At 36.4% G+C, this 72,089-nt stretch overlaps 1 long non-coding RNA gene across 2 annotated transcripts; it reads right to left on the reverse strand.

Annotated features, from left to right (window-relative positions):
• Positions 1-12,932: 12,932 nt before the first annotated feature.
• LOC105466389 (uncharacterized) lies at positions 12,933-31,912 on the reverse strand. Of its 2 annotated transcripts, XR_978171.2 has the most exons (4): positions 31,795-31,878; positions 24,197-24,284; positions 14,255-14,472; positions 12,933-13,465 (listed from the first exon to the last, which is right to left on the reverse strand). It is a non-coding gene; the product is annotated as an uncharacterized lncRNA (long non-coding RNA). The 2 variants fall into 2 exon arrangements; XR_978170.2 differs by lacking the exon at positions 24,197-24,284 and having other exon boundaries at positions 31,795-31,912.
• Positions 31,913-72,089: the final 40,177 nt, after the last annotated feature.

Below are 72,089 nucleotides of genomic sequence, written 5' to 3' on the forward strand. Positions count from 1 at the left end.
GGATTGCAGGCATGAGCCACCATGTCCAGTGATATGTGTAATCTTTTAGAGGCCCCAGGATCAAGGTCTACATAAATCAAATCCTTGACTGAAGAGAGATGGCTAAAGTCCAGAGAGAGTGAATTTGGGTTGCCAGGGCAGGGGTGTGGTTGGTGGAAGCTGGTGAGAGAAAAAAGGTGTCTGGCACTAGGAAATAGAGTTCCTTTTCAATTTAACAGTCGGGGCCTCTTAGTCTAGTAGCCACCTTACCTCTTGACTATACAAAACCAAATCTTGCTAGTCAACCCACCTCACCTACGTACATAGAATTTGCATTCAGATTTCCTTCTCAGGGGAAAGAATGATTTACAAAACACCAACATCCATAGTAGATGGATAAACCTTCAAGAGCTACCAAAGCAAGTCCATGCAGTCCCTTAATATATTAACAAAACATCAAAGGTAGCTAGAAATAGGAGAAATAAACAAAATAAGCTAAGTAAAAAAAGATAAATTTTAAAAATGATGCTTAGGGATATATAATTAATTAAAGGCAGAAAAATCATAATTTTTTTTTTTTTAAATAGAAGACCTAGGTAACTTCTAGAATAAAACCAGGATAAATAGTACATGCATAAACCAATAATATAACTACATAAAATAGAAAAATCAACCAGAGAGCAAAAATAATTCTTCACAGTTCTTTGTTTAAAGAAATCTGATTTCTTAAATATTCAAGAATGCAATTTATTGAGCACTGTAAGATAAAAGTTAAGAAAAATCTGTAACTTAAAGCACAATTATTTGAAAAATAGATAAACTAAGAGAAAAAACCTTAAGACATAGAAGATCCAACCAGCCTAGAAATCATAGAGAGAACTACTAGAAAAACTATTGGAAAATAGTATACTAAAGGGAGAGTCACATTGAACTACTCTAGATCACCTTTTCACGTATTCTGAAAATTACCTAAACACAGAAGTTTTGCTTTCCTTTTCTTATCTCTCTCATGGTCTCTTAAGGCAACCCCTAAATTATTTTTTTCTCTGAATATTGTTTATCCTCCTTTTTGTTGTTGTTCTTTTACTTTTTTCTCAAAAAGCTGGTGATCTTTGATGATCTCAGTATTTTAAGACAAAGAACTGCACTATTTCCCATGATTGCTCTTTACAGTTTCCTTGGCTATTATGGACATTGTATTTTGCCATTGTCTTTTGTGGGCAGTATTTTTCCCGGTCGTCTAGTTCTATGAGGGCAGCGACTACCTGGAAGATCCAGGTACGTGGTTGAGGCATTTAAAAAAAACATAATGTGCATTAGGTACCTAGGAGATAAGAAATTTAAAAGGCTGAGGTTCCCTTTTTAAGTATTAACTAAAAGATGTCCCAAGGGAAATAAAATAATACTATTCATACAAAATATACGCATTTAGAGACAATTGCTTTCTATTGACTCTGTTGTTTCATTAAGATGTAATTTAGAATAACTTTTATGATAGGTGAGAATCTCAGTTTTTAATGACAGGATTTTCTATGGTGACAAGAGACAAGAAATGCTACATATTCTGGCAGATATAATTCTGATGCAAAGTTATTGTTAAAACCTGTTCAAGTATTCGGCAATGTTTATAAAGCAACTATTATATTCCAAGCACTTTCCTATATGTTTGGATTATATTGGTAAAGAAAATATCTCCATAATGGGAATATAGCAAAAAAGAAAAAAAATTGACAGAGGTGATAACAGGGAGGCATAAAAGTGACAAAATCTGTCTGTTAAGAACTGACACATTTTGTTATCTACTGTGCATATAGAAAATAAAGTCTAAATAAATTCCCTAAGGCCTAAAAGTTCCTTGTTTTTAATTCTGCATTAAATTTTTTTATGTTTCTAAAAACAGGTCTATATCTCTACTTACACGTTCAAAATTCCGTTAATATAACCTCACAAGGATATTCTGCTGCTATTTTATCTTTTGCCCCATGCTTGGAAAGTGTCCTTTCAAGCACCTTTACCATTGTCATGTTTCACAGTTATACTCAGAGATCTACATCAATAGTTCTCTAATTTCCCAACCCAGCATAGACTCAGAATCATAGAATGACTGACATAAAGTCAGGGAAATAAAGACTTGACGTTTAAATATTCACATGCTACCAATACTATATTCTCATTTCCTTAATGAAAATCTAGCCAATTTTTTTTCCTTACATTATACAAAATGTAAGGGATAACTGGACGGACAGCTGCGAAAGGAATGAGGCCAATAGACCCAAGTTCAGGCAAGCTGATTTACTGTCAGTCCTCCAGGCTACCTCTTGACAAAAGCAGAGGAGGCAGCCCCACTTACAGGCTATAGCAAGGTTTTATAGGGTATAGAACTGGGTCTGTGTGAAGGAAAAAGAAAAGGGCTAGATGGGGAGGTGGTCCTTTGTACCAGGTGTCTGACCGCTTCCTGGAGATGTTTTTTTTTGCCAGTTCTGTGGTGAAAGGTAGACGTCTTAACCTCATTCTGGGACAGTTGGCCTCCGGTCAAACAGCTACAGGCAGGTTTGGGTTAGGGGGTTTTACTTTATGAATTTTGGGGTTTAGGTCTATGGGAGGGGGAAACAGTTCAGTTGGGTGGACCCTAACATCTCAGCCTTTTAATAGATGATAGAGAAGGGGCATTGATTTCATCAGACTGCTTCAAGCTGAGAGGGGGCAGTGGCCAGGGGAAACTCTGGAAGGTGGGGTTTGCTTTGGTTTTGAAATTGTGGATACTCCTGGAGTAACATCATGTTCTGTATGGTTCAGAGGGCAAAGGTTCAGATATGATTCTGTAAAAACTGGGTGAAGAGGAATTTTAAGCAAGTCCTGAAGATTAGTAGAAGAAAAAGGATTATAGCGGGTGCAAGGTGAGGGAGTAGCCAGGGGCCCAGGTGCTGAGAGACCATGAGGGCCAAGAAGGCCAGGAAGAGGAGCTGCTTTCCCTGATCTTTTGGGCTCGATCTTTGACTTTTTTTTTTTTTTTTTTTTTTTTTTTTTAACTGCATCTTGAACTAAGCCTGACTGGTTAAAATAAAAGTAGCATTCTTTGTCTAGGAAAATGCAGAGTCCTCCTTTGTCAGCGGTCAGTAGTTTGAGACCTCTGCGATTTTGTAAGACGACTGCTGCTTGGGATTCTAGCTGAGCTTGTAAGGTGGATATAGAAGTTGCAAGGTTGTCTATACCATCTGAAAGGTCTTTTGATGTGGTTTTATGGTAATAAGAGGAGGTTGGGATTCCTGTTACTCCTCTGCCTGTGGCCACTGTGATGCCTAGGTCTACGAGTAGTGACATGAGCTGTATGCCCAGTGCCTGCAGTGTGGCATTTGAGTATTTAAGGTTTGGAGGGGTAGGTTTTCTCTGGAGCTATGTCTATTTTAGGGCTGAGGAAGACCACTGTACAGGTGCCTGTGCAGTTGGTGGGTAGACAGAGGTAGGTGTAGGTGCCACATAGAAAGAATATACCTTGGCTAGGGAGGCAGAATTGGAAATGTGTGGCAAAAATGGGGTGTAAAATGTTGTTCTCCGTGCACCAGGTGTGGAGGGAGGAGGCTAGAGCCACTCTGGTTAGGGGTTGAAGGGGGTGTGTTGAGGTGAGCTGGCTAGCTCCTACTGTTGAGTTTTCTAGGTGTAGAAAGAAGCGTTTTGTGTCAATAAGTAGTTTGTTTGAGGGTGTGTTAGGCAGTGAGATTTCCATGCATTCGGAAGTGGGGATGGCATTTAGTCAAGTGCTCCACCCTGTGATTTGTATTCAGGGCCTCTCTCCGTTCTTGCAGAATCCTGATGTTTTTCCCATGACTTGGGTCTGACGGGGGTTGGAGATTTTGAGAATTTGTGTGGAGTTTGTTACTGTTACTGTTTGGATGCCTGTCGGGGGAATGCGTGTTAGAGTACAGTGCATAAGTTAGAAGAGAGGGTGTCTAGGGGGACTCCTGAGGAAAGTTCACATTTTATGCATAGGAATACTTGTTGGCTGAGTGCTGAGTCTGAGGTAAGTGCTCCTAAGATAACCATGTATTCTGAATTGTGTGTGGTAAGATTGAGTTTGTAACTTTTGAGTGCATTTACTCCTCCAAAACTTTGGTAGAGGCGGTGGAGAGTTATATTGGTGAGAATCCAGTCTTTGAGGGGAACTGGGAAGGTGTCCTTTGATATGGTTTCTGAGGGGTGTACCAGCAGGCCTTGGCCAGGGAGGGGCTAGTTTGATTGAGTATCGTATGTGACTGTTGAATGGTGTGCTGGAGGCAGAGCGGTAGTGAGAAGGAGGAGGGAAGAAGGAATAAACAGAGAGCAAGTGTAAAGATAAAGAATTCGGCTTCATCTGGAGTGAATTCCTGTAAATCCCCTTGAGATGTAAGATCAGTGGTCCAATCAAGGAATGACGTGAAGGTGGAATGTTCTGGGTAGGACCATGATTTTTTTCTGTGATGCAGTGAAGGAAGAGGATGAAACGGCGGATGGGCAAAGACAAGACATTTAGGGGGGCAACTACCTGTTGGTGGCTATTAAACCTGCTATAAGGAGGATTAGGAGGCTTATAGATATTGAAACTTTTTGTCTGAAATTCCACCCTGGAGGTGAGGTAGCATATAGTTCTATGGCAAAGAGTAGAGCAAGTAGGATGATTCCTGCAAGGGCAGCGTAATAGATGATTTTCATTAATATGGGTTTGGATACTTAATGGTAAGGGGTGATAACTTATCTGTGATGGTACATGGGGGAAGAGTGGGGTCTTCTGGGATGGGCTTTAGGCGGAGTCGAATTGGTCCTAGAGAAGTGCTGGAGCATTTGCAGGGAACAGTTGGTTGGTTAGTCAGTGGTGGGTCAGCTGCAGGGGCCTTTTGTAACCTGGAAAAATGGTACCAAGAGTTGTGTCCTGAAAGTTTGGTTGCAGTGGAGGTAGTGAGAAGGATTTGGAAAGGGCCTTTCCACTTTGGTTTGAGACTCACTGGAGTAAGGGTTTTTAGGAAGACATATTCTCCTGGGAGGAGTGTCTGGTCGGTGGGGCCTTGGTGGAGTTTTGGGAGGCCCTGGTCAGCTTGCTCATGGAAGCGATGATGGATGATGGAGAATTTTGGGAGGTATCCTAATTGAGAGTCACGAGGGGGTCTGTTTTGTAAGAGGAAAGGGTGTCCATACATTAACTTGAATGGACTGAGGAAAGAGGAGGCCTTTGGACTTACTCTGATACTAGCCTGTGCTGTGGGTAAAAGGGAAGTCCAAGGTTTTTTTATATCAAGTGTGAGTTTGTTTAACTGAGTTTTGAGAATTCCATTTGCGCTTTTGACTTTTCTGGATGACTGGGGCCGGTATGGGATATAGAGGCACCACTGAAAGCCAAGGGATTGAGAGATTTGTTCTGTGATTTGAGAGATGAAGATAGGGCCATTATCTGATTGTATGGAGTGAGGAAGATCAAATCTAGGGATGATTTCTGTTATGAGAATTTGAGGGACTTTGCAGCTTTTTCTGAAGGGGTAGGAAATGCTTCTACCCAACCTGAAAAAGTGTCTATGAGGGTAAGAAGATAATTAGTTTTTTTGACAGGAGGCATGTGGGTGAAGTGTACTTGCCAGTCCTCCCCTGGAAGTGTTCCTCTGAGATGATGTGTAAGGATGAGGAGAGGGTGGAGGGCCCCTTGGGAGGAAGTAATAGAGCATAAATGACAGTTTGAGGTTATGTCCTTTAGTGAAGTGAATAGATGGGGGGAAGAGAAATAAGGGTGAAGGAGTAGGTACACGGGGCATGCACCAATATGGAAGGATTGGTGAAAGATGTTAGAATTTCCTTGGTTTGCTCTTGGGGAAGAAAGAGCTTTTGATTTTTGATTATCCAGTCCCCTTGAAGGGAGGCTCTTTGCTGTAGTAGCGAAGCCTTTCTGGTGGGAGGGTATGTGGATCAGACTGCTGGGGTGACAATGAGGATGGGGGCAGGGATAGAAGAAAGGGATGCTTGTTTTGCTGCCTCATCAGCCTTTATATTTCCTCTTGAGATTTTATCTGATCCTGTTTGATGTCTTCCACAGTGTATGACTCCTGCTTCAGTTGGGAGGTGTGTGGCCTGAATGGGTTGGTAAATAAGGGGGCCGTTAGTAATAGAGGTTCCCTTGGCAGTAAGGAATCCTCTCTCTTGCCAGATGGCAGCATGGGAACGAAGAATGTGATAGAAATTCTTGGAGTCTCTGTATATGTTGACCCGTTTGTTTTTGGAGAGCTCTGGTGAGAGCTATGAGTTCTGCCTTCTGGGAGGAGGTTCCTGGGGGTAGGGGTTTAACCTCAATTACATGGTTTAAGGTAACTACTGCATACCCAGCAATTTCGGGAGACCCCGGGGCTCCAGAAGAGGAGCCATCTATGAATAGTTGGTCATCTTGGTTACTGAGAGGCTCAGAGGAGATGTTAGGGAAGTGTGGCTGAAGGTAATCCAGAACGTCAGTGCAAGAATGAGTAGAAGGGGAAGAGGATATGGGGAGTAGGGATGCCGGGTTGAGGGGGGCACTTTTGGCAAGGCTGAATTCAGGATTTTCTATAAAGAGGGGTGACGGAATTCTGGAAGGAGTGAGCTTAGCACCCAGGAAGAGAGGAGATTCTTTAAGTTGTGAGGGCTGTGGACGGTGGTGGTTTGGCCAAATGTTAGTTTTTTGCTTTCCAGAGCTAAAACAGCTACTGCTGCTAATGCTCTAAGACAGGTCATGCTTTAACAGTGTTGTCTAATTGTTTAGAGAGGTATGCCACAGGGTCAAAGGAAGGAAAGTTTCCTTTTTGTTACCCTAAGACCTTGAAAGCTATTCCTTGATTTTTCGGCAGTATAGAGAACGAAGGGTTGGTGGATGTCAGCTAAGGACAGGGCAGGTTCATTGATGAGAGTGGTTTGGAGTTTACGGAAACTGGGAAGTATGTTATGTGTGGGGTTTAGGGGTTCATTGAGGGGACTTTTGGCTGCTTCATAGAGGGCCCGACCCAGGAGGACAAAGTTGGGATTCCATATTCTAAAGAAACTTGCCAGTCCTAAGAAAGAGAGAATTTCATTTTTCAAGGAAGGTGGAAGCAAGCTGTTTATTAAGGTCACTTGTGCTGAGGTCATGGCTTGGGTCCCAAGGGAGAGTTGGACTCCTAAGTATGTTACTGTTGGGGCAGACAGTTGGGCTTTGGAGAGGGAGACTCTACATCCTTTGCTAGCAAGAAAGTTTAGAAGGGTGTGGGTGTCAGTTTGGGAGTCCTCTAGGGAGGGGCTGCAAAGAAGGAGATCATCAGTGTATTGGAGGAGGCAGCTGGGGGAAAGGTTTAAGAGTGAGGTCTTGGGCTAGAGCTTGTCCAAAGAAGTGAGGGCTGTCTCTGAAACCTTGAGGGAGGACAGTCCATATGAGTTATTGTGACCAAAGTGTGTCAGGCTCAGTCCAGGTGAAGGCTAAGAGGTCTTGGGAATTAGGGTGAAAGGGAATGGTAAAGAAAGCATCCTTTAGGTGCATTGCTGTATAGTGGGTGATGTTGGAGGGGATGAGGGAGAGAAGTGTATAGAGGTTAGGGACCACAGGGTGAATAGGGAGGGCAGTATGACTGATAGCTTGGAGGTCCCGAATGAGTCAATATGAGCCATCAGATTTTCTAACAGGGAGGATGAGGGTGTTATATGAAGAATGTGTTGATCTAAGAAGGCCGCATGAGTAGAGCTTGTTTATAATAGGTTGGAGGCCCTTTGGGTGGGTTAGGGAGATGGGGTATTGGGGAACATTAGGAGATTTGGAGGGGTCCATTAACTGGATTTTGATGGGGTTATGGTGTGCAGCTACGGAAGGGGTGGTGGTATCCCACACCACTGGGTTAACGAGAGAAGAGGGAAGCAGGTACTGGGGAGAAGGGTCAGGGGCTAGACTAGCAGAGAGGAGCAGAAGGGACTCTGGTTGAGAGAGGCAGGAAAAAGTGACGGAAGCTTTGAATTTAACTAAAAGGTCTCGGCCTAGAATGAGAGTGGGACAACGAGGCATGATAAGGAAGGAGTGTGAAAAAAATAGTACTAAACAAGGAACAAGTAAGGGACTCAGTGGCAAGCGGATGTGAGATGAATCAATCAACCCCCACGACAGAGACCTGGGAGGGATGAGTTGGTCCTGAAAATTCAGGCAAAGCTGAGTAGTGGCTTCAGTATCAATCAAAAAAAAAAAAAAAAAAAAAAAAAAAAAAAAGATCGGCTTACCTGTTACTAGCAGAGTTCCCTGGGCTCTGATGTACTGATGGCAGATAAGGCCAGGAGCCCTGGGCTCTGTCAGCCTTCAGCGGCCAGGCCAAGGAGCTGTAGGAGGGTTAGCAACCTTCCACTCTCTGCCTTGCCAGGGCTTTGAGGAGTTGGTCTGTTAGCCTGGTTGTTAAGAGGACAATTAGACGTCCAGTGGCTGGTCTGTTGGCAGGCTGGGCAAGGAGTTTTTGGTGTCCTTGGGTTAGGACATGCCCTTGCCCAGTGACCTTATTTTCCGAACTTAAAACAAGGCCAGGGGTGGGGGGCTTCTGCAATTGGTTGTTTGTGACCTTGGGTACTATGGCTAGGCTGACAGATAGCTGATCTCAGAAGCTGGTATTTAGTATGATCTCTTTGGTCCTTGTCTAATTTAATCTGCTCATCCCTATTATTGAAGACTTTGAAAACCAGGTTAAGGAGGTTTTGTAGTGGAGTTTGAGGGACATCTTCAGCCTTTTTAAGTTTGCACCGTATCTTAGGAGCCGACTGAGACATGAAATGGGTATTAAGAACAATAGTTCCTTCCCGGGAGGTGGGGTCAATGTGGATATATTTTTGGAGGGTTTCTGTAAAGTGGGAAAGAAATTTGGCAGGGTTTTCATTGGCTCTTTGGGAGATTTCTTTGAGCTTTTCAAAATTTATGACCTTATGGGCTGCTTTGTTAAGACCTGCAATGAGGCAAGTAATCATATGGTTATGAGATGCCTGGCCAATATCTGTGGGTTAATACTCCCGGGGCATTCCTCCCGGGGAACAGCAGCAGCCCCTACAGGCTTAGTAGGGTCTTGCCTATGAAGATCGTAGGCATGTGCCTGTGCTGCAAGCCACACTCTTGCCTTCTCTTCTGGAAGGAGGGTAGAAGAGAGGATAATGTAGAGATCATGACAAGTGAGTTCATAAGATTGGGTAAGGTATTTAAATTCTTTGATTTAAGTGTTGGGATCAGAGGAAAAGGACCTAAGACATTTTTCAATTTGGGAGAGGTCAGAGTGGGAGAAGGGAAGGTGGATACGAATGATGCCTTCGGCTCCGGCCACCTCTTGGAGGGAAAGTTTGGTGGCTGGTTGTTGGGGATGCTGAGTTAGAGAGAGTGTACGAGGTGGAGATGGGGATGAATCAGAGTCAGAAGCTGGGTGGTTGGGTGGGGGCGGGGAAGAGGGAGGGCAGGAGCAGAAGCATTGGGCAGAGGGTCATGATGATCAGGCAGAGGATTATTATGTTGACAGGGTGGAGGGAAGTCAGCAGGGTCAAAGGAGAAGGAATAGTTAGAAGGAAGGGGAGCTGAGAATGAGTCAGACTTGGAGCCGGCAAAGAGGATTTGGAAAGCAGAACAGGACTGACAAAAGGAGGGGCAGCTACAGAGGGCAAAGAAAGCCTGAACATAAGGGATTTCAGACTATTTTTCTTTGTGATGGCAAAAGTTGTCTAGGTCCCTGAGGATGTTAAAATCGAATGTGCCATTTTCAGGCCATTGGGTGTCATTGTCCAATTTATACTGAGGCTAGGCTGTGTTACAATAAAAGATGAGCCTTTTTGGCAGAATTTTGGAATGGAGGCCAAGGGCATTAAGGTTGCAGAGGAGACATCCGAGAGGGGACGTCTTTGAGGGAGTGGACTGAGAGGCTCCCATGGTAGAATGCGTGAGGGAGGGGTGGTGATAGGAGACTTGACTGGAGACTAGAACGATGGGAGAAGGCATTCCCTGTCCCACAGTTCAAGTCGGAGAGGCGCGATAATCCCCAGTTCAGGCATCCCTTCAAAGAAGATACTGAGGGCCTGGAGTCTGGGAGGAAGAAACCCTTGGCCCAATGCTGGGTCTTTCAGTAGGGAAGGAGTGGACAAGGGTTCTGGACAGATGGCAGAACTCTCCTTTACTCACCCCTGAGGTGGCCCTGGTGTTGGATGTGTCTGCCAGCAATGGAAAGGAATAGGAAATCCTCTGCCTCTCCTGATGGTTCTGGAAGGGGGAGTTCAGCTGGGGAAAGTGGGGAGGGAAGGAGAGAGGGAGAAAGGGAGGTCAGATTCTACCACCTTCCCGGGTTTCGGCACCAAGATGTGAGGGATAATTGGAAGGACAGCCGAGAAAGGAATGAGGCCAATAGACCCAAGTTCAGGCAAGCTGATTTATTGTCAGTCCTCCAGGCTACCTCTTGACAAAAGCAGAGGAGGTAGCCCTGCTTACAGGCTATAGCAAGGTTTTATAGGACTTGGAACTGGGTCAGGGTGAAGGAAAAAGAAGAGGTGGGGGAGTCCTTTGTACCAGGTGTCTGACCGCTTCCTGGAGATATTTTTCTTGCCAGTTCTGTGGTGCAAGGTAGATGTCTTAACCGCATCCTGGGACAGCTGGCATCCGGTCAAACAGTTACAGGCAAGTTTGGGGTAGGGGGTTTTACTTTTTGGCCTTTGGGATTAGGTTTATGGGATGGGGAAACAGTCCAGTTGGGTGGGCCCTAACACAAAGTAAACCACACCTGGTTCAATTTATTTCTTAAGAAAGCAAATCCCCTTCCTTGGTCCCTCTTCATATTATTCATATGGAAGAGAGTTCCCAAACTATTCCTTGCTAAATATTGTGATTATGTCACTCTCATCTGGCTTTCCTTTATTCATCAATAAAATCAAAATAATTATTTCTCATGTCCAGTGACAATTATGACTCTACTCTGAATTTGATTTTATTTATAAATATCTTTTCCCTAATATTTCTACTTTTCCTTCTAAAATACTATTCATTTCCTTTGTAACATTAGAAAGTAAGTAATGCAACTAAATATATACTATTAAAACTGAGACTGACTCAAGTGCCAGACAAAATAATTATCTTTCTAAGATGTGGGAGAGAAAAAGTAATACCTTTTCCTCACTCATTGCAAGGGTGGTTGTTGGCACTCCTATAACAAAAGAAGTAATAACAAAGGAAAGACATAACAAATTTATTTAAACAAAGATTTACATGACATAGAAGATTTTTAAAACAAAAACTCAAAGACCAGGGAAAGTTGGTTTTTTATGCTAAGCCTGAAAAAAGAAGTGGATAGTTGTGGAGAGAAACATGATTGAACACAAAAAGTATAACCTAATAGTAATGAAATGGGAGGAAATTAACAAGGCTTGTTTATTCATATTCTTCTTGGCCTCCAGGCATTGGGCAGTACTTTTTGGAATGAGGGTCTTCTGATCTACTTTTATGTGACGGAGGCGAAATAATTTTTTTGTAGCCATGCTTCAGACTAGAAGAAAGGTGGAAGAAGGTCACAGTGATCTTTTTGCCTCTGCATTTTTCTCAGTTGCCAACATGCCCTAATTTTAGGTAGCAAAAAAGGCATGACACTGAAGAACTAACTACGTTTTGAAACAAATCCAGAAAAAGGTAAATAAAATTATTTAAACTGATAAAATGTAGCATTTTTGTTCTAAACTAACGAAAGATGAGATTAAATATAATCGACATGTTTTTGGAACTTAACAGAAGTATTTCTATGTTTGCAACTGATGAAAAAGATCTTTTTTTCAATAATTAGGAAGTTTACATGGCAAAAAAATAATGAAATGTAGTATTAAACGTAGTAGAGTCAGTCTATGTGTGTGTATCTGTGCATGTGTTTATATATTTATCCACACAAATATTTTAAAGAATATATTGCATAAATATCATATTAAGAAAAAAATATGTCTTTTATATATTTAATTAGATATAAAGGGAGTTAGATACAATATGCTCAGTCAGTTCATTTTTTGTCATTTTGTTGTTCTCATGATATGTGACTTTCAGAAATAAGAACTAGTAAATATTCTTGAATGAAAATTTGCTTTTTTGAAAGAAATGATATGGTCTTAGATATTTGGCTTATGATACAAATTACAAACTTTGATTATTTAAACACAGAGTGTTCTGAAATAAATTTATTGATTTATATTATCTAGTAATGACATTTTAATACATATGATCAATTTTATCATTTTCATAATTAACCCCTAACTAGGCACATGCAAAACATAATTCAAATTGTTAATTATAAAGGTCAACTTACTTTATAAATTTTATTTCAAATTTTCTTGCAAAATAAAAATTATAAACACTTGCATCCACCAGGCATGCACCTTGGACTATATAGAACATTTAAGATATAATTATTTACAAAATAGTATAGTTTTCTATTACTAGATTGAGAGACATATCAGAAATTTGGATTAAAAAGTAAAATATAGCACTCCTTTACTTAAACCTGACCACAGATACCAGAATGTTAAAAACAAAACAAAACAAAACAAAACAAACAAACAAAAAAACTGTAGATGGGAGAGTAAGATATAAATATAATTAGCTATCTAGGCTGTCTCTATAATTATTTAATTTCATGCAACTTAATTTTCTTCACAATTCTAACATTATTAAAACTTGCCTTGGTCTATTTACATCAGTTATTTAATGTACTTTTTAAAACAGCGTTTACTGAATCTCTGTTTCTTAAAATTAAGACACCAAACAAATAAACTCCCAAACAGTTCAACTGTTGGACTGTTTTATGAAGATAGCCACAATTACTAGACTTTTAATGATAATAAGATGGCATTGTCAGTCACTGGACTTCTTAGGTTTGGCAATAAAAGGCTGTACGGGCCAAGGGCAAACTTTATCCTTCACCCTCTCAAGTTTCACTGAAAAGTAAGCGACAAAAGATAGATTCATGCAATAAAGTGATACAAATTTATTGATGTGTACAAGAGAATCACAAAGTGATTACCACACCACACAATAGGGAACAGATGGCTATATACCCTTCTCTTAGGGAAAGGGAAATATAAAGTGTGGATGATTTTAGGGGATAGTAAATAATTTTTAGAGGGAGTCAAAGGGCTTGAAGAACATACAGTCACCTGGGACAAAGTCTGCTGGGTTGGCAGAACACTGGTTTGTCAGTAAAGTCTCTTCAGGTGTGTTGATAGACTTCAGTCTTCCTGCAATATGAATTCAGCACAGAGAAGGGACCAGAGATACTTATTTTCTTTTTTGTTCTATCCAGACTTTAGCAGATAAGGTAACTTCCAAGAACAACTTCATCCTGTTCTTTGGAAGAGGCAGGATTGAGAGACAGGAAGCGTAGGCTCAGATCAGAGAGATGTTGAGGCTTCTTCAGTTTAGCACATCAAAGTGTCATATTTTGGTGTATTGGTTTCTGAGCTCCAACGAGGCCATGAAGACAGAAACATGATTCATACAATATTCCTGATTTTTAGATCACAAAGACTAGTGAGAAAGATTTATATGCTCCGAAATATTTCAAGTTAAAGTGTAAATAGAAATGTATAAAATATACTATAAACACACACAACTTCAACTAATTATGAATTCAAGGAACAGAGAAGAATGGTAGAGTCAAGATAAATTTCATTGAGCACATAACATTAGAGCTTAATTTAAAAAAATAAATCTTTTTGTGGATTAGGGAAGTAGAGAAAGGGGGTCCATGAAAAGAATTAATGTGAATACAAATGCACATTGTTTGTTTGTTTTCTGATAAACTTATTTATTTCTTTTTTTATTATTGTTTGAGGTATAATGCCATGAAAAGAAATGCTGAGCACTCTAGGATTCTACTTTAAGTTGGAAACCATAAATATATACGCCTCCAATTTTCTTGGCAATATGATTTTTTTGAGCAACACAAAGCTGCCAAGTGCAGAGTCTAGAATGGGAAAATTTAAGTTCAATGAACATTATTTTCAGGCATGAACAACATTTGGGCAGGTACAATTTTTAGTAACTTAAAATTAAGACACCAAACTCCCAAACAGTTCAACTGTTGGACTGTTTTATGAAGATAGCCACAATTACTAGACTTTTAATGATAATAAGATGCATATTTCAAATCACCTCTCCATGCGAACTGTTCTTACAATGCAGAAAACATAATTATGAAATTTAAAAAAATACATTTTTTTTTCTCTGAAACTGAAACAAATACAATTCTGATATGGTAACAAGAAAAATGTAGTTCAGACAATGATTACTCACTACTGTTGTTATATTGAAGTTCTTTCCACACCGTGGAGACAGGCAGCTTCTTCATGCACTCAGATAATTTGCTTTTATCTTCCTTTGCTACCTCAGGTCAATAGTCCATTAATATTTTATAGTCTCTCTTCTACCACAGTACTTCCACTTATGGTGTGATAGCATTCTTTAAAGGAGCTCCAGTATCTTTTTCATCAGTTCATATCATTTCCATGCTTCTGTGGAATAATTGGTGAGAGGTTTGAATATTCAAATGTTCATTAACAGCGTTTCATAATGTATAAGCTACATAGGCATTTCCTAATTGGTCCATTCTTTTTTTTTTTTTTTTTTTTTTTGAGACAGAGTCTTGCTCTGTCGCCCAGGCTGGGGTGCAGTGGCCGGATCTCAGCTCACTGCAAGCTCCACCTCCCAGGTTTAGACCATTCTCCTGCCTCAGCCTCCCGAGTAGCTGGGACTACAGGCGCCCGCCACCTCGCCCGGCTAGTTTTTTGTATTTTTTAGTAGAGACGGGGTTTCACCGTCTTAGCCAGGATGGTCTCGATCTCCTGACCTCGTGATCCGCCCGTCTCGGCCTCCCAAAGTGCTGGGATTACAGGCTTGAGCCACCGCGCCCGGCCTATTGGTCCATTCTTAACCATTGAAAACAAATGTTCTATTCTGAAGCACTGCAAACATAACAATCACCTGTGATATTTTCACTTAAAAAAAAAATGGTATTTTTCCCCTCCCCTCAAAAGTGTCATCAAGTAATTTGTGGCAGGATCAGATATGTATATTTTATCAAGCACTGTAGGTGATCCTGATTCAGGTAGTATAGGGATAACAATTTGAGAAACATTGTCAAAAGATATATTGTGCTGGATATTATTTTGGCATTTAGATGGTCTTTTAGAAATATTCATTGTTTAATCTTTCTTCACAGTGCAAAGCTCTGTGGCATGTTAAATAATTTCCTAGCAGCAGTTTGAGGAACTTTACTGGTAGTAATGAAGACTAACATTTAATTTGTACTTACTTCCTGGCTTATAGATAGAAAAAGAAGTTTACTTATAAGTTTAGAAAGGTGTCTCTCTCTCCTTTCTTCTTTCCCTCTATCGTTTCAGAGGGGTTCTGCCCCACGCTAGGAGGAAGGAATGCCACATAGAGAAGCCAAGAAGAATCTGAACAAAAAAGTCTGGCTAGATCTCATTCTCAGTCCACTACTATTAGATCATACCCTTTTGTCCAATCACATTTCTACTCAGCTGTCAATTTTTCATCGAATCTAAGCATAAAAATGGATAATTTCCCCTGAGTCTTTGGGTCTTTATTTCTGAAGTCTCCCACATCATGTACAAATTTGATTTAATCAATTTGTTATGCTTTTCTCTTGTTAACCGTTTTGTTGTTGTTGTTATGACAGCATTGGTTGTGAGCCTTATGATGGGTATGGAAAGGTATCACAACTTTCAGCACCTACAATTGAAAGAAATGATCAAATATTTACATGTCTAATACAGTCTATATACCTTTTCTCCATCCCTATTCTTCCCAATGGAGTGTGATGTGCCCCACAAAAGTAAGTTGAAATAACCACAGAACCTTAGACAAATACTTAACATTTGCAGTCTGAGCTTCCAATTTCAGCCCTACATCAAATGAATTCTATCTGCCTCAGAGCTTCTGTATTTTTTTTTCCATACCATATCTAAAGTTCTATTTTAAAACCTACCTGACCTTGCTTTGTGCATATCTCTTACATTGTGTTTCACTAATTTTCAACATAAGCCCTGTGTTGATTAACATGATAGATCTGTGCTCTTCTATTTGATATTACTCTTTATCATCAAAGATTCTTCCCCAACTGTGTGCCTTTTGCTTGGAATATCCCTTATCCACCTCATTATTTTTCCAATTTTAGTCACTTTAGGCATACATTAAAACGAATAAAAATTTCATAAACATTTCCCTAATTTCAAACTTGTATTCTAAGCTTCAGGAAATTGGAAATCAGGGAACTAAAACTATGAGTCCAGAACGAGGTGTTCCATGACAATTGATGTGACTTTGCTCATGATCAGCAAAATTATATGTTTAAAATAAACTAATGTGCAGAATAAAATGTTTAAATGTTTTTGCAGAAAAAAGATATACATATTAGCTAAAAATTACTAACTTAATATTCAACATCCTGAAAATCTAACTTAAAACTGTAATATACTTTCCAAATTTAGACTTAATTTTCTATGGTCCTTGAGATGGAATGAGCAAGAGCTTAGGATCCACATTAAAGATTTCTTTTAAAATCTACCTTGTTTTAAAATAAAAACTTTACAAAAATTTAACAGAGATTAACTGACTAAAGAACAATTCCTGACTCAGGAAACCCCCAGAATCACAGCAGATTCATAGAAACTACAGTGCTACTGCAGGGTTGAAGATTTATGGTCAGGAAAAGGAAAGTGAAGTATAAAACCCGAAGTGAGGGCTGGGTGTGGTGGCTCAGCCTGTAATCCCAGAACTTTGGGAGGCTGAGGTAGGAGGATCACCTGAGGTCAGGAGTTCAAAACCAGTCTAGCCTACATGCTGAAACCCCATCTCTATTAAAAATAATAATAAAAAAAGAAATTAGCTGAGCCTGGTGGTGGGTGCCTGTGATACCAGCTTTTTGGGAGACTGAGGCAAAAGAATCACTTGAATCCAGGAGGGATAGGTTGCAGTGAGCTGAGATGGAGATCATGCCATTGTACTCTAGCTTGGGTAACAAGCGCAAGACCCCATCTCAATTAAAAAAAAATAAAATAAAAATAAATAAATAAATAAATAAATAAATAAATAAATAAAGAGGTACAGACAGCTGGATTGGTTATTGTTACAGCTCACAGTAGCTTAGTGTTTGCCTTATTTGAACATGGTTTGAACAGTTGGGCACTTTTTGACAAAACTCAGTGATTGTCACAAAAGTAGGTTACAGTCTATTTACACATTCAGTTACGTTGCTGTTCACTGTATATGGGGAAAAAAAAAAAAAACTTCAGGCAGAACTTAAAATATGTAAGGAGGCAGATTCAGGTAAAACTTAATTTAACACTTGTTTACATTCTAATTAACAAAACTAGAGATACTTTTATTTTCATTTTTTATGGGTTTATAAAAGTTGTACCTATTTTAGGGGTACAAGGGATATTTTAATACTGTATATAATGTGTAATGATCAAGTAAGAGTAATTGGGTTTTCCATTAACTCAAATCCACCCTTTCTCTGTGTTGAGAACATTAAAATTATTCTTTTCTATTTTAAAATATATGATAAATTATTAACTATAATTTTCCTATTATACTAACAAATACTAGAGCTTAATCTTTATATCTAATTATATTTTTGTATCTATTAGCCAAGTTACAAAAGCACTGCTACAACTTTCAAAAACTCAATATGTTGAAGATAATGTATATTTCTGTCTTAGAGCTAAGATTTAATTTAGCAATTACAACAATACATTAAAAGAAGAATCATTGCAAAGTAAAAAATTATGTGGAGGAAGGAATGAACTTCAGCAGAAGCCATCAACTGGTCATGTCCTTCCTTATTTTTCTGTTCCTTTTCTTTGTCAAATTGTGCTTAGATAGTGTTAGCAGAAATTCTTCCCTTTACAGGCATTAGAAAGTTGTCTGGCTGCAATTATATAGGTTAACTACCGGGACTAGGAGGATGAAAGAAGTAGCTGAGAATAGTTGTTTGCAGTTGTACAATCACTCCAACCTATTCAACACAAAAATTGAAAATATATTTAAAAAATATCCAAATGCATGGCCTAACAATATAGGACAACTTTTACACAGTTTGTATTAGATATAATGTGTCAGTAAATTAAATATAAATTTGGTGATTCATTAGAATCTCTAATGTTCAAGAGTTCTAAATTAATATTTGTATATACATAATGTTTTCAATCTGGGTTCGAAGATGTTCTGCTCTACCAGTTCAGTGGTGGAGTAATAAGAAGAAAGTTCTAGCCAAGTAAAAAATCTATCTACTACTGTTTAATTTAAAGGTTTTTCACAACCAAAAATAGATTTGGAAATCATGGATGAATACTATAATTAATAAGTAAGAACAAATTCTACTTTTTTTGCTGAATGCATTTTTATTAGCAGAGCACTGAAAGGGTTTAGTAGCATTGTTATTTTAGTACTGTAATTCTATTCTTTTAATGAAGATATATTGAGACTTATATACCTAAGTACCATTTTCTCTAGCCTATTATCTCTAGAAGTAAAATAAAGGACCAGTAAATACTCTGTCCTTAAGAAGTTCACCATCAAGGGCAGTAGTTCTCAATTTTGAATTAGCATAAGACTGACCTGGAGTGCTTATTTACAGTTCAGCTACTATCTGCCACCACCTTTTGATTGGGTAGTTTCTAAGGGGGAGGTCCCCAAATTAGTAATTTTATCATAATCATCTGATTCTAATGCTGGTGCTATAGTGTTATGCTTTTCAGAAAATGTTGTAAATAAATATATAGATGCAAATGTTATCTATATAAAGAGGATAGAGAGGATAAATAATCTTAGAGATAAGAAAAATAGAAAGCTTCAAAGGAGTGACTTTTTACTTGAATATTTAACAAAGTAAAATTTTTTAATTATAGAAAAAGGATAGTCCATTTCATGAAAAGAAGATAACATTACAAAAAAAATAAAGGCATGGAGGCATGAGACAATATTGTTGATTTGGAGACTAGTAGGGACATTTATGAAAAGGAGAAATAGGACACAGATTTTTTGTAGCAAATGATAAAAAATACGTAAGAATATTAAGAAACATCAGTATATAAAGACATTGCATATCATGCTACAATGTCTGCGTGTTATACCATTGGCAAAACTGGGTTTGAAGCAATAGAATAATCTAATTTAGAGTTTTCAAAAATAAAATTTTAATAAATAAATCTGGTAGAAAAGTGAAAAGTACAAGAAAGAAGATATTTTTAGATTGAAAGTCTTCTTTTGTATAATTTGATATTTGTGAAAAGTTTGGGAAATATCATAACTTTTTCATAAATTTTAGATAACAAAAACAATAGATTACCTATGGTTAAACTAATATAATATGGTTTTACTGGTATCTTTCAATGTTCAAAGATGCTGAATGTGGACTTGAGCTTTTAACTACTCAAAACGTTGAATTAGATTATTTACTTTATTAACGGTTTTACCCAGGGTTCTTTAGTAGTTTAAGAAAATTGAAATGTAAGTTGATCAATAAATCAAGCAAAAAAAAAGAGAGAGAAAAAAAAACTCTAAACAACTTCTAAGAAAATTTGTCCCATAAATCAGACCATCTATAATCCAGTGGAGGAAATAGTACAAGTTAACCCAGAGGCTTTTAAATCCACTCTATAACTAAATACCATCTTTGCTTCCAGAAAGGTCATGATCAAAAGCAGTTGGTCATATATACATATGCTTTAGAGTTTGGGAATGATAAAAACTGAGCAGTAGATTATAATTCTTAATTTAAAATTAATCCCCCTGGAGATGGGGAGAGGCAGATAAGGGCAATAGCTTTCCTATTTGAGAGTACCATATGTGATTCTAGGTGTTTTGTGCTGCTAAGTACTCTGCTTAAATATTCTGAGAAATACACACATCCATACATGCATGTGTCCTAAAGTAACCCCATTCAAGTCTCTGTAGAATTTAGGCTTTAAATGGGTAAGAGTTGACACTTGTGCCCAAGAATGAGATGTGGAAATTGTGCCACTTTTTAATTAAATCATTTACTATATTCTATATTAAACATGTTTGTCTTTCCTATTGCTTAAAAAAAAAAAAAAAAAGTCCTGTGTCCTAAAACAGTACTATAAAGGAGATGAATGAGCAGACTACCTTGTGACTCACATCAGTACTGTATGGCACCAAGAGTTTAACCTGGAGAAGTAGACTTTTGGGAATGCTGCAAAAATGTGCACTGGATAGTATGGAATGGAGTGGGGTGTGGGGAGAGTAAGCCAATATAAGATTCTAGAGAAGTGCACAGATGGGATCAGCAATACTTTCAATTAGAAATTACCCAATCCACTGAAAAAAAAATCAGCTGAGAGGAAATGAACTCAAACATCTGGATTAGGTTATAATGAAGACATGAACAAGCCATGAACTCTGAGCTTGCCCCGCTAAAAAGGTAGGACATTTCTGTCATAAATCATTGAGTTGATGAGGCTTATTGCCCACAGCAGTGTCATATGATTGAACTTGCTTACTTGTGTTCTTCATAAGGTTCCTCTTAGCCAATGGAAAAAAAGTTAGGAAGAAAAATGGGAATTGACAGAATTTAAATATATATCAAAAACCAATAACTAAAATTGGATTAAATAATTCTTTTGTCCTAGGCATGAGATGACTTAGATAGGGACCACAAGTTTATGAAAATCTGCAGGAGAGGTCTTGTTACTTCCTCTCCCCCTGCATTAGATGGCTTGGAGTTCAATGAATTTATTTGGAACTAGATTACTTGCTCTAGGTTACTTACTTAATCAATGCAAGTGTCAGTTTCCACATCAGTAAATCTGAATAATGATCCATAGCTTTAAGGATGACTATGAGAAAGAAATTAGCTATGCAAATCTAATCACCCTTATCAATGACAAATTCATAACAAGATCTTAGTATATGTTAGATGTTAGTGATTTATTCATTAAATATATTTCTAAATGCATGGTACACCAGCTAAACATGATTTAGAAATATAAAATTGTGAAACCACAGAATTTTAAATTAAATTCTGCAAACAAAATCAATGGTCTCTTAATGCACTGTTTCTCTAATAGTACACAGAGATTATATATATATATTTTAAAATTATACTCAGTTTCAGAAAGTTTTGGCAGGTCACGGTGACTCATGCCTATAATCCCAGCACTTCAGGAGGCAGAGGCAGGTAGGTCACTTAAGGCCAGGAGTTTGAGACCAGCCTGGCCAATGTGGCGAAACCTCATCTCTACTGAAAACAACAACAACAATAGAAAATTAGCCAGACATGAGGCCTAGACACAAGAATCGCTTAAATCTGGGAGGTGGAGGTTGCAGTGAGCCAAGTTCGTGTCACCACATTCCAGCCTGGGAGACAGAGTGAGACTGCATCTCAAAAAAATAAAAAGAAAAAAGAAAAAAAATTATGATAATCATTTATTGAGATATAATCTCTGTACAAATAAATATACTTTTTCAAAACAGCTGGCAAAGCATTCTATATAAAAAATTTTCATTGAACAAAATTCTTAAAATAGATAATAAAAATTCATTCCAGATACATAAAATATATCAGTTCTGTCAGTATTTTATTTCATTAGTTAGAACATACTAAAATAAATATATTTTCAAAAGGTTAAATTTTACTCTCATAACCTAAATTATTGTATGTAACACTTTTATATAGAATCTACTGACATTGTCATTGAATTTTTTTTAATGAGCACATTAACATTTCCTGTTTTAGTTATTCAAAATTGTCCTACATGCACATACTTTGATTTCCATTGCCTGTCTACTAATTTTTAAATCTTCTCCTGCCAAAAACATGTTTAAATAGGAAAACAATAAAGAAACTTATTATTACAACTTGATTATTTTTTGATGCGTAAGCATTTCACAAAAAGCAAAATTCAGCTGTACCTGTGCTAATATTTGGCTGATTAAATCACATTTCTTGGTGTAGGAAGATCTCATGTTTTTCTACAGTCACAGAAAAATTCTGCATTGTAAGAGCAAAAGCTGTTCACTCTACTATTCATTGAGGAGTTTATATTAGAAACATGGAGTATTTTTATGACTGATAAAGCCATAATTAAGTAAATAGCTAATTCTACAGTTGAGGCAAATATGAAGTACTTTTGTAATGTTCTTGACATTTCAGTTTCTATTAAGCTTTATGTTGTGCCAAAGGAATGTGAAATAACAATTCTCCTTAAAGAAATTGATGACCAACCTCAAGCAAAAACAGCCATTAAAAGGAAAAATTGTGTTTTATGTTCAGGACAAATATTCTTTCAAAATGTGATAAAATCATACTCAACAGTATAAAACTTAATGGACACCACAGACTGCCAGGTATCATAAATGATTCTCTCATAGAAAAAGCTATTATGTTTAAAATATTTTCTTTTAAATAATGGCAATGGCCACCTTGGGGATTAACTTGATGTATAGAGTAGGTACCCTGTGAATGTTCTTGAATGCTTTTTGGTTTTTAAGAGTAAGTTGGTTACTTAGATTGTTTGAAATGTTGCAAGGCACATTATATCTCTGTGCTAAGATGCCATCTATTTTATCATGTAACATCAATATTTTATTAGATTGGGGATAGGAGATATGAGACACTTAACTATACATCAGTTTTCTTTACCTTTCTGAGAATAGCATAAAAGTTCATTTCAATATAACAACCAAAATTTGAGAATATCAAGCAAATAACAATGAGTAGCCAGCAGCCCTCACACAAGGCTGGTTGGACTAAATTTTATGAGGGAAAAAAATCACAGACAGTACAGAAATGAGTGCAGTGTTCCATCATCTCAGTGCACAAAAGTCTAGCAGGCCCAGCCATAAGAATCCATTAAAGGTATCCTGACCCTTCAATTGCAGGGCATTTCAACTGCATTGACTCCTCTGCTGAAAAGATCAACAGCAGTTAACAGGCAGTCTGTGGTCTCTGGCCATGCTTTTCTGCTAACTCAGAACTCATAGTTGGGCAATACCAGCTATCCTTCCCTGCTATGATTAAAAAGTTTGGGTTGAAGCCTTTACCACAGCATGAAATGTGGTGAAAGAGACTGATTCACAACCATAACAAGCCCAAGACGTGACCTCTTTGAAATGTAAGTAAGCAATCTATTCTACTTGAGTCAGTAAGAGCTTGGTGTCTAGGCAGTGCAGTGCTGTTGAGAACACTAGAAGACAGAAAAGTTAATAAAGGAAAGAAGGACAAAAGATATTTTGAAGACTGTCACTAAACTATGGGCACAGGGAACACAGACCTGTTCAAATAAATCATTCTCAAAATATAGATTGAAGCTTTTGAGCTTATTAAATAAAGGGATCACCAGTGTTGATCAGTAATTTGTGGGACTACATAAATTGTCTGAAACTCAATCATACCTCATCACCTTTGCCCTTGTTAAAACTTCCCTTCTCTGCATGGTTGTTTGTGATATAGCCAACTTATCCCTCATCTGACTAACCCAAATCCCAACATCTCCCCATGACTTAGAGTTGATCAAAACAATGTAAGTAAGTTCCTCTCTTAACATGTGATTTCATTAAACTAGCCAATTGACAGCTTCAGACAGAAAGCCTAAGGGATAATGCCCATGGACACTAATAAAGATGCAGTCCGACTAGTTCTCTTCCTTTTACCTTTATTTCTCTCTCTCTTTCTCTCTCTCTCTCTTTCTCTCTTTATTACATACAAACACACACACACACACACACACGCACACACACACACACACACTACCTGCTGGTTGAGCTTCTTACTGCCTTCAAACGTCCCTTCAGCCTCCTCTAACCCCCTATTCTATCTGGGACACGTAAGTAATATATTTCTTCCATTTCTTTTTTTTTTTTTTTTGAGACGGAGTCTCGCTCTGTCGCCCAGTCTGGAGTGCAGTGGCGCGATCTCGGCTCACTGCAAGCTCCGCCTCCTGGGTTTACGCCATTCTCCTGCCTCAGCCTCCTGAGTAGCTGGGACTACAGGCGCCCGCCACCGCGCCCGGCTAATTTTTTGTATTTTTAGTAGAGACGGGGTTTCACCGTGGTCTCGATCTCCTGACCTTGTGATCCGCCCGCCTCGGCCTCCCAAAGTGCTGGGATTACAGGTGTGAGCCACCGCGCCCGGCCCTATTTCTTCCATTTCATTTTCATTTATTGTGGTTTTATTTTTCTATTGTCTCATACCTGACCGCACACAATCCTAGCTTTTTCAATCAGGGCTCTCATAGAAAATGGCTTTCTTGGCTTATGGCCACTCTCATGAAAGATACACCTGAAGAAAAAAATTAAAAAGAAATTGTAACAATAGAAATTACAAAAATAAAAGTGAGAATGTGAATTAAGGGAATTTTCAGGTAAAAAAAAAAAAGACAGAGAAATATTGTCAGTGGAATTACTTCAAAAGCACTAAAATAACTGCTTCAGGTTAATGGCCGTTTACTGAAACTATCAACTGTTCCAATAAACACCTTATTTTAGGTTTAGAACATTTTCTTAGAATCCTAGGAAATATTGAATGATTAAACTAAAATAAGATAGATGTCAAAAATGTGCACTCTCACATACTCTTTTAGGCATTTACTGCAGCTCATAGCCAGTGCCATAAAACAAGAAAATAAATAAAAGGCATAAAGATTTGAAAGGGAAATGTAATATTCTCATTATTAAAAGATTATGATTATTTACATTAAAAAGTCTAAGGAATCTACAAGATGACTACTATAACTAGTCGTATTAGAAGATCAGGAATACTTCAGGTTATAGGATCAGAATGTATTATCAATTGTGATTTTATATATTACAACCCAATAATTAGATAATAAAATTTAAAAATAACATTTATTGTAGCATAAAAATTCTAGTTCTTGGGAATAAATTCAACAAAAAAGTTTAAGACTTCTACATAATAAGCTACAAAACAATGATAAAATAAATAAGAATATCTAACAAATACAGTACAGTCATAGATTCAAAGACTCAATATTAAGATGCTAGTTTTTCCCAAATTGATCTTCATATTCAAAACAATTCCATTCATAATCTTAACAGACTATTTTTTTGTAGAAATGCATTAGTTGAGTCAGTATTACAAAAGTCCAAACTATATACAAAATCTTAAAACAATCTTGAAAAAAAAGAAAAGAAAAGGAGTACTGATGTTATTGATTTTCTGTCTTTCCATAATGTTTTATTAATAAAGATTGAATGGTTTTGCCCTATTGAAAAATAATAAGATCAATGGAACAAGTTAGAAAGCTGAGAACTAAACCTCTATTTATTTGGTCATTTGAATTTCAACAAGCTGTCCTGGTAACATAATTCAGAAAGGAAAGTCTTACGACAAATTTAGTAAATATGTGAGGAAAGAAAATAATGTTAATGCCTCCCTCAAACCACCTGCAAAAGGTAATTCACAATTGGCCAAAGACTTAATTGCAAAAGCTTAAATTTTAAATAAAAAGTACAACTTATGGAAAAAAAGAAAATGCTTTCTGGCATTGATGAGGGTTTTGAATGCAAGGATATGTTCATCTGTCAAATTTATTCAAATTATATTTAAGATCTGTATATTGCACTATATATGCAATTTTTTAAATTTATTAAGAGACAGATACTCATTGTATTGCCCAGGTTGGTCTCTTGAAGGTCACTTGAACTATAGTTTCAAGATTCACTTCAGCCTCCCAAGTAGGTTGGACTACAAACACATGCCATTACTGCAGGCTTATGTTCTATTTGAAGTTTATTGCAAATGTAATTTGCTGAGTCAAGGCACAGATATGGTCATGTCCATAATGTGGTAAGCAACTGACAATTATATCTGGAATGAAATGCAGTCTAGACTTCCTGACTACTTGAGAATGCGAGTATAAGAGCAGAAAAGAAAGGAGAGAGAATCGTATGGACCTTGTTCTCTACAATGTAGCTTTGTAACTCTTGATATCTTTCCCACCTCCTGATTCTTGGGTACCTAAAAGATAACTAAAACCTAAATGAGATTCCCACTACATGGTGATATTAATGACACATAACATTAATAGAGTATTGCAGAGTGTCCTACAGTAAATAGCAGTGTGTTGGATGTACTGCTGCAATCTATACCTGGATGTTCTGTTCTAGCAATATTTTGTGTTTGAACTCCACAGATTAATGGCTTAGGGATGGCCACTGATCTTGTTCCAAGTTGTCTGGGATAGAGTTCTGAGACCATAAAGGATGTTTCATTGGTTGAATCTGTAGTGTCTGGATATTTTAGTAATTATTCACAAAGGGTTGTAGGAAAGCTTTCTGAAGGAGATGAAACCTCAATTGATAGGAGCTTTAAATATATCTATGACTTAGCAATGCAAAGGAATTAGGGAAGAGGATAAAGAAGAGGACCTTTTAGCTATCTATATTATTTTCAAATATGTGAAATAATCTCGTTCTCCCAAAGGAGACATATATATATATATATATATATATATATATTTTTTTTTTTTTTTTTTTTTTTTTTTTTTTTTTGAGATGGAGTCTCGCTCTGTCGCCCAGGCTGGAGTGCAGTGGCCAGATCTCAGCTCACTGCAAGCTCCGCCTCCCGGGTTCCCGCCATTCTCCTGCCTCAGCCTCCCGAGTAGCTGGGACCACAGGCGCCGCCACCTCGCCCGGCTAATTTTTTGTGTTTTTAGTAGAGACGGGGTTTCGCCGTGTTAGCCAGGATGGTCTCGATCTCCTGACCTTGTGATCCGCCCGTCTCGGCCTCCCAAAGTGCTGGGATTACAGGCTTGAGCCACCGCGCCCGGCCGGAGACATATATTTTTAAAATAATGTTTTATCTATTCTTTACAAATAAAATCATTCCCTGTATATCTGTATGAAATTATAGAAGGTAGATAACCTATGTAAACCTAGCATAAATTTCTAAATCTGTATGTTCAAAATATTTATTCCTTATTTGTTTGTGTCACCAAAGCACTTTGTTGTTTTTATTATATCAATTACTATTTGCAATTTTCATTAAGCACAAGTTTATTTTCATAGGAATTGCAGCATGTTTACTTACAGTGCACAAGAAAAAACGAGTGCAATGTGTAAAAATCAGTAAACATATAAAATGTTCTCCTTATTTACCTTTCTGTTTTATTAGTCTTATCTGGTTGATATTTCCTTAAACATAAAATAATAGTAAATTTAGTTCACTCCGATTATTTATATTTTACTTTTTCTATATGGAAACTCATATCACAGATAAACCAGTTGAATAACCTAGATTATAATAACTCAAATTTAAGATGATTTTTACATGGTTAATAGTTTGTGATTCACGTCTGAAGCAACCCAGAAACGTGTGCTAATTTGACATCTGACATTTAATAAAGTACAAAGATATAATGGTGAATGAGCCCATTTCATTTCTCAAATAAGGATAAATAATTAAATGCACTCTACTTTAATAATTTACTTTTTAAAAAAGTAATGAGCTGTAGTTTTGACTTTCTGAAGCATTTTTGTTTGGAGTAGAGTGTTGTATTCTATGGCTGCTGTAACAAATTACCACAAATTTACTGATTTAATACACATCTGGAGTTCAGAAATATAAAATGTGTCTCATTCTGCTAAAATAAATGTATCAATTACTACTTGCAATTTTAATTAGCACAAGTTTAATGAAAGCAGGGCTGCATTCCTTTCTGAAGATTCTAGGAGACAATCTACTTATTTGCACTTTTTAGCATGTAGAGGCTGGCAGGATTTTATTTATTATTTATTTATTTTTTGGCTCAAGGATAATTTCCCTGTCTTAAGGTTAATCAATCAATAACCTTAATTCCATATGTGAACTTAATCCCCCTTGGTCATGTAATTTAGCATATATCACAGATTCTGGGGAGTAGGATTTGAAGACAATATTTTGCCTACCACAGTCTGCCCTTGGCCTCTAAAGATTCATATCTTTCCCATATACTAAATATATCCGCCCTGTTCCAACATCCCCAAAGATCGCATTCCATTATAGCATCAACTCAAAATCCAAAATCACATGTCATAACTAACATTAGTTCAAAAATCCCAGATTTCATAATCTAAGTAAAGTATGGTTGAGATTATGGGTCTATACCATGTTGGGTCAAAGTTTCTCTCCGTCTATTAATTATGAATTTCAAAAAAAAATATCTACTTTTAAAGCACAATGATTTGAAAAACATAGACCAATTATAAGTATTTTTATTTTAAAAGGTAGAAAAATGAAAGAAAAAATGAGTCACCAGTTTAAAATAATTGTTAATTCCAGCCATGGAAACTCCGTTTGATTTCAAGGCCAGGGACTAATTCTTAGGTAGGTATCAGGTAAATAAAGACTGAAAAATAATAATAAAATATAAGTTGTCTTCCATTTCCTCAAATAATTTATTTACTAGTTTAATAATATAAATTAACTCAGAGGCAGAATTTTGTCTAACAGAACTCTCTACTAAGAAAAAGAAGTCTTTTATTTTCATTATTATTATTTTTTTTTAGACAAGTCTCACTGTTGCCCAAGTTGGAGTGCAGTGGTGCGATCTCGGCTTACTGCAACCTCCACCTCCTGGGTTCAAGCGATTCTCCTGCCTCAGCCTCCTGAGTAGCTGGGACTATGGGGCATGCACCACTATGCCCAGCTAATTTTTGAATTTTTAGTAGAGACAAGGTTTCACTATGTTGACCAGGCTGGTCTTGAACTCCTGACCTCATGGTTTGCCCACCTTGGCCTCCCAAAGTGCTGGGATTACAGGTGTAAACAACCACGTCTGGCCAAAAAAGAAGTATTTTATTCAGATAAATAGGAATATATATTAATTTACTTTTGACTCTAAAACCTCCAAGCAGATTTGAATAGTTATTTATAAAAGCAATGATAAACTGAAAAAGTATTTATTGATTCAGTCTACAGAATTTTTGAGTCTTAACTCAGGGATGTCTTCTAGCGCATTTGATATAGTCATTTTTAGATTTAGAAAATATTGTTAAATATTTAACAATTGCTTCAGTTACTTCCTCTTACATTGGAGAAAGAACATTGACCTAACCTGAATGAGATAGTACCTAAAGCAATCATTTCATTTCTTAACTATTACTTAAGTTTATCATTGCTCTTGTAAATACCTACTCTAATCTACTTAAAGGTTTTACAGTCAAAGGCTTCAGAGTGAAAAGAAAATAAATATATATTCTAATTTATTTGAATAAAATACTTCTTTTTCTTAGTAGAAAACACTGTTAGTCAAAAATTTGCCTCCAGATTAATTTATATTATTAAACGAATAAATTGTCTTAGGGAATAGAAGCCAACTTATATTTTATTATTATTTTTCAGTCTTTATTTTCCTGATACTTACCCAAGTTATAATTGGTTACGTTTATCAAATATAATAAAGCCCCATCAGGTGCAAGGGATAAAATACATATGGACGTTTATTTTATGTTTTTTTAAAAATTGGAAATTCATTTCTGGCAGAATAAAAATAGCCATTTTTTAAATACACATGCGTACTTGGCTCACTGCAACCTCCGCCTCCTGGGCTCAAGCAATTCTCCTGCCTCAGCCTTCCAAGTATCTGGGATTACAGGTGCACGCCACCACACCTGGCTAGTTTTTGTATTTTTATTAGAGATGCGATTTCATCATTTTGGGCAGGCTGATCTTGAATTGCTGACCTCAAGTGATCCACCTGCTTAGGCCTCTGAAAGTGCTGGGATTACAGGAGTGAGCAACCGTGCCTGGCCTTAGATGGGTTTATTTGCTGTATATTACTTCAGATTACATTTCTTATGTAGAGTGCAGAAAGCAGAATTCTGACAGTAACTCTTATGTTAGAGAAAAATGTACTAATCTTTAATAAGTATGTGATACATATATTAAATATTTAAAAAATAATTATCTTTAAGAGAACTGATATGATGTTGAAGGTTTGCTTTTTTATGCATCACTTTTTATCTGGTAATGAAAGGAACATTTTTAATTCAACAGTTAAGGATTAAAATGTAAATTGTATGATGTGTTACCCCAAGTGACTGATCACTATTAGTACTAAGTTCATAATTATTGTTTTTATTTAAATTTAAATTTAAAGTGTTACCTTTTGATTTACTTATTAATCTCAATAATGTTGTTTTTACTATCTCACCTAAAATATTATTTTCTTCTGGATTATAATTTCATAATTATGTGATATGCAACTTGTTTACCAAAGCGGTATGTCACAATAACAAGTTTGTAAATTTTGGAATTTGACCAACTTGTTCCATATTCTTACTCTGTCATTTACTACTTTTTAGTATTATTAATCTCAAACAGATGACTTTATTTTGCTAAACTTTGATTTTAATGTCTGTTATATGGACCACTCTGTCAAATTTCTTACTTAATAAACAGTATATAGCATTAATTATTACTCTATATATAATTAACAAGTTTTGGAGAACATTTTATGTGAGTCTAAATTTATTGATGTTGGTGTACTTGCACAACATCTTGAATTCATTGTACAAATCCCATAAATAGCCTGACTTTGGTTTTGATGTTTGACTGCTGACAGCTTTCAATACCTACAATTCCCAATTTCTCTTTTGCCTGTATCTCTAAAAATTGCTAAGGATAGCTTGGTTTTCCTTCCTTTGGCACTAACAGGAAATTCAAACCATGCAAATCCTAGCCATTTGAGGCAAGCCTCAACACAACCCCATTTCCCAATCACATAAAACCCCAAGCCACTTGCCACTGTGCTCTCTTAACTCGTTTTTAGACCTGCTTTGGTGCTTGCTGTGCTCTATGCAGAAATCCTCATTTTCCAAGAATTTTAGCCTCATTTTAGCTTTTTGGTGATTATGTGCAACCATTAATCTTGACATTCAAACCAATTATAGGTGAATGGGGATGGAAGGGTGCCTTCTGTTTTTAAAAGTTACTAAAACAACTATATTAGGCAATTTGATGTTTTATGATTTATTTTTGCTCAATTGTTACACAAATCATGAACTAGTGACATGATAAATATAATCTCTATGATTTAATTTTGTTGATTTATTTGTATACTCAAAACTCTGTTATAGGTGTTGTACAGTCATGCATCACTTAATGATGGGATACATTCTGAGAAATGCATCATTATGCAGTTTCACTGCTGTGCAAACCTCATAGAGTAGGCCTGCACAAATCCAGATGATGTAGCCTGCTACATACCTAGGCTGTATGGTATAGCCTATTGCTGCTAGTCTACAAACCTTTTCAGCATGTTACTGTACTGAATATTGTAGGCAATTATAATGCCATAGTAATGGCTCATATGTCTAAAAATATCTAAGCATAGAAAATGTCTAGTAAAAATATGGTATGAAAAGTTAAAAAAAAAAAAAAAAAAGAGGCACACCCACTTAGGGCACTCACCATGACTGGAACTTGAAAGACTAAAAGTTTCTCTGGGTGAGTCAGTGAGAGGTTGGTGAACCTGAACACCTAGGACACTACTCTATGCTACTATAGGCTTTATAAACACTGCAGAATTAGGATACACTAAAGTCATTAAAAATTTTTTTCAACGATAAGTTAACTAGCTTACTGTAACATTTTTACTTTATAATTGTAAAAAACTTTTTTGATTTATAATACTTAGCTTAAAACCTATGTATAGCTGTACAGAAATATTTTCTTTCTCGATATCCTTATTCTGTAAGCTTTTTGCTATCTTTGAATTATTTTATTTTCTGCTTTCTACCTTCTTTAGTTAAAAACTAAGAAACAAACATACAAATTAGCCTAGGCTTACACAGGATCAGGACTGTTAGTATCAGTGTCTTCCAACTTCACATGTTGTCCCACTGGAAGGTCTTCAGTGGCAATAACATTCATGGAATTCTTATGTCCTATAATAACAATGCTTTATTCTAGAATATGTTCTGAAGGACCTGCCTGAGGATGTTCTACAGTTAACTTATATACAGTTATATAAGAAATACACTCTAAAATAGAAGTATACTCTAAAATAATAATTTTAAAGTATAGTATATTAAATACATAAACCAGTAACATAAATAAAAAGGAATAATATAGTAAAGGTGTGCTTTGGAATGTCAAGGTATGCCCTCTAGAGGTCATGATATCACAAAGAAGTTTGTGAGCAGAGGGTTCAACTTCCTTTTGTTTCTATTTTATCAGTATTATCACTTTCCTAAAGAAGTTTCCTATGACCAATTTCTTTCCAGAGAAAAATGTTAACCCTTAATAAGAGAGGGCTTCGCAAGATATACTGGTACCAATAGAAAGTGAACTGCTATGGCACCCTTTAGGGATTTTTCCCTGAAGAACCGTAGAGATGGGAAATCTTGTCAGCAGCTACAATTTGAAGGGAACTATTCTTTGTCCAGGAGAATGAATCCTGTAATAGTTTGGTGCTTTCCGCACACTTTATCTGTTGTCTTACAATTTTTCAATCTCCTGTGGTTAGAGATAAATGATGATGTAATGTAATGACATCTGACCAAAGGCTATGAAACAGAGTAAGGAATGTTAACATTGCCCTTCAGCTTTTCTTTCTCCTGCTGCAGCAATTGAGCATGACTCATGTTTCAAATGGTACAGCTACGAGGCAGTAAAGCCTTGTGTGTTTCCAAGTGATTTCTGTAGCAGAACCCCTGCTTGTATACTCACCATAGTATGCTCTGTATCTGTAACAGGAATAAAAAGGAAACCTTTGGCTGGGCATGGTGGCTCACACCTATAATCGCAGCACTTTGGAAGGCTGAGAGGCTGAGATGGGCAAATAATTTGAGATCGGGGATTCGAGTCCAGCCTGGCCAACATGGTTAAACCCCATCTCTACTAAAAATTCAAATAAATTAGCTGAGCATAGTGGTGGGCACCTGTACTCCTAGCTACTGGGAGTCTGAGGCAGGAGAATTGCTTGAACCCTGAAGGCAGAGGTTGCAGGGGCAGGGATTATGTCACTGTTCTCCAGCCTGGGTGACTGAGCAAGACTCCATCTAAAAACAAAACAAAGCAAAATAAAACCGAAAGGAAATCTTTGTACTGTTAAGTAATTAAGATAGTAAGATTTTTTTTTTTCTTAGCATATTCTGGTATATTCTGACCAATACTAATGGTCAATGGTAATTCATGAATAACAAGGGATTTGACAGGATTTCAGGTATGTGGAAAGAACAAGACTAGAGAATTTTCTATCAAAGATATTTAAACTTAGCTTAAGCAACATAGACTAAATTCACTGCTGAAAATCAAAGTGAATGGAGGAGAATATATGTATTATTATTTCATCAAAATCTTCAACATGCAAAAAAAAAAAAAAAGAAAAAAAAAAGGCTGCCTGTCCCTATATTTGGTGTCTTTGTGAGTTTAGAAGTTTTAAACTGAAGGGCAAAATGCTTTCACCAGAAAACATAAGAGAGATTCCTTTGAACTGAAAGTTACAACTGCTACTTGGCCTTTTGGGACTCATCCTATTGGGTGAGCAATTTATAAAACTTGATGAGAAATGAAAACAAATTCTGCTATGCAAGTTGAAAATAGTTATTTCTAAATATTCTAGATGTCATTGTTTACAGTGCATGAACAAGTCATGTACTCCAATTCATCCAGATGTATTGTTCTGAATTTTGAATTTGATTTTAGTAACAAGATTTACTAGAGAACAATAGAAAAACTTTCGTGGAGGTGCTACTATTGGGAAAAAGCACTAATATAATTATAGTCTATAATGACAGAAATGCTATTAGTATTATGTAGTGTACAATACAAGCTCTGTTTATAGTATAAGTCAATTCATCTGGTATTCATCAGTCCTGGCAAAGGAGTCTTCCTGGAGCATGTTTCTGGATAATGTTGTTTGGGGCCATGACCACATAACCTGTGATAATTGATTCTCCATCTCCAGTGCTGATTTTGGGAGCCATCTACAGATAATTTAATAAATACTTTTTTTAGACCATATGCCATTAATATCTACTATTGCAAATGGAAATCCTTGACTATGGTAGCAATTTCTTATGAATTCACGTTTTCTATCAAAAGAAGTAAATTCAAGAAGAACTTTAATCAACCAGGTTCAAATGGAAAAGCAAAGTAGTTGAGAACATGAGATTCAAGAGCACAGGTTACTAGAACTAGGGTTATCATAGAATTGGAAAATAAGTGAGGCCCTAGTCTTAAAGTTAATATTTATGATATGGAACACACTTGAATTATGAGAAATGAATGTTCAGGGACATGGCTAAAGTAGATGACAAAAAAAGGACAATTGAGTTGATGAAATATGACTTAGATTGTTTGATATGTCATCCATATGATCATTAGAATTGCCATTATATTTATAGTTACAGGAAAATGTATCCATACTGAATATGAATTTATAATTTAGAGGACAGTAAAAGTCAATGATAAATGGAAGTAGAAATTATTTAGCAATATTCTTACTATGAACTTAATGCTTGTGACCCCTCATCCCCAATTCATATGTTGAAACTTAATTCGCAAAGTGATTATATTAGGTGCTATGGATCTGTGGCAATGATTAAGCCACCTGAGTGGAGACTTCATCAATGGGATTAGTGCCTTACAAAGGCTGAATAGACCAGTGTTATCTCCTTCCACCATGCGAGGACATGATAAAAACATGCCATCTATGAGGACACAGGGCCACATCAAACACTGAGTCTTCTAGCAGCTAGATCTTGGACTTCCCAGCATCCAAAACTGTGAAAAATAAATTTCTTTTGTTTTAAAGCCTTCCAGTTTATGGTATTTTTGTTATAACAGCTTGAAAAAACTAAGAAAATTATAGAAGTAAGGTGCTACTCTAACAAATAACTAATGTGGAAGAGCTTTTGGAAGTGGGTAATAGGTAGGGCTGGAAGAGTTTTTTGAGGCACATGCTAGAAAAGTTTACATTGCTGTGAATGGGCCATTGAGGTGAGGGTGGGGTGAGGGTCCAGAAAGAAAACAGCTGCAGAGACAATCTTAATTTTCTTAGAGAACACCTATGTGGTTGTCAATAGAATGTTGGTAGAAATATGGATGGTAAAGACTAGTCTGCTGAGGTCCAGACAGAAATGAAGAATATGTTTTTGGAAACTGAAGCAAAGGTGATGCTTATTATAAACTGGTAAAGGACTTGACTGAATTGTGTTTCTGTATTAGTATTTTGCATCAGGCAGGACTTGTGAATGATGAAGTTGGATATTTACATGAGGTTATATCTAAGCAAAATGTTGAAGGAGTGGCCTGAATTTCTTTTTTTATTTTTATTTTTTTACTGCTTATAGGGAAATGCAAGATGACAGACGTAATTTAAAGACAAAATTGTTAAACAAAAGAACAACATAAATTTTGAAAAGTCTCAGCCTATCCATATTGAAAACAATAAAAAATCCTCTTCAGGAGAGAACACCAAAGGTATGAGCAAATGACCACATAGTAAGGAGACTCATGAGGTATCTGAACAGAAGCCAGAACCTATTGGTCAAGACAATACAAGAATGACCTCAGCAACAATTCAGAAATCATCATGCCTGCCACTGTCATCAAAGGTTCAGAGTGCAAAAGCTCCAGTGAGTGCATAACCACCAAAGAGAACTCTCATCAGGGCAATGCCAGGTGGAGCCTTAGGGGTGAAGCTACCCCTGAGTGTCCAGATCAGAATACCTACTGGCATGCAATTCCAGCCAGATGGAGCTGTGGGTGCATGGCCCAGGCATGGAGCCACTATAGGGGGGGAGGGGGGAGGCAGGCACAGAAATGCCTGGGGTGAAGCCATGCAATTCCAGACAGATGAAGTCTGGAAGGCAGGACCACAGTTCTAGTCAGTACAGAAGGACAGAGCATTGAGTCAAAGAAGATTATTCTTGAGCCTTAAAATTTAATGTTGTTTGCCCTGTTGGACTTTAGGCTTGCATATGACCTGCTACCCCTTTCTTCTTTCCATTTTATTTTTTTAAATAATAGGAATCCTATGATTAAACTATCATTGTATTTTGGAAACATATAACATGTTTGGATTTCACAGGTTCAAAAGCATTTTGCCTCAAAATAACTTATGTGTTGAGCCTCGCTAATGTCTGATTTAGATAATATTTAGATGGCAATTTGGACTTTGGACTTTTGAGTTGTTGCTGTAATTAGTTAAAATTTTGGGGGTTGTTAAGATGGAATAAAGGTATTTGCATGTAAGAATGGCATAAATTGAGGTGGACCGGGGGAAATGCATAGACTAAATGTTCATGTTCCTTCAAAATTAGTATGTTGAAGCCTAATCCCCAATGTGGTGGCATTAGGAGCTGTAGACTCAGGGAAGTGATGAGGTCATGAGAGTGGAACCCTCATAAATAGGAATAGAAATTTAAATGCAGCTGAAGAGACCAGAGCTCTCCCTTTCTTTCATGTGAGGATACAGTGTAAAGACGTCATCTATAAGGAAGTGGGTCCTCAGCACATACTGAATCTGTCAGCAGCTGGATCTTGAACTTTCCAACCTTTAGAACTGTGAGAAATAAATTTCTGTTGATTATAAGCCACCCAGACTATGGTGTTTAGTTACAGCAGACCAAATGAACTAAGACAATATTACAGGGTTCAGTAGCAAAGCACTATGCAAACAGAATAACTCTTATCAAACAGTGGAAACAACAAGAGCGAAGATTAGAGTGTGACAGTGCTCTGTGGCATATGCAGGTTTATATTTAAAAATGTATTCTTTGTAGAGGGGCCTATTAAGTGAGTAGCAATCTTGATGTAGAGTGTGACTTCAGTTAAGATGTGGAAACAAAAGACTGAAAATAGAACTGAAAAGAGTTTACTGCTAAAAAGAGAGAATTTTATCAGCAAACATTAGAAAAGGTTAGAGTATCATTTAGTTATAATTCAAAAAGTTATTAAATAATTCATTTATTCAACAAATAATATTTTTTTCTACCGGGTAGCAAGCACCAAGGGAAGTGCTTGAAATAAAAGGTGTCTAAATTATTGTCTCTACCTTCAAGGGATCTTGTAATCTAGGGGAAGTGGTAAAGACATCAAGGACCAATTAACATACTACATGATAAATGCCTCAGTGGGCATATTTAATGAGAGCTAAAGGAAGACCTATGTTAACTAAGCATGTTTTGAGTTAGGAAAAATGAGAAGAGTTAGAAAGAAAGTTAGAGAAATTTACCAAGAAAACAGCCTCTAAGTCTGATCTGGAAATACAAGATAGGGAATTGTCCATAGAGGAGAGAATCTGGATGATGTTGGTTAAAATAACTTCAAAAAGAAGAACTAGCATTTGAAAACATGTCATATTGAAAAACCTACGTGTAGCTCAGCACATAAGTAGAGAACAGTGTGTGTGGTGCGTTTACATGAGCAGGAGAGACAGTGAGAATAAGTAAGAGATAATCCTGAAAAGACATACGGGAACCAGATCTTAAAGGTGTATGAAAGATTTGCATTTATTTTGAATATTTTATAAAACAGGTAATTACATCTGTATTTTTAGCAATATTGGTGGATGAAGAAAGAGGATACTGAAGGATGAAACAGTTGTTAGAAGCCAATCAGGAATTGTGATAGAGTCCTTTCCTATCCATATCCAGTTAAAGCTGTCAGTCTTCAGTGTCACCCAGTTTATGGGCAGTATTAATGATACTAATTGCTGAATGTGATGCCTCCAGAATGCAAAGAGAATTGGATTACCATTTACTCTGAGTCTTATTTTGTGGTAGGGGTTTCAAAATGCATTAATTTGTCTTTTATGTTGAAGAAAATATCCTGTCCTAGCCCTCATCATTGGACCGCTAAAAATTTCACTGATGCATCAGGTGTTTGAATTATCATAAGATTTGTTTTCCATCTTCTAGAGCACACATATCTTACCAAGGCATCCATCCAGTGTCAAACCAGCACTTGCTCATCTTATGCAATCAGTACGAAACCATAGATGTAAAGAATCAGTGCAATGTAGGCTATCCAGATGATATAGACCTCTGTAAACTATTTTGATAGAGGGCAAGAGAATTAAATGGCCATCAGCAAACGTTATAAATAAGTGTTTTCCATTCCATGTGAATTCCTTGTTTCCATTCTTCTTTAATGGAGATTAAATAAAATACATTTCCCAAACCAATCATCATAAAATTGATATCTGTGGTTTTATTAATTTGCTTGATCATTGATACCAGCTGTCAATGGAATTATTACTTAGATGAACCTGCTGTGATCCACAGTCATTCTACAGGATCTTATTTTTGCAGGGGCTAGACTGGCAAATTAAATTCAGATACAACAGGAATCACCTCTCCTGCATTATTTAGGCCTTTAATAGTAGAAGTCATCTCTCCCAGAAAACAATATTGTTATTGATGATACTATTTGGTTGTATATGTGTATGTACGTGTGTGTGTGTGTGTGCACTTGTGTGTGTGTGTGATGGAGTGTGTTTTAGAGACTCCCACATGGTGTTCCCCACTATGATAGCCCTACTTCACAGATAAGGAACCTAATGTGAATGTTACTATAACTTTCAAGCACATTAATTTCAATTATACATCATGGATTAGAGAAATAACCTCTATGGGGATTTATGAATTCAGTAAACCCACTGTGAACTGGCCTTTAACCAAGACTTCATTGTTTATCTGGCTCCTATTATTATTTAGCAGGGGAACATAATAATGTTTTGCTCATTGCTCTCGAGGTGCCAACATCAAATCAAATATGGTGTCCTATAGTCTGGCTACTCTCATTCTACAGGTAAGTGACTATAGGTCACTTTGGGGATGGACTGAAGGAATTATCATGGTATATACTTATTAAGATATTGTAGGGTCCTTCCTTAACAAAGCCCAAAAACAACTTTAGTCAACAAACCTGGAAATAAAAATTGACTCGAGTCTGGGAACTAAGTAAGGGATGATGACTTTTTATTGGGACAAACACCCTCAATATTCTGCTTTTGAATTCTTGCTTTTTTGAGGTTTCAGATATTAAGCACCATTCAATTTGACCACTCTTCACTCTCTCTTTATTTTATTGTGGTAAAATGTATATTATGTGACATTTATCATTTTAATCATTTTTAAGTATATTTTCAGTGGTGTTAAGTACATTCTATTGTTGTGCATCTTCTCATTATCCCTCTCCAGAACTCTTTATGGTGAAAAACTAAACCTCTATATCGACTAAATCATAATGATGAATGGCAACCACAATTCTATTTTCTGTCTCTATGATTTTGATGAGTCTAGGTACCTCATATAAGTAGACTAATAGAGTATTTGTGTTTTTATAACTGGCTTTTTCACTCAGACTAATGTACTTAAGGTTCATACATGTTGTAGTATATGCCAGAATTTTCTTCATTTTAAAAGCATAATAATATTTCATATTTGTATACAATATTTTCCTTATTCATTTATCTGCTGATATAAATGGTCACTGTTTTTTAAAAATCTTTTTTTTAAATTATTTTTTATTATTATACTTTAAGTTCTAGGGTACATGTGCATAACGTGCAGGTTTGTTACATATGTATACTTGTGCCATGTTGCTGTGCTGCACCCATCAACTCGTCAGCACCCATCAACTCCTCACTTACATCAGGTATAACTCCCAATGCAATCCCTCCCCCCTCCCCCCTCCACATGATAGGCCCCGGTGTGTGATGTTCCCCTTCCCGAGTCCAAGTGATCTCATTTTTCAGTTCCCATCTATGAGTGAGAACATGCGGTGTTTGGTTTTCTGTTCTTGTGATAGTTTGCTAAGGATGATGTTTCCAGCTGCATCCATGTCCCTACAAAGGACACAAACTCATCCTTTTTTATGGCTGCATAGTATTCCATGGTGTATATGTGCCACATTTTCTTAATCCAGTCTGCCACTGATAGACATTTGGGTTGATTCCAAGTCTTTGCTATTGTGAATAGTGCCACAATAAACATACGTGTGCATGTGTCTTTATAGCAGCATGATTTATAATCCTTTGGGTATATACCCAGTAATGGGATGGCTGGGTCATATGGTACATCTAGTTCTAGATCCTTGAGGAATCGCCATACTGTTTTCCATAATGGTTGAACTAGTTTACAGTCCCACCAACAGTGTAAAAGTGTTCCTATTTCTCCACATCCTCTCCAGCACCTGTTGTTTCCTGACTTTTTAATTATTGCCATTCTAACTGGTGTGAGATGGTATCTCATTGTGGTTTTGATTTGCATTTCTCTGATGGCCAGTGATGATGAGCATATTTTCATGTGTCTGTTGGCTGTATGAATGTCTTCTTTTAAGAAATGTCTGTTCATAGCCTTTGCCCACTTTTGGACGGGGTTGTTTGTTTTTTTCTTGTAAATTTGTTTGAGTTCTTTGTAGGTTCTGGATATTAGCCCTTTGTCAGATGAGTAGATTGCAAAAATGTTCTCCCATTCTGTAGGTTGCCTGTTCACTCTGATGGTAGTTTCTTTTGCTCTTCAGAAGCTCTTTAGTTTAATGAGATCCCATTTGTCAATTTTGGCTTTTGCTGCCGTTGCTTTTGGTGTTTTAGACATGAAGTCTTTGCCTATGCCTATGTCCTGAATGGTACTACCAAGGTTTTCCTCTGGGGTTTTTATGGTATTAGGTCTAACATTTAAGTCTCTAATCCATCTTGAATTAATTTTCGTATAAGGAGTAAGGAAAGGATCCAGTTTCAGCTTTCTACTTATGGCTAGCCAATTTTCCCAGCACCATTTATTAAATAGGGAATCCTTTCCCCATTTCTTGTTTCTCTCAGCTTTGTCAAAGATCAGATGGCTGTAGATGTGTGGTATTATTTCTGAGGACTCTGTTCTGTTCCATTGGTCTATATCTCTGTTTTGGTACCAGTACCATGCTGTTTTGGTTACCGTAGCCTTGTAGTATAGTTTGAAGTCAGGTAGCGTGATGCCTCCAGCTTTGTTCTTTTGACTTAGGATTGTCTTGGAGATGCGGGCTCTTTTTTGGTTCCATATGAACTTTAAAGCAGTTTTTTCCAATTTTGTGAAGAAACTCATTGCTAGCTTGATGGGGATGGCATTGAATCTATAAATAACCTTGGGCAGTATGGCCATTTTCATGATATTGATTCTTCCTATCCATGAGCATGGTATGTTCTTCCATTTGTTTGTGTCCTCTTTTATTTCACTGAGCAGTGGTTTGTAGTTCTCCTTGAAGAGGTCCTTTACATCCCTTGTAAGTTGGATTCCTAGGTATTTGATTCTCTTTGAAGCAATTGTGAATGGAAGTTCATTCCTGATTTGGCTCTCTGTGTGTCTGTTACTGGTGTATAAGAAAGCTTGTGATTTTTGCACCTTAATTTTGTATCCTGAGACTTTGCTGAAGTTGCTTATCAGCTTAAGGAGATTTTGGGCTGAGACAATGGGATTTTCTGAATATACAATCATGTCATCTGCAAAGAGGGACAATTTGACTTCTTCTTTTCCTAACTGAATACCCTTGATTTCTTTCTCTTGCCTGATTGCCCTAGCCAGAACTTCCAACACTATGTTGAATAGGAGTGGTGAGAGAGGGCATCCCTGTCTTGTGCCAGTTTTCAAAGGGAATTTTTCCAGTTTTTGCCCATTCAGTATGATATTGGCTGTGGGTTTGTCATAAATAGCTCTTATTATTTTGAGGTACGTTCCATCAATACCGAATTTATTGAGCGTTTTTAGCATGAAGGGCTGTTGAATTTTGTCAAAGGCCTTTTCTGCATCTATTGAGATAATCATGTGGTTCTTGTCTTTGGTTCTGTTTATATGCTGGATTATGTTTATTGATTTGCGAATGTTGAACCAGCCTTGCATCCCAGGGATGAAGCCCACTTGATCATGGTGGATAAGCTTTTTGATGTGCTGCTGAATCCGGTTTGCCAATATTTTATTGAGGATTTTTGCATCTATGTTCATCAGGGATATTGGTCTAAAATTCTCTTTTTTTGTTGTGTCTCTGCCAGGCTTTGGCATCTGGTTACTGTTTTTTCAATGCTTTCACTGTTGTGACTAATGCTGATATGAACAAGGGGCATGCATATCTTCTTGAGACCCTGATTATAATTCTTTTGAGCATATACCTAGAATTGGAATTGCTGTATCATATGGTAATTCTATTTTTAATTTTTTCAGGAAGTGCTATATTGTATTCCATAGTGGATGCACTATAAAAACACATTCTCACCAACAGTGAACAGTGCACGAAGATTTCAGTTTCTCTTCATCCTCGCCAAAACTCATTTTCTGTTTTGTGTGTGTGTGTGGTGTGTGTTTTCAAGAGTAGCCATTCTAATGATTGTGAGGTGATATCTCACTGTGGTTTTAATATACATTTCTTTAGTGATTAATGGTGTGTTCGGCATCTTTTCATAAGCTTCTTGGCCATTTGTAGCTCTTTGAAGAAATGTCCATTCCACTTTTGAATCAGAGTTTTGCTGTTATTGTTCTTAAGTTTTAGTAATTCTCTGTATATTCTGGGTATTAATTTCTTATCAGATAAATAGTTGATTTTCAGTATTTCACCATTGATTATGATGTTCCCTATGAATGTTTCATATATGGCTTTTATTATGTTGGGGTAGTTTCCTTTTATTCTTGGTTTGTTCAGTCTTCTTATTATAAAGAGTGTTGAATTTTGAAACTTCTATTATATCAATTGAGATGATCATGTAGGTTATTTTCCTTCTTCCTGTTAATGTGGTATGTCATATTGATCAATTTTTTATGTTGAATCAACCTTACATTACAGGAATAAATCCCACTTGATCATGGTGTATAATCCTTTTATTGTCCTGCTGCATTTTGTTTGCTAGTATTTTGTTGAGGATTTTGCATCAATGTTCATAAAGGATATCGTTTTATTTTCTTGTCATGTCTTTACGTGGAATGATGTGTAGGGAAAAACTCTCCTCAAACCACAATTTTCCTCTACTCTCACACCACAACAATCATGAACACAGAAGAAGACTTCTGTGACCAAATGTTTTAGGGGGAATTCCCCACACACCAAGGAGTGGACACCAGGTGTATGTCCTCCAATTCAATTCCAACACTATTTACCCAAAGATAGTGTCAGATCCCATAGATTGAGGGCTCAGTCCCCAAGACTGTACTTCTACACACACCAGTCACAAGTCTGGGCCTCTGGAAATCTTGACCTACCAGCTTCAGGTTGGGGTTTCCATGATTCTCTCTTTGGGTTTGATTAATTTATTGTAGTGGCTCATGAAACTCAGGGAAACACATTTACTAGTTTATTATAAAGAATATTGCAAAGGATACAGATGAGGAGATATGTAGAGTGAGGCATGGGGCAAGGGGTGCAGAGCTTCCATGCCCTCCTTGGGCACACAGCTCTCTAGGAACCTTTATGTGTTCAGATATCTGGAAGCTCACTGTCCTTGGGTTTTTATGGAAGCTTGATGATATCAGTATTCCTTCTCCCAGCAACTAGGGTGGGACCCTCTCACGTGAGGGTCTTAAGACCCACAATCAGAAAGGCTGGGGAACATTAGAGTAAAATGAGGCTAGGAGAAGGTCAGAAGCCTGTCCTTGAAGCCTGATACACCCAACATTATAACAAAAGAGTGTAACAAGGGCTATGCGAGTTATGAGGCAGGAGCTATAGATTAAAACCAATATATATAATAACATCACACATCGTACCAAGGCAAGGCTAACCTCACATACTGAATTAGGAAGTGTTTCCTCCTCAATATTTTGGAAAAGTTTAAGCAGGGTTGGTATTGGTTCTTTCAATGTTTGTTAACATTTACCAGGGAAGCATTCAGGTCCAGTGTTTTCTTTATCGGAACATGTTTCACTGCTAATTTCTTCTTACTGGCTAGAGTTATGTGCAGATTTCTTCATGGTTTATTCTTTGGAGGTATTATGTTTCTAGAGACTTGTCCATTTCATCTCACCTATCCAGTTTGTTGTACAGCTTCTCATAGTACTCTCATACTTCTTTATTATTATTATTATTATTATTATTATTATTATACTTTAAGTTCTGGGATACGTGTGCAGAACGTGCAGGTTACATAGATATACATGTGCCATGGCGGTTTGCTGTACCCATCAACCTGTCATCTACATTAGGTATTTCTCCTAATGCTATCCCTCCCTTACTCCCTCACCCCCAAACAAGCCCCGGTGTGTGATGTTCCCCTCCCTGTGTCCATGTGTTCTCACTGTTCAACTCCCACTTATGAGTGAGAACTTGCAGTGTTTGTTTTTCTGTTCCTGTGTAGTTTGCTGAGAATGATGGTTTCCAGCTTCATCCATGTCCCTGCAAAGGACATGAACACATATTTTTTATGGCTGCATAGTATTCCATGGTGTATATGTGCCACATTTTCTTTATCCAGTTTATCATTGATAGGCATTTGGGTTGGTTCCGAGTCTTTACTATTGTGAATAGTGCTGCAATAAGCATATGTGTATGTGTCTTCATAGTAGGATGATTTATAATCCTTTGGGTATATACCCAGTAATGGGATTGCTGGGTCAAATGATATTTCTGGTTCCAGATCTTTGAGGAAGTGCTACACTGTTTTCCATAATGGTTGAACTAATTTACACTCCCACCAACAGTGTAAAAGCATTTCTGTTTCTCCACATCCTCTCCAGGATCTGTTGTTTCCTGACTTCTTAATGATCGGCATTCTAACTGACATGAATTTGGTATCTCATTGTTGTTTTGATTTGCATTCCTTTAATGAGTAGTGATTATGAGCTTTTTTAAAAAACATGTTTTTTTGGCTGCATAAATGTCTTCTCTTGAGAAGTGTCTGTATCATTCCTATATACCAATAATAGACAAACAGAGAGCCAAATCATGAGTGAACTCCTATTCATAATTGCTACAAAGAGAATAAAATACCTAGGAACGCAACTTACAAGGGATGTGAAGGACTTCTTCAAGGAGAACTACAAACCACTGCTGAAGGAAATAAGAGAGGACACAAACAAATGGAAAAACATTCCATGCTCAGGGATGGGAAGAATCAATATCGTGAAAATGACCATACTGCACAAAGTAATTTATAGATTCAATGCTATCCCCATCAAGCTACCATTGACTTTCTTCACAGAATTGGAAAAAACTATTTAAATTTCATATGAAACCCAAAAAGAAGCCACATAGCCAAGACAATCCTAAGCTAAAAGAACAAAGCTGGAGGCATCACACGACCTGAATTCAAACTATACTACAAGGCTACAGTAACCAAAACAGCATGGTACAGGTACCAAAACAGCATGGTGCAGGTACCAAAATAGATATATAGACCAATGGAACAGAACATAGGCCTCAGAAAAAATGCCACACATCTACAACCATCTGACCTTTGACAAATCTGACAAAAACAAACAATGAGGAAAGGATTCCCTATGTAATAAATGGTGTTGGAAGAACTGGCTTTCCATATTCAGAAACCTGAAACTGGACCCCATTCTTACACCTTACACAAAAATTAAATCAAGATGGATTAAAGACTTAAACATAAGACTTAAAACCTTAAAAACCCTAGAAGAAAACCTAAGCAATAACATTAGGGACATAGGCATAGTCAAATAATTCATGACTAAAACACCAAAAGCAATGGCAACAAAAGCCAAAATTGGCAAATGAGATCTGATTAAACTAAAGAGCTTCTGCACAGCAAAATAAACTATCATCTGAGTGAACAGGCAACCTACAAAATGGGAGAAAATTGTTGCAATCTATCCATCAGACAAAGGACTAATATCCAGAATCTACAAATAACTTAAACAAATTTACAAGAAACAAACAAACAATCCCATCAAAAAGTGGGCAAAGGATTTCTTAATTTCTGTAGATTCTTTAGTAATGTCTCCACTTTCATTTGTGATTTAATAATTTGAGACTTTTGGTTTTTTTCTTTGTCCATCTAGCTAAACTTTTGCCAATTTTTTTATCTTCTTGAAGAATCAACTTTTGGTTGAACTAATCTTCTCTAGTATTTTTATTTTATTTCTGCCCTAATCCTTACTATTTCCTTCTACCAACAGATTGGTGTATAGATTGTGCTTCTTTTTCCAGTTTTGTAAGTTGTAAACTTAGGTTGATGATTTCAGATTTTTCTTATTTTTAATGTAAGCATTTGTAGCTATAAATGTTCTTTTTAGCACTACTTTTACTATCTTCTATAAGTTTTGGTATGTGTGTTTTTGTTTTCATTACTCTCTACGTAATTTATAATTCCATGTGTGTTATTTTATTTGATCTAGTGGTTGTATATCTTGGGATATGTTCCATCAATACCTAGTTTATTGAGAGTTTTTAGCATGAAGGGCTGTTGAATTTTGTCAAAGGCCTTTTCTGCATCTATTGATATAATCATGTAGTTTTTGTCATTGGTTCAATTTATGTGATGGATTACATTTACTCATTTGTGTATGTTGAACCAGCCTTGCATTCCAGGGATGAAGTCAACTTGATCATGGTGGATATGCTTTTTGATGTGCTGCTGGATTCAGTTTGCCAGTATTTTATTGAGGAATTTTGCATTGATGTTCATAAGGAATACTGGCCCAAAATTTTATTTTGTTGTTGTCTCTCTGCCAGATTTTGGTATCAGGTGGTGGTTGTATAACTTATTTAATTTTCACAAATTAGTGAGATTACTAGTTTTTCTTCTTTTATTGATTTCTAACTTTAACTAATTTTTTGAGAAGATATTTTGTGTGACATCAATTTTTTTAAATATATTGATCCATAATTTGTGGTCAAATATATACTCTATCCTGGAGAAATTCCATATAAACTTGAGAAGGATGTGCATTCTGTTTCTGTTTGGTAGAGGGTCCTGATATATATCTGTTAGATCTACTTGACTTTTGTGTTGTGTGAGTCCTTTATTTCCTTCTGCTTGGTTGTTCTATGCACTATTAAGAATGGGGTATTGAAGTCTCTAATTATTATTTAATAATTAAATAAATTATTATTTAATAATTATCATTTAATAATTAAATAATAATAATAAATAATTATTATTATTTAATAATTATTGCAGTACTATTTCTCCCTTCAATTGTGTCAATTTTTAAAATGTATTTTGCTGATCTGTTATTAGTAGAATAAATGTTTATAGTTGTTATATCATCTTTCTGTGTTGAAATTTTCATTAATAGATAGTGTTCTTTGTCTCTTATAATCTGTTTTGACTTCAAGTCTATTTTGTCTAGTATTAATGTATTCACCCCTCCTTTCTTTTGGTTACTATTTGCCTGGAATATCTTTTTCCATTCTTTCACTTTCAATCTAGAATATCTTTGAATTTAAAGTGAGTCTCTTGTAGTCAGGATATAACTGCATCCTTTAAAAAATTTACTTATCCTATCTGTTTGTTTCACTTGGAGAGTGATATAGAAGAATTTACTTGCTATTTTGTTATTTTTTTTTCTATATGCCTTGTAGTTTATTTTTTATCTCTTGTTTAATGTATTACTGTCTTTTTTTGGTTTTGGTTGATTTTTTATAGTGATGGTTTGAATCTTTTTTTATTTCTTTTTAGTGTCTATAGATTTTTTGGTGGCTATAATGAGGATCACACTTAAATTTCTAAAGTTATAAGACTTTAATTTTAATTAATTACTATTTTCAGTCATAGATGTCACAAAATTGCATCTTTATACTTTGTGTGTCCAAAAAATAAATGAATACTTGTATTTCAATCCATTAGTGCTTTAATTTATGTAGAAAATTTTAAAAGTACAATTATAAAGCATTGTTACATTAAGACTAGCTCTGATAATTGCCTCTGTATTTACCTTTACTGAAACCATTATTTCTTCATATGGCTTCATGTTTCAACTAGCAGGAGTTTCTTTAGAATTTCTCGTAGGACATGTCTTCTGGTAATGAATTCCCTCAGCTTTTGATTGAGGATGTCTTGAATTTCCCTTTAGTTTTGCTGCATATAGGATTCTTGTTTGACAGAGGTTTTTTTGTTTGTTTGTTTTGTTTTGTTTTGTTTTGTTTTGTTTTCTTAGTAGTTGCATACATCAGCCTGCTGCCTTTAACTCTCCAATGTTTCGATGAGAAATCTGCTGAAAATCTTATTGCAGAGCCCTTGTATATGACAAGCACTTCTCTCTCACTGTTTTCATGATTCTTTTTTTGTCTTTTGAAAATTTGATTGTAATGTGTATGTGTTAGTCTATTTAATTTCATCCTACCTGGAGCATGTTAAGCTTCTTCTACATGTATTTCTTCCTATTTGCTGACAGACTCAGAAGGTATAATTTTTGCATATGTAAAAAGGACAGACATTGTGCTTTTTTTTTTTTTCTTCTCACTTGACATTTGGAATCGCTCAAAGTCACCACCATGCATTCATCATCAGCACTGAACATAGTCACAGGCAGAGGTTGTATCAGACATTCACAAGTATGTCTTTAGTCACTGTGTTCAAAATGCTTGCAACAGCATAGATAGCACCCTTCATGCTAAACTCCTTTTAAAAATCTTCCATATCTGCACCTCTGCTCACTGCTGCTACTGTGCTGCTCATACATAGTGTTCTTTTTACATACTCTTTTCAGATGATTCAATTAGAGATGCTCAACCACTAAGAGACTATTATGAATAATTATATGCCAAAAAATGGAGTAAGTTACAGGAATAAATGAATTCCTGGACATATACAACCTACCAAAACTGAATAATGAAGAAAAGGGAAGTCTCAACAGAGCAATAATAACTAAGGAGATTCAAACAGCAGTGAAAATGTTTTTCATGAAAGAAATGCCAAGAACCTGATGGCTTCACTGCTAAATTCTACCAGATACTTAACAAAACAAAACACGACTAACACCAATTAAAGAAAAAAAAATTTACAAAACAATCAAAGAGGTAGTGATATTTTCTAACTCTTTTCATGAGACTAACTTATCCTGATGCTAAAGTCACATGGGGGCATCAAAAGAAAAGTAAACTATAGGTCAACATTCTCAATGAACACAGATGCAAACATCCTCAACAAAGTACTAGCAAGCCAAATTCTATAACACCTTGAAAGGACACACTTTAGAAGCAGTGATAGCTTTACTTATTCTTTTCATGTTTGCATACTTTTAATTTCTTTCTCTTAACTACTCTGACAAGGATTTATAATACTATGCTAAATAGCAGTGGTGACAATGGGCATCTTCTGCTGTTTCAGATCTCAAATAAATTCCAATTTTTCATCAGTGGGTATTATATAAGCTGTTGGTTTGTTTTCTATGGCCTTTATTGTATTGAAGTACATTTCTTCCATATCTAATTTGCTGATTATTTTTATTATAAAACAATCCTGTCAATCAGCGTAAAGACTTAAACCTAAAACCTAAAACTGTAAAACTACTAGAGGAAACCATAGGGAATAAAATTACATGAACTTTGTCTGGGCAATAATTTTTTTTTTTAGCTTTGACATCAACAGTGTAGGCAACAAAAGCAAAAATATACAAATAAGATTACATTAGAATAAAAACATTCTCCATAATAAAGGAAATTATTAACAGAGTGAAGTATACATTAGTCCATTTTTATTTCTATAAAGACATACCTGAGGCTAGGTAATTTATAAAGAAAAAAAGTTTATTTGACTCACAGTTCTGAAGGCTATACAAGAAGTATGTCACCACCATCTGCTTCTGGTGAGGACTTTAGGAAGCTTTCAATCATAGAGAAAGGCAAAGGAGGAGAAAGTGTGTCACACAGTGACAAAACAAGAAAGAGAAAAGAAAAAGAGGGAGGTCCCAGACTTTTCAACAATCAGATCTCATGTGAACTAATTGAGGATGAACTCACCCATTACTAAGGGGTGGTTACCAAAGCCAGTCCATGAGACATCTGCCTCCACAACCCAAACACTTCCCAGCAGAAGCCACCTCTAACCTGAGATTTGGAGAGGGCAAATATTCAAACTATATCAAGAGATAACATACAGACTGGAAGAAGATATTTGAAAGCCATACATTTGATAAGGAATTAATATCCAAAATACATAAGGAACTTAAACAACTCTACAGAAGAAAAAACAAATAATCCAATGAAGAAATGGACAAACTATCTAAATAGATATATATCAAAAGGTATACAAATGATTAACAGATACATTCAGTAATGCTCAACATCACTAATCATTAAAGGGGATCAAATTAAAACCACAGTGATATAGTAGTTGGGTACTATACATTGCAGTATTGCTAAGACAACACATAGCAAGTGTTACCATCACATAAAAATGTCAAATATTTGAGGTGATGGGTAAGTTAGTTTGCTTGATTTAATGATTTAGTATTGCATTAAAGGGTGATAAACTCACTTCTTACCCTATAAATATATCCAACTATAATTTACCAATATATATATTTTTAAAATGTTAAAATACCCTTTTTTGTAGAGATTGCTGGGGTTCACTTTGGGTGCAGTATTTGTGGGGAGCCCAGGTTTATGTCTTCCACTACTGTGATAGAACATATCACTGCTTTTAAACAACAGATTTTTTTTTTCTTTTTTCTTTTTTCTTTTTTATTATACTTTAAATTCTGGGGTACATGTGCAGAACATACAGTTTTGTTACATAGGTATACACAAAATACCATTTAAAAATAAAATCTTCTAGATTTTTAAAAAATAGGTCCACCATTTGCTGTTTCTTTGAGATAGTTTCTATTGGTTTTTTTTTTCCTTTGAAAAATCATCCTTTATTTTTTGTTTTAGCCTGCTTTGTAATTTTTGTTGTTGTTGTTAAAATTGGATGATTGAATCTAACAATGTGGTAACTCTGAAAATCAGATTCTCCCCATTCCCCGGGGATTTTTTTTTTTTTTTCTTGTGGTCTGATTGCATCCTGAGGCTCATCCTGAGGTGAAAACTGAAGGTCTTCTCAGGTCTTTTTTGAGCCTGCACCTTTCCCTGGGAATACACAGTGACTCTCTAATTTCCTCAAGATACATAATTGATTTTAATGTCCTAGTCAATAATGGCTTAGAACATGGGAAAAGGAGATACATTAAAGGGGAAAGAAAGGCTCCAGCTCTACAATTCCCCTGGAAGTAGGAGGAGGGTGTTCGGTAATGGTTGCTGTCTCAGTTTATGATATGGTTTGGCTGCGTCCCCACCAAAATCTCAACTTGAATTGTAGTTCCCATAATCTCCATGTGTCATGGGGGGATCCCAGTGGGAGGGTAATTTAATCATGGGGCAGTTTACTTCATGCTGTTCTCATGAATGTGAGTTACTACTCATGAGTTCTGATGGTTTTACAAAGGACTTTTCCCCCTTTTGCTTGGTAGTTCTCCTTGCTGCCACCATGTGAAAAAGGATGTGTTTGCTTCCCCTTCTGCCATGAATGTAACTTTCCTGAGGCCTCCCCAGCCACGCTGAACTGTGAGCCAATTAAATCTCTTTCCTTTTAAATTACCCAGTCTTGAATATGTCTTTATTAGCAGCATGAGAATGGGCTAATACAATAAATTGGTACTGGTAGAGTGCTGCTATAAGGATACCTGGAATTGTGGAAGTGACTTTTGAACTGAGTAACAGGCAGAGGCTGAAACAGCTTAGAGGATTCAGAAGAGGAAAGGAAAGTATGGGAAAGTTTAGAACTTCCTAGAGACTTGTTGATTGCCTTTGACCAAAATGCTGACAATGATATGAACAATGAAGTCCAGCTGAGGTGGTCTCAGATGGAGATGAGGAACTTGGGAACTGGAGTAAAGTTCACTCTTGCTATGCAAAGAGACTGACAGCTTTTGGTTCATGCCTTAGAGATCTGAAGAACTTTGAACCTGAGAGAGATTATTTGGGGTCTCCAGCATAAGACATTTCTAAGGGATAAAGTGTTCAAGAAGAAGCAGAGCATAAAAGTTTGAAAAATTTGCAGCCTGGTGATGTGATAAAAAAGAAAAACCCATTTCCTAGGGAAAAATTCAAGCCAGATACATAAATTTTCATAAGTAACAAGGAGCTGAATGTTAATCATCAAGACAATAAGGAAAATGTCTCCAGGGCATGTCAGAGACCTTCATGACAGGCCATCCCATCACAGGCCTGGAGGCCTAGGAGGGAAAAATGGTTTTCTGGGCTGGGTCCAGGGTTCTGCTGTTGTGTGCAGCCTCAAGACAGCATCCAGCTACTCCAGCTACGGCTAAAAGGCACCAAGGTACAACTCAGGATGTTGATTCAAAAGGTACAAGTCCCCAGTCTTGACATATTGAATGTTGCATTGGTCCTTTGGGTGGGAAGAATATAAGAATTGAAGTTTGGGAACCTCTGCCGAGATTTTAGAGGATGTATGGAAAGGCATGTATATACATAGCAGAGCCCTCATGGAGAATCTCTGCTAAGGCAGTGAAGAAGGGTATTGTGGGGTTGGAGCCCCCACACAGAGTTCCCCATTAAAGCGCTGCCTAGTAGAACTGTGAGAAGAGGGTCACCATCCTCCAAACCCCCGAATGGGAGATCCACTGACAGCTTGCACCATGTGTCTGCAAAAGTCACAGACAATGTCAGCCTATGAAATCAGCCAGGACAGGGGCTGTACCCTGCAAAGCCTCAGAGGCAGAGCTGTCTAAGTTTGTGGGAGCCCACCTCTTGCATCAGCATGACTTGAATATGAGACCTGGAGTCAAAGGAGATTATTTTAGAACTTTAAGATTTAATTACTGCCCTATTGGATTTCAGACTTGCATGGGGTCTGTAGTCCCTTTGTTTTGGCCAATTTCTCCCATTTGGAATGGGTGTATTTACCCAATGCAATATCCTCATTGTATCTAGGAAGTAACAAACTTGTTTATACAGACATTGGCAGAAGAGACTTGCCTGTCTCAGATGAGACATTGGACTTGGACTTAGAGTTAATTCTGAAATGAATTAAGTCTTTCGAGTAACTGTTGGAAAGGCATGCCTGGGTTTTAAAATGTGAGGCTATAATATTTCAGAGGGGCCCAGGGCAGAATGATATGGTTTGGTTGTATCCCCACCAAAATATAATCTTGAATTGTAGTTCCCATAATCACCACATATCATGAGAGGGACCCAGTAGGAAGTAATTTAATCATAGGGGCAGTTACCCTTATGCTGTTCTCATGACAGTGAGTGAGTTTTCACTAGACCTGATGGTTTTATAAGGGACTTTTTCCCCTTTTGATCAGCATTTCTCCTTGTGCCACCATGTGAAGGACATGTTTGCTTCCTCTTCTGCCATGATTGTAAGTTTTCTGAGCCCTCACCAGCCATGCTGAACTGTGAGTCAATTAAACCTCTTTTCTTTATAAATTACCTAGTCTCAGGTATATCTTTATAAGCAGTGTGAGAATGGACTAATATAGTCTATTTGGGCTACTATAACAAAAATATCACAAACTGGGTGATTTATAAACAATATAGCTTAATTTCTCAGAGTTTTGGAAGCTGAGAACACTAACATCATGGCCCTGGCAGATTTGGTGTCTGGTGAGGGGCTTCTTCCTTATGTGATGAAAGCAGTGACAGATCTTTCTTGGGCCTCTTTTACAAGACACTTATTCCCTAAGGACAAACTAACCTCCCCAAAGGCCCCACCTTCAAATATTATAACCTTAGAGATTAGGATTTCAACATAAACATTTGGGGCAACACAAATATTCTGTTATAGCATTCCACTTCTGAACTCCCAAATTCTATGCTCTTCATACATGCAAAAGGCATTCATTTCACCACAGTAGGCTGAAAAGTCCTAACTTGTTTGATTATCAAGTTAAAAGTTTGAAGTATTATCGAAATATTTTCTAACTCAGATATGGGTGAGACTTAAGGTATCTTTAGTATTGATGCAAATTGATCTTGGGTTGTAAAACTCTGAAATTAAACATGTTTTATAAGATGGGCAAAAAAATCCAGACATTTCCATTCCAAACAAGAGAAACAAAAATGAAAGAAATGACACGCTTCACGCAGATCTAAGACACAACATTCAATCTTAAGAATTAAGAATAATCTTATTTGACTCTCTTCTTTGGCTTGATGCTCTGCCTTTGGTCCACTAATGGCTGTAGATCCACTTTCAGACCCACTGCAGTGGAGAACCTGGACCTACACCTTCTGTGTAGGAGTAGGACTCATGGTTTTGCTGAGTGAAGGCCACATCACAGCTCTCACAGGTTGGAATAAAATGCCTACCATTTTTCCATGCTGGAATCACTTGCTGAGACCTCCACAGATTTCAGGTCCTGGAAGTGGCCCTGCCACCACAGCTTCACTGGGAACAGCACTTGCTGCATTGTGGCCTGCTGGAGCCACACACCAGGAGCAGTGGAAGAACATGGCAGTAAAGTGTAAGTAGTGAAGCCCAAGATGTGAAGCAGGGCTGGACAGCAGCTTCCTCTCTGTTGTACTTCTTCAGCTCTTGATACCCACTTCCTGGTAGCAATTTTTTAGTCCATTCAGGCTGTTATAACCATATATGACAAAACTGGGTAGTTTATGGACAATAAGAATTTATTTGCACATTTCTGGAGCAGTCCAACATCATGGCACCACCAGAATGGTGTCTGATGAGGGACACTTCCTCATAGACAGTGTTTTCTTGCTTTGTCTTCACATGATGGAAGGGGTGAGAGTTCTGTCTCATGCATTGTTTTATAGGAACACTAATCCCATTCATGAGGATTCCACCTTCATGACTTAATCAGCACTGGAAGTTTCCACCACTTAGTACTATTACTTTAAGTAATAGGCAGGATTTCAATGTATGAATTTTGGGGAAATACAAACATTCAGATTATAGCTACATATCTATATCATATCCAAATAGGCAGGATTTCAATGTATGAATTTTGGGGAAATACAAACATTCAGATTATAGCTACATATCTATATCATATCCATCTCTATATCTACACCTCTTTAATGAGAGGTAGTAGTCAATGATCAGAACACAGATCCCTGATTTGGAGGGAACAGAGTCCTTATTGCCCATGGTGGCTCCTGCAAGCTATGAAAGCTGCTCTAGGAACATGTGTGCAGTCACTTGCATGGGGTATAGGTGTAGAGGATAATGAGTGCTGTAAACTAAGAGCTGAAATTGACTAAATTAACCACAATTTTCTATCCAAACCTTCCCCTAGAAGTTGCAAAGCATCAATAGACTCCATAGTTCCAAAATAGTTATATCAGACAAACTGCCAGTGCAATTACTTTCTATGTGGTTAAACAGATTCCTTGTACTTCCTACTCTTCCATCTTCCCAGGACCTGTTGCTTCTTTTTCTCTTTTTTACCTAAGAACATCATGCTCTATTAACCAACTTCCCAAATTACTGTGGATCAAGCTTTTTTGACTGTCCATTTGGTTATAGTAATTATGACATCTTGACTTCTGATGATTAAGCATTACCACTTGACACTCATTAATTTGAAGCTGTGACAACTCCATCAATATTAACGAGCCTAGCTCTTCATTGCTTTACCTACCATCAGCCAGGACCTGCAGAGGAAAACTGTCAATCTTCCTAGCAACACTACCACCCATCTCATCAACACAATTCTGGTGAACTTTCTTAATGGTGTATCTTCTGAGCCCTCTCATGGAACATAAATTTTGTTGCATCACAGTTGACTATCAAATCAGATTACCATTTATTTCTTTGAGAGAGGGAAGGTATAGTTCCTCAAAAAGAAGTTAATTACATTTTGGGATTATTTTTAAAATGCATGATAGGGACTATAGATTTAAATCAAGGGCATTTTTATTTGCATAGCACAACACTATGAAAGAGAAAATTCACTTCAGAATTTTAAAACTTGACCCAGTATATTATGATCAAAGCTTGAGTGCACTGACATATAACCTTATATCATAGTACATAAGATTTTAAAAAAAGATAACGTAATGGCATAAACATTTGTTTCATCCTACAGTGGCCAACCAAGAAGCTATTTTGTTATTTAATATGACTGTGAAATGAGAACTAGTGTAAGTCCCTGCTGCCTATCGTCCTCTTAGGAAACAAACCAAAGAGGATTAATACAAATCCCTTGATAATTCTGGAAGTGTGAGAGGAGATTTATTTCATATTATTGATTTAAGTTTCTGGCAAGAGGTAATTTCCAGTTACCCATACCAAATATTCTTACCACAATATTGTAATGAAGACAGAGAATTAGATACCCAAACTCATCTTATGCCTTCAAATATTCTTTCTGCTTCTACAGGGTAGTGAGAATATAAAAAAAATTAATAAATATCCAAATAAAGCATAAAATATTACCCAGAATTGAGAGTTAGATGCTTGTCATGGAGTGTTAGTAGCAAAAGGGGAAGAAGCTGTAGACTTGAGAATGTGAAATTGATGGGTAAAGTGGGAGTGATCAATGGTAAGTATGGGACTCAGAGACCAGTAGTGGCAGCAATAGCTGAGGCTGGAAGCTGAGTCAATAGGGATAGATTATTTAACTCTTCAGATTTATCACCATGGATTGTTTATGTTAAAAGGAGAGATATAGTAATCATCACTTACTATACATATCTGCCACAATCCCTGTGGCATATTGTATCATGTCCACAATACATATAAGCCACAATACCTGTCAATGTTGAAAGAACATAAGAACAATGAACTAGAAGATGCTGAATTTAACTAAGCCCCCATCTATTCCTAGATCTGAATCTAATATTTAAACTACTTGGTTGAGGTGAACTGGCAAGATCAAATTGTTATTAGAAATGGGGTTGATTTTTAGAGTGAAAGTTTATAAAATTTCCTATTTGTGCAATTATATGGTCTACAGAATGTTGCTTCACATGTTTAGCAAAAGATTTATGAAATGGAAACAGCCTGTTGTTGATTTTAAACACTGCCTATACTACTGAAAGAGAGAAAACTAGATTTCCAGAGATACTTTTACTAAAATGCCTTAAAAGCTAATTTAACATTATATTTTTATTAAAATGTATATAACATACAAGGTAAATGCTATATGACTGGCTAGAGTAGAGTAGATTGTGGCAGAACATTATTGCTGGTTAAGAACTAGAAAAGTAAGAAGAGAGAAATAGAGGGAGAGAAGAAAGGAAGGAGGGAAGGAAGGAAGGAAGGAAGGAAGGAAGGAAGGAAGGAAGGAAGGAAGGAAGGAAGGAAGGAAGGAAGGAAGGGAGGGAGGGAGGGAGGGAGGGAGGGAGGGAGGGAGGCAGGGAAGGAGGGAGCGAGGGAAGGAGGGAGGGAGTGAGGGAGGGAGTGAGGGAGGGGAAAGGAAGGAAAGAAAAGAAGTAAGGCAGTTCGGCCAAGCACTTGTTTTGAGGGCACCTGAGAGCTACTGAGGCAACCAGGACTTGAAAGTCTAGAGCAAAGGAAATTAAGAAATATAAACGTATGAATAAAAATTTTCTGAGTAGCCTTCCCATCATGGATTGTGCTTAATTTTGAGTAAGGTATATGTCTAGAAACTCAGAGAGAATATTCCATTTAAAATATGGAGAAGCCAACAAAATTTAGGAAAAGATTATAGTGCTGATGTCAAAAATTGGATTTTAGACATTTTCAGGTAACAGGACTGGAGGCGACATGATCCAGAGAGAAGACAGGAACCTTTCTCAGCAAGTTTTTCCCCTCAAAGCATTAGCTGATTTCTTAATGTGCTAAGAGCCAGACATTAAGAATCTAGCAGAAAGTCAATAAAAAGCACACCAGAATTTTTGCAGTCTCACATTGCTGAGAAAATAAAAATTGGAGTTCAGCACTTATACACTGTTGGTGGGAATGTAAATTAGTCCAGCCACTGTGAAAAGCAGTCTGGAGATTTCTCAAACACCTTAAAACAGAGCTATCATTTGATCCATCAATCCCATACCTGTGTATATAACCAAAAGAAAATAAATTATTCTACCAAAAGACACACGCTCTCCTATGTTCATTGCTGCGCTATTCACAGTGGCAAAGTCATGAAATCAACCCAGGAGCCCATAAAAGGTAGATAGAATAAAGAAATTGTTGTATGTATATGCCATGGGTTGCTATACAGTCATAAAAAACAAATGAAATCACATCCTTTCCAGCAACATGGATGAAGCTGGAGGCCATAATTCTAAACAATTTATTTCAGAACAGAAAACCAAATATTGCATGTTCTCATTTATAAGGGGAAGCTAAACATGGATCATGTATGAACATAAATGTGGAAACAATAGATGCTGTGGACTACCAAATGGTGGAGAGAGGGACTGGGTTAAAGAAATCTCCCATTAGGTGCTATGCTCACTACGTGGATGTGGAATCCATTCTCCAAACCTCAGCATCATGCAATATTCCCATGTAACAAATCTGCACATGTACTTCCTGTATCTAAAATAAAAGTAGGAAAAAAATGGAGTTCAGGACTTGTCAAAGAGGAAGGCCTCTACTACCTATGCAAAATTCCACTTGGGACCTAGTGAGACTTAATCTTAAGAATATCAAGAAATGTGAAGGGACTAAGATTTTACCTGATAAGGAAGCCTGCTATAGTTTCACAGATGCTGGCAGAATACATGAGACTCCTGAATTTGAGACAATGACTTTTATTACTCATAGCACAGCAGACAGTGCATTATCTTTGGTTACTATTTCCCCTTAAGTCACATAGGAGCAATATGAAATCAGGTGTAGAGAGACAAAACAGTGTGTCTGTGCCACAAGTGAGAATTCTTAAGCTTAGAATGCTGCCAGTCTCCTAAGGGACTTAAGAGCAGACTTGCCTAACTTGTACCTTTAAGTGAAATAATGCCAATATTATTCTGAGCAGAAAAAACAACAAAAAAGCAAATAAAAACATCTACTGATTTTTAGCCTGGCAAGAAAAACTAACTTTATCTTCCAGGACTATTTTCTACACAAACATACTTAAAAATACAGTTTGGAAGAAAACTGTCATTAGACATGCAGAAATGCCATGGAATGAAACAAGTAAACTGATCGTTACAAAACTGACAAGCCAAGCTCAAGCCAGGTCAGTCTGGGACTGTATTAAGCTGACATCCCCCAACTCAGGGCACCTATCAAAAAATAAGATGAACTCTCACTCGAGAAGGAAAGCATAATCTGACAACATGCAATTTTTTATACAAAATGTCTGGTAGTGAAGATTACCAGGCATACAATTAGACCAGAAAAAAAAAAAAAAATGGAGCCATAGATACAGATCTAAAAATAACCTAATTTTTGATTTACAGAATGCAAATGAGAAATCACGGTAATTTAGTAGTTGGCAATTATCTTCCTTTGGGTAAATATTTATGTTTGTTATATGTTTATTATGCCTTTTATATTTATTTAAAACTAAAAAGAAATTAAGGTATGAATGAAATAGTCTATACATGTAAAATACACATTTTGGGAAACTATTTTTTTTTTTTTTTTTTTTTGAGATGGAGTCTTGCTCTGTCTCCCAGGCTGGAGTGCAGTGGTGCAATCTCTGCTCACTGTACCCTCCACCTCCCGGGTTAAAGCCATTCTTTGCCTCAGCCTCCCAAGTAGCTCAGATTTCAGGCGCCTGCCACCATACTCAGCTAATTTTTGTATTTTTAGTAGAGATGGAGTTTCACTATGTTGGCAATGCTGGTCTTGAACTCCTGACCTCGTGATCCAAATAGCTCAGCCTCCCAAAGTGCTGGGATTACAGGTATGAGCCACCACGCTCTGCCTTGGGAAACTCCTTTCTAGGCAGACCATATCAGCAATTAAGCTTATTATATATTCTGAAAGTATTAATTTAAAAAATGTAATTTCACCATATAGGAAATATTATATTAAATGTACATGTTGAAAGCTATCATAAAATAAATACTAAATGCAAAAAACTCTATTTGGTATTTTGAAAGATGAAAAAAAGAATAACTTATGCTTTCCAAGAGATTGTATTATTTTACAAATGTCACAAAATATATGTAAGCAACAAAACATGATGCATGTGTGAAAATACCAATAGGTCAACAAAGGAAGAAGAAAAATTAAAAATATTGAAAGGCATATTTCAAGATGACATGAATTTAAATACTTATTATGACTATAAACATAAAGTGATAAAATTCAATAGTAAAATATTAAAAGTTAAATTGAGCTAAAAAGATTTTTTCTGTCTGTGTGGGCTCTTGTAGGCCTAAATTAAAATTCCTATCTACACCAGAGTTTTAAATATCTTTAGGAACTAAGTTGCCCTGTACCCACCGTGTTCCCAGTACTTGTGTTAGATGTCTCCAATTCTAAACTCTAGGCTCACATTTTGCCAAGGTGAAAGAAGGGCCCACAATTATTTCTTGGACAAAATTACCATATATATTAATTGTAATTCCAATTTTACCTGCAAGAATATAAATTTGAGGCATGGACATTTCAGTAATGTATAAGTCAACTTGCTAAATTCTATTTGGGACATTTAAAAACCCATACCAGTAATTAAAAATGTATACATGGAATCAATTTATCTACATTCGAAGTGTAGTGTGTATGTTCCCTTTGAATAGACAATCAGGCAAACAGACATCTAATTAATTATTCCTGGTGGATGTTAAGGTAATTATTTATTATTTTCAAAACTCAAATGAAGAAAAAAGCAATAATTTTCATTGCTTTCCTTAACAAAATATGTTAAAGTAGGGCAGGCGTTTCGCGAGGAAACAGGGCATGGTTACTTGCAGATGACTCAAAGCAATACAAATAGGACCAAACACATTATCACACATTATCACAAGGACATGTCCCCTACTAGCAAAGAACTGTTACAACAGGTTATAACAATGAAGACAGATTATAGCTATATTGTTTAGGCACAGATAAGAATATCCTAACAAAGAACAAACTGCAAGTGGATAAGTCCACAAATGGTTAAATCCAAGATGGCTGAAAACTTGACTAGCTGCTGACCCTTGACTGCTTTATGCCCCCATTACCATAACATTTCCATGGGGAAACCTCATACTCCCATCATATACCTGATGCCATGACAGTTTCAGATCAAATATATTTAGTAAAAACAACAAAAAAAGGATGACACTGATTCTGGGAATTGCCCAATCATTTCCTGGAACAGGCTTCCCTTTATTGTAGAAAATTATCTGCCTTCATTATGCTAAAAGAAGGAATTAACAGAATGTATTAGAAATTGAAAGACAAATTGTAAGCAGAAACCACAGGACATTGCAAAGTTATGTGAAGACAGAAGGGAAGTACCACAAATAGGGGAGAAAAGCAGAGATTTAGTTACAACATTGTTTGTGATATTGTAACAATCCTGTCTGTGAGTTCTGGTAGTCTGAATTCTGAGATCAGATTTTCCTAACTTTCAAGGTAATACTAACAATGAACTAGTATCATCTGATGTTACTTAATAACATCTCTGTTTCTTACAACCTGAAAAGGTACTCCTTACATACAAACATATACATAAATCCAAGAAAGGGCTATCACATACAAACATACACATAAATCCATAGACTAGGAGTATGCAATATAGTTAGAAAGCTGAAAGCTGAATTAAATTTCTTTACATTGTCGTTCATTGAATGACTGTCATCTAAATAATTTTTGTTTGTTTTAGTCAGATTACTGTATTTCAGTAAGTATATTTTCCTTAATTTGATGTTTTTCTTCTCATAGGTTCATGATATTGCTGTATTAGTGCCACTATGATTAAACTGTCTTTATAAGCTCTAAATATAGTATTAGTTTCTGAAGGAAGAATAGTTTCTTAGAAATATTTAAACATTATTTCATACTTTAAGATTAAATAGTATGTAAGATAGGCAATGGTTAAAAGAAAAAACTTTAGCTGAATTAAATTTAAATAGTTTAATTGAACAAGAAACAATTCACAAATCAGGCAGCCTCCCAAGCCAGAGTAGGCTCAGAAACTTCAGCACAACCACATTGTAGAAAAAGGTTTATGAGCAGAAAAAGTAAAGTGATATAATGAAAATGGAAGTAAGGGAAAGACACAGCTGGATTGGATATTTGAACATAGTTTGAACAGTTGGCCACCTTTGGGCAAAACTCAGTGATTGGCACAAGAGTAGACTACAATCTGTGTATAACTTCATTTAGGTTTTAGTTCACAATGTACAGAGAAACCTTTAAGCCAAACTTAAAATATTTAAGGAGGCAGCTTTAGGCTAAACTTGATTTCACAATTCACACCTTTTGGTCATCCAAAATGGGTCTTCTCAACTCCCCCTTTCCTTCTCAATTTTGAGAGGATGAACCAAATTGTAGTCATTGATGTTACTATTACCATTGTAAATGTGCTTATTTGGTCTTGAAATCCAGTAGGAAATAACAGAACAGTGGGTTTTATAAGGTGGGAATAAGGACTTCAGGTTATTTTTTTGTAAAGGTGAGAAGAAAGAGTACCTTTTTATGATAGAATGTCCTGTTTACATGAGAAAAAGAGAAAAAGAACATGGTCTCTTCTAGGACCTATGTATTTCCTTAAAGCCTACTCTTGATTATGTCAAATGCAGAAATTTAGCATGAATGACTCCATTTTGGTTTGATCTGGACTGTTGGAGCCTAGTGCATGAGCTCAGTCCAAAACAATGGCCTCCCATAACTTTATGTAAAAATTTCTCTCCATTTGGTCACACTCTCACTTAGAGTGATCAAAACTTAGGACCTTAGCACCACTCTCAGATACCATCATTTTGGGTTTCTGGCTTCAACACATCATCCATACATTATGGTGCCCTGATGGTCACACATTTTTTTTTTCCGCTCTTGTCATTTCAGTTTAACGTTCTAAAGAGACCATTTAACATTCTGAAAGTGGTTGCATGCAAACATTTAAAACTTTTGAGAGAACATGGTGCACCAGGGAGACTACTATTATGACTATCAGGAGGACAATATCAAGAGTTTGAATTATGCTCCTTGGCCAGGGTCCCCATAAACCAAATCACCTAAAATTAAATAGATCAAGGAATGAGTTCGATAAAGAGTCTGCTTGCTTTAACTAAGTAGACTGTTTGTTAATCCCCTACAAATGAATCTCTATCATACCTAATGTGATGTATTTTTCCATGGAAAACTAGTGCCAACAGCTGCACAGATACTTCTCTGTTTAGCTAGTAAGTAATCTAGACCAATTCTATTATTTAGAATAACTTTCACAAGAAAATTTAAAGTCTGTTGTGCAACCATAGCCTTTATAGTAAAATCTGCTATAGGGTCTATCATGAGGCTAAATTTTTAATCATTGTCTCCTTTACTCCAAACTCTCTGAGAAAGAAAAGACCTAAAAAATGGTTCCCTTTTAGAAGAGTAAACCCTGGAAATATTCTCTTTAACCTATGTCTCTTTAACAGACAAATGTCTGTTTCTTACTGATTATGAGACAGTGTATGTACCAATAAAATATCTCACCTACATTAGGCCTTCATCTTGCATCTATTAAGGCATACAGTTATCCATGTATAAGGCTGGCTGCAAGAATCTTTACAAATAAAATTATATCTTATAAGTCTGTACAACGGAACTCCTTTCATTTCTATTGTTCATAGAGGCATAAGGAAGGGTAAAAATGGAAAGATAAGAGTATTATGATAGTAGATAGATCTTGATTGTATATTGAGAAAAAGCTGTTCACATTAAGGATGACTTGTTCTGTGGAAAAACTTTCCTGGTTAGCTTTACCTTAAGGTTTCTAAGGGATGTACTGTTATAAGAGTGTGGAGAGACCCTTCTGAGTTGTTAGAGTATGAATCCAAGGTTCAATGTCCTGAAGTTTTGCTGCAGTATGGATGGCAAGGGCAGTTTCTCTGATGTTCTCAGTAGATTCAACCTTCAGGTTCTCAGTTGTTAAGGGAGTAGATTGTCCTCAGTCAGTAAAACATGAAAAGCTTTCTTTACCTGGTGAAAATACACTGTGTTTTAATGAGCTACTGTTAAAACATCAGCCCTCTTGCATGAAAAAGCTTTTATACAACCAGAAAATATGCATTGAAAATGATGATTGAATGAAAATACTCTACAAATATTTAAATGGTTCATCAGGTAGTGGAATGTACCTGAAGTTTTCATTATCTTCTCAGGAATATGAATTTGAAAAACCAAATATTGGTCATAAAGTACTTTAGCAATTTAGAAGTCTCCATTCATATATACATACAAAGCTTTTCATATATGTACGTGTGTGTATATACATATTTACATTTATATATATTAAATATATTTACACATATTTATATTTATATATATAGCTCAAAGTTTTCAATAACAAAAGCTTTAAGGACTCAGAAAAGACATGGCAGTCATCCTGGTTCTCATGAGTCCATTCTTGACATTGGACTTATGTCTTCTTGAATACCAATTGTTTCTCTAATTAAGTTATGTAACACTAATAACTGATAGGTTATCATAGGTAATTTGACTTAGACCATGGAGTTCATTCAAATTCTATATCTAAACAATTTCAGTATTGGTTGATTTACCATGAAAATCTGGGAAAGTATTTTCTTGTTATTCAATTTTTTTTTTTTTTTTTCCTGCTTGGGTTAGCAGTTTTATCAACCAGTCAGACTTTTCATTACAGTTTCAGGAATTCTTACCCAGTTCAAATGATACGATTCTAAAGTTATCAGATGCCTGTATTCAAGAGTGCTTTTCAGGATTCTTTTTATCCTTTCATGAACCTCCTTAAAGACACGGTATTTTAGATTTTTTTTTCTTTTTCTTTTTCTTTTTTTCTTTTTTTTTTTTTTTGAGATGGAGTCTTGTTCTGTCACCAGGATGGAGTGAAGTGACACGATCTCAGCTCACTGCAACCTCCACATCCTGGGTTCAAGTTATTCTCCTGGCTCAGCTTCCCAAGAGGCTGGAACTATAGGCACATGCAATCACGCCCACCTAATTTTTGTATTTTTAGTAGAGATGTGGTTTCACCATGTTGACCAGGATGGTCTCAATCTCTTGACCTCATGATACGCTCACCTCAACCTTCCAAAATGCTGGGATTACAGGCGTGAGCCACCAACCCGGCCTATTTTAGGATTTAACATGCTTGTCAAGGTTTCAGAAACTGCATCAGAATTAAGCAATAAACCATGGGATTGACTTTCAACAGTCAAAGACACAATTGACAAGAAAATTTAGTTATTTTTGTGGTCTACAATAACTTAATCATATAATTATGATTGATAACATATAATCAGACATATTAACATTTTTAAAATCTCATAGAATTTTAGATCATGTATTAATAACATTCATTAAAATATAACCTGAAGAAGGTTAAACATTATTTATTATTTGACAATGCTTCCCATGTAACTTAACATGTCAAATAATCCTGTTTATCTCTCTTTTGGATGATTCAGGGGCCCTCGCAGCATCCCAAATTTAGAGGTCAAAATATAATTGGATTTGAAGCTGAAATTTGATTTTGAAAAGACTGCATCAATTATGTCAAAGGCTTAAAACACTTGAACAAAAAAGGATCACAGATCACTGTAAAACAATAGTCATTTATTTAACAAGAGTGATAATGAAAATATTTTTAAAAACAAAAACCTATAATGGACATAGAGTTTTCAAAATAATCAGAAGCTGTAAGATATCATGATGATACAGAATCTCTCTCTTCTTCTTTCCTCTCTTTTGTGGTTTGCTCAAAAGATGAATAAAAATATTTTGCTGTGTCTTATTAATACTACATAAAATTTTTGTTCAAAATAGAAAACCAAATTTTGCTTAGTATTAGTGTATTATGAATACTAAAACTAATTGCAATAAAACCTCATAACTTTATTGAATTTGTCATCTTTAACCACATTAAAATTCCATAAAACTTTCACTTTACATTTTTCTGCACCTTTCTATATTCATCTTATTTTATCTATTTTTTTACTCCAGTGTGAATCTTTAAACAAATTTAAGCCAGAAAAATACATATTTTATGACTTAATTACTTTCCTCATCAAACATATATTTTACTTCTGTTTATATACTCTGTATACAGAATTGTTTCTCTTATATCTAGTAGTTTTAAACTCTTAGTAACTCTAATTTCTGTTGAGAACACTAGAAAGTAATTTTTAACTATTTTATATTTATGTTTCTAGATGAAAACCATTTTATAATTGTTTTAGAAAATAATTGTTCAAATTATTGTTTATTAACAGATCTAAATATGTTTAGCTTTTCTTTTCCATATGAATATAAATTTCAAGATATATAGAGCTAAACTTATATTTAATAATTCATATTTCAATATCTTAACTTACTGATGACTCAGATTAAGTGATTATCTATTACTTAATTTAATATAACATGATTGTAAGATTTTATTTATTTATTTTCATTTTTTGAGATGGAGTCTTTCTCTGTTGCCCAAGTTGGAGTGAAGTGGCATGATCTTGGCTCACTGCAACCTCCGACTACTGGGTTCAAGCACTTCTCCTGCCTCAGCCTCCCTAGTAGCTGGGATTACAAGTGTGCGCCACCGTGCCCAGCTAATTTTTTTATTTTCAGTAGAGACAGGATTTCACCATGTTGACTGGCTCGTCTCAGAGTCTTGACCTCAGATAATCAGACAACCTTGACCTCCCAAAGTGCTGAGATTATAGGTGTGAGCCATTGCACCCAGCCTATGACTTTAAGATCTTAAATTACAGAAAACAATTTTGAAGCCATGACACTGGTAGCTTCCTTAATGTCTCTTCCCAGTAATTCTAGGTCCCAAAATGTCACATGGCACTCAGGACGACTTGAAGGTAAAGGCCTAAATCCATTAGGACCAAAGACAAAGCTGTGAAGACTACACTCGGAATATCAAAAATAGTCAGAAGACAAAACAGGGAAAGCAGAGGGAGAAGGGGTCATTCTGGCTAGCAGCTGCTGATATAGGCACTGACAACATGTGTCCAGACCTCATCATGGCCACCTATCCAGACCCCTGAATCCAGAGACTCTAAATCAAAGACAAAAGCTTATAGTCAGATAAAACAATTATCAAATTATATTTGGCTGATCATTTTGAAATAATTTCTATTTTATCAACATTTTAAAAACTAGCTTTAAAAAGAGTCAAAATAGCCAGTGCAATTCCAAGCAAAAAGAATAAACTGAAGGCATCATGCTACCCAACTTCAAACTATACTACAGGTGTATAATAACTAAAACAGCATGGCACTGGTTCAAAAACAGACACACAGACCAATAGAACAGATTAGAGAACCAGGAACTAAGACCACACACCTGCTACAACTATCTGATCTTTGACAAACCTGATAACGAGTAACGAGAAAAAGATTCCCTGTTCAATAAATAGTGCTGGGAAAACTGGCTAGCCATATGCAAAAGATTGAAACTAGACCCTTTCCTTACACCATATATAAACATTAACTTAAGATGAATTAAAACTTAAATGTAAAACCTAAACCTCTAAAAACCCTGGAAGACAACCTAAACAATACCATTCAAGACATAGGCACAGGCATATATCTCACGACGAAGATGCCAAAAACAATTGCAAGGAAAGGAAAAATTGCCAAGTGGAATCTAATGAAACTAAAGGGCTTCTGCACAGCAAAATAAACTATCAACAAACAGACAACCTACAGAAGGGGAGAAAATATTTGAAACTCTGCTTCTGACAAAGGTCTAATATCCAGCATTTATAAGGAACTTAAACAAATTTACAAGAAAAAAATTAAAAAGTGGGCAAAGGACATGAACAGACACTTTTCAAAAGAAGACATACATGCAGCCAAGGAGCATATGAAGAAAAGCTCAGCATCACTAATCATTAGAGCAATGCAAACCCAAATCACTATGAGATACCTTATTATATCAGTCAGAATGGCTATTATTAAAAAGTGAAAAAAATAACAGATTCTGGTGAGATTGTGGAGAATAAGGAACTTTTATACACTGTTGGTGGGAGTGTAAATGAGTTCAGCCATTGTGGGAGATAGTATGGGGATTCCTTAAAGACTTAAAGACAGAAATAGAAGTTGACCTAGCAATCCCATTGCTGGGTACATACCCAAAGGAATATAAATCGATCTATTATAAAGACACTTGCATAAGTATGTTCAACACAGCACTATTCACAACAGCAAATACATGGAATCAACCTAAATGGTTATCAACAATAGACTGGATAAACAAAATTTGGTCCATATATACTGTGGAATACTATGCAACCATAAAAGAGAACAAGATCATATCCTTTGCAGGCATATGGATAGAGCTGGAGGCCATTATCCTTAGCAAACTAACTGAGGAACGGAAAATCAAATACTGCATATTCTCACTTATAAATGGAAGCTAAATGATGAGAACACATGGAAGTACAGAGGGAAACAATACACATTGGAATTTTCAGATGGTAGAGGGTGGGAGGATGGAGAGGATCAGGAACAATACGTAATGGATACTAGGCTTAGTTCCTCTGTAATGAAATAATCTGTACATGAAACCCCCATGATACAAGTTTACCTGTGTGAGATACCTGTGCTTCTACCCCTGAACTTAAAAGTTTAACTTAAAAGTTAAAATAAAATAAAATATCCCTCAATTAAAAAATGAACAATAAAAACTAATTTTATTTACCAAATACCACATACACAAAACACTATAGACCTAAAATACACAGAAGCAGACAGTATGAATCTTTTTTTTTTTTAATGCTTTAAGTGCTAGGGTACATGTACATAACATGCAGGTTTGTCACATATGTATACTTGTGCCATGTTGGCGTGCTGCACCCATCAACTCGTCAGCCCCCATAAACTCATCATTTACATCAGGTATAACTCCCAATGCAATCCCTCCCCCCTCCCCCCTCCCCATGATATAGGCCCTGGTGTATGATGTTCCCCTTCCTGAGTCCAAGTGATCTCATTGTTCAGTTCCCACCTATGAGTGAGAACATGCGGTGTTTGGTTTTCTGATCTTGTGATAGTTTGCTGAGAATGATGGTTTCCAGCTGCATCCATGTGCCTACAAAGGACACAAACTCATCCTTTTCTATGGCTGTATAGTATTCCATGGTGTATATGAGCCACATTTTCTTAATCCAATCTGTCACTGATAGACATTTGGATTGATTCCAAGTCTTTGCTATTGTGAATAGTGCCTCAATAAATATACGTGTGCATGTGTCTTTATAGCAGCATGATTTATAATCCTTTGGGTATATACCCAGTATTGGGATGGCTGGGTAATATGGTACTTCTAGTTCTAGATCCTTGAGGAATCACCATACTGTTTTCCATAATGGTTGAACTAGTTTACAATCCCACCAACAGTGTAAAAGTGTTACTATTTCTCCACATCCTCTCCAGCACCTGTTGTTTCCTGACTTTTTAATGATCGCCATTCTAACTGGTGTGAGATGGTATCTCATTGTGGTTTTGATTTGCATTTCTCTGATGGCCAATGATGATGAGTATTTTTTGATGAGTCTGTTGGCTGTATGAATGTCTTCTTTTGAGAACTGTCTGTTCATATCCTTTGCCCACTTTTTGATGGGGTTGTTTGTTTTTTTCTTGTAAATTTGTTTGAGTTCTTTGTAGGTTCTGGATATTAGCCCTTTGTCAGATGAGTAGATTGCAAAAATTTTCTCCCATTCTGTAGGTTGCCTGTTCACTCTGATGGTAGTTTCTTTTGCCGTGTAGAAGCTCTTTAGTTTAATGAGATCCCATTTGTCAATTCTGGCTTTTGTTGTTGTTGCTTTTGGTGTTTTAGACATGAAGTCCTTGCCCATTCCTATGTCCTGAATGGTATTACTTAGGTTTTCTGCTAGGGATTTTATGGTATTAGGTCTAACATTTAAGTCTCTAATCCATCTTCAATTAATTTTCTTATAAGGAGTAAGGAAAGGATCCAGTTTCAGCTTTCTACTTATGGCTAGCCAATTTTCCCAGCACCATTTATTAAATAGGGAATCCTTTCCCCATTTCTTGTTTCTCTCAGCTTTGTCAAAGATCAGATGGCTGTAGATGTGTGGTATTATTTCTGAGGGCTCTGTTCTGTTCCATTGGTCTATATCTCTGTTTTGGTACCAGTACCATGCTGTTTTGGTTACTGTAGACTTGTAGTATAGTTTGAAGTCAGGTAGTGTGATGCCACCAGCTTTGTTCTTTTGACTTAGGATTGTCTTGGAGATGCGGGCTCTTTTTTCGTTCCATATGAACTTTAAAGCAGTTTTTTTTTTCCAATTCTGTGAAGAAACTCATTGGTAGCTTGATAGGAATGGCATTGAATCTATAAATTACCTTGGGCAGTATGGCCATTTTCACGATATTGATTCTTCCTATCCATGAGCATGGTATGTTCTTCCATTTGTTCGTGTCCTCTTTTATTTCACTGAGCAGTGGTTTGTAGTTCTCCTTGAAGAGGTCCTTTACATCCCTTGTAAGTTGGATTCCTAGGTGTTTTATTCTCTTAGAAGCAATTGTGAATGGAAGTTCATTCCTGATTTGGCTCTCTGTTTGTCTGTTACTGGTGTATAAGAATGCTTGTGATTTATGCACATTGATTTTGTATCCTGAGACTTTGCTGAAGTTTCTTATCAGCTTAAGGACATTTTGGGCTGAGACAATGAGGTTTTCTAAATATACAATCATGTCATCTGCAAAGAGGGACAATTTGACTTCTTCTTTTCCTAACTGAATACCCTTGATTTCTTTCTCTTGCCTGATTGCCCTAGCCAGAACTTCCAACACTATGTTGAATAGGAGTGGTGAGAGAGGGCATCCCTGTCTTGTGCCCGTTTTCAAAGGGAATTTTTCCAGTTCTTGCCCATTCAGTATGATATTGGCTGTGGGTTTGTCATTAATAGCTCTTATTATTTTGAGATACGTTCCATCAATACTGAATTTATTGAGCGCTTTTAGCTTGAAGGGCTGTTGAATTTTGTCAAAGGCCTTTTCTGCATCTATTGAGATAATCATGTGGTTTTTGTCTTTGATTCTGTTTATATGCTGGATTACGTTTATTGATTTGTGTATGTTGAACTAGCCTTGCATCCCAGGGATGAAACCCACTTGATCATGGTGGATAAGCTTTTTGATGTGCTGCTGGATCCGGTATGCCAGTATTTTATTGAGGATTTTTGCATCAATGTTCATCAGGAATATAGGTCTAAAATTCTCTTTTTTTGTTGTTGTGTCTCTGCCAGGTTTTGGTATCAGGATGATGTTGGCCTCATAAAATGAGTTAGGGAAGATTCCCTCTTTTTCTATTGATTGGAATAGTTTCAGAAGGAATGGTACCAGCTCCTCCTTGTAACTCTGGCAGAATTCTGCTATGAATCCATCTGGTCCTGGACTTTTTTTGGTTGGTAGGCTATTAATTATTGCCTCAATTTCAGAGCCTGCTATTGGTCTATTCAGGGATTCAGCTTCTTCCTGGTTTAGTCTTGGGAGAGTGTAAGTATCCAGGAAATTATCCATTTCTTCTAGATTTTCTAGTTTATTTGCATGGAGGTGTTTATAGTATTCTCTGATGGTAGTTTGTATTTCTGTGGGGTCAGTGGTGATATCCCCTTTATCATTTTTTATTGCGTCTATTTGATTCTTCTCTCTTTTCTTCTTTATTAGTCTTGCTAGCGGCCTGTCAATTTTGTTGATCTTTACAAAAAACCAATTCCTGGATTGATTGATTTTTTGGAGGGTGTTTTGTGTCTCTATCTCCTTCAGTTCTGCTCTGATCTTAGTTAATTCTTGCCTTCTGCTAGTTTTTTATTGTGTTTGCTCTTGCTTCTCTAGTCTTTTAATTGTGATGTCAGAGTGTCAATTTTAGATCTTTCCAGCTTTCTCTTGTGGGCATTTAGTGCTATAAATTTCCCTCTAGACACAGCTTTAAATGTGTCTCAGAGATTCTAGTATGTTGTATTTTTGTTCTTATTGGTTTCAAAGAACATCTTTATTTCTGCCTTCATTTCCTTATGTACCCAGTAATCATTCAGGAGCAGATTATTCAGTTTCCATGTAGTTGAGCGGTTTTGATTGAGTTTCTTAGTCCTGAGTTCTAGTTTGATTGCACTGTGGTCTGAGAGACAGTTTCCGTTCTTGTACATTTGCTGAGGAGTGCTTTATTTCCAATTA

Source organism: Macaca nemestrina, chromosome 2 (assembly GCF_043159975.1).
Source record: "Macaca nemestrina isolate mMacNem1 chromosome 2, mMacNem.hap1, whole genome shotgun sequence".
NCBI lineage: Eukaryota > Metazoa > Chordata > Mammalia > Primates > Cercopithecidae > Macaca > Macaca nemestrina.